This window comes from Vigna angularis, chromosome 8 (assembly GCF_016808095.1).
Source record: "Vigna angularis cultivar LongXiaoDou No.4 chromosome 8, ASM1680809v1, whole genome shotgun sequence".
Classification (NCBI taxonomy): Eukaryota; Viridiplantae; Streptophyta; class Magnoliopsida; order Fabales; family Fabaceae; genus Vigna; species Vigna angularis.
In genome coordinates, this window is record NC_068977.1 from 16,456,170 (window position 1) to 16,528,258 (window position 72,089).

At 38.6% G+C, this 72,089-nt stretch overlaps 3 protein-coding genes across 3 annotated transcripts; all 3 read left to right on the forward strand.

The window, feature by feature from the left end:
• The first annotated feature begins 30,282 nt into the window (after positions 1–30,282).
• On the forward strand, positions 30,283–35,465 carry LOC108343854 (uncharacterized). The gene is made up of 2 exons (XM_017582266.2): positions 30,283–30,763; positions 34,326–35,465. Exon 2 carries the CDS (start codon positions 34,425–34,427, stop codon positions 35,025–35,027), a length of 603 nt encoding a protein of 200 aa, XP_017437755.1. The 5' UTR covers positions 30,283–30,763; positions 34,326–34,424; the 3' UTR covers positions 35,028–35,465.
• A 14,962-nt stretch (positions 35,466–50,427) lies between these two features.
• LOC108344396 (uncharacterized mitochondrial protein AtMg00810-like) lies at positions 50,428–51,318 on the forward strand. The gene has a single exon (XM_017582843.2). It carries the CDS (start codon positions 50,428–50,430, stop codon positions 51,316–51,318), a length of 891 nt encoding a protein of 296 aa, XP_017438332.2.
• A 4,749-nt stretch (positions 51,319–56,067) lies between these two features.
• LOC108344395 (uncharacterized) lies at positions 56,068–56,607 on the forward strand. Its single transcript, XM_017582842.1, has one exon. The coding sequence runs from the start codon at positions 56,068–56,070 to the stop codon at positions 56,605–56,607; it is 540 nt and encodes a 179-aa protein (XP_017438331.1).
• The last annotated feature ends 15,482 nt before the right edge of the window (positions 56,608–72,089 follow it).

Below are 72,089 nucleotides of genomic sequence, written 5' to 3' on the forward strand. Positions count from 1 at the left end.
GGTGTCACGGGTTATTAAAAAAACAGTAAAATTCAAAACTTTCTTATAGTGCGGAAACGTATTTTCAAAAACCTTGACATTTAAACTCGTATCGTATAATAGTTTCAAAACACTTACCCATTTGCATTATTTAAAATTAGTACCGTCAAAATGGGTTGAAACCTGTGAGCCAACTCGGCTCACCACGGGTTTGAGCCGGGTTGGGTTGGAAAAAAATACAAAATTTTTTATGCGAGTCAATTTTGACCCGGCTCACTAAGAACTCGGCTCACACGAGTTGAACCCGTGGTGGGTTGGGTTGGCTCACCAACCCGCCTATTTTTTTTAATTAAATTAAATTGATTAAATTAATTATTCAAATCCTATTTTTTTATTCAAATCAAATTAATTAAATTAATTATTCAAAATGTACAACCTTTACTTAGAAATAGAGTCTTTCGCACTGCTATCTTTCCAAAAGTTCCTTTATGTAAATAAAACCCTAAGATTATTGATTGACTAATATTATAGATGGAGATAAAGAATAATATGCTTCAAGAGAGCATAATACTATGAATTTATTCATTCAAGACTCCAATTTAATAGATGGATAATAGATTGGATAATTCAGGAATATATCATTTGTTTTATCTTGTTTTTAGACCTATCTACAAGCATGACAATTTTATCTTGTGCTATATATTTTTGTTAATGGCTATATGTAGTTTCTTGATCAAACGGTTGTGTATGTCTCATTAAACTAAATTGGCAAAATTTTAGGCTTCATAGCTTATAATATATATAACAATATATTTCTTTTGTTTCATTTTCTTTTATATCAATTGGTCCAATTATTGTTGTTTCAATTTAATCGATCAAAGTAACATGTTAAGAATATGAGAAGAAGAGGGTGAAAACAAAGTTAATTAAGTGAGCCAATGAGCCAACCTGTTTAACCCACCAACCTGTGGTGGGTCGGGTCGGGTTCAAATTTTTTCGGCTCGCTAATAAATGAGTCGGGTTGGGTTGACTCACTAAGTGACTAACCTGTGGTGGGTCGGGTCGAGTCGGGGAGGGTTACTCATTTTGACAACTCTATTTAAAATAATGAAAATATCGAAGTACTCGATCATATCCTACTCGATCCTTGTTCCTCGTTCCCTTACCCTTAGTTGATACACTCAGTAACACTTATGCTAACTACTCACTAAACTATTATAGTAACACTACTATCCACATAACTTCACCTGGAGCATTCCATACCATGATCATCATCATAGATATACCACCACCATGATTATCTTAGTCATACACAAACCATGAGCATCATCAAACCATAAACACCATAGTGGAAAGAGTCAATCCACTCCAAGACCCTACTTTACCGACTGTAGCCGCTTCTACAGCCTAATCTGTAGATTCCCCATATAGATACATTTGAGTAGTCCCACAATCCAGCTACGTAACATGTAATCCTGTCACATAAGGGCAAGTAAGACACATCACCTCCACACAAGGAAGGTTCAATACCCGAATAATCTTCCAATGCACATAAGGCAAAAGGAAGCACTCATCCGCAGATAGCACCAGGATTTACGAGGGATAACAAGTAGACTTATCCTTCTCTCTTATGCTCATCAACCACGTACTCAAACACATCCCAATACTCACTCATGCTCCAATCTTAACCACAAGTCAAACCTGACCCTAAACCCATAAATTATTCCCATTTCCTGCTTAGCATCATTCACACATCAACTTATACAATATCATCTATATTCTAATGGGTCCAATAAGAACCCCTCATGGGTCCTACATTAATAATAAAGTGCAATTATAATATAACCCAATGTCCGACCAAATAACAATTGAATTATTTCATTATGTATTATCTAAAGTTTCATTCAAAAATACAATGTACTCAATGGTTCCCTCATGGTCTCCACTTAACAATAAATTACAAATTAAATAATAAATATCATTCAATATCGCAAAAAAAAAATATTTTTAATTAATCAATAAAATCTCATTTTTTTCCCTTTCTGAACCAAAATAATTTTTATTTTCAATTATAATTTTCATTAATTTAATTTCCAATTAATTTAAAATCTCATTACTCTCCCATTATTACTTTCCAAATATTAAATTTTTAGAAACATAAACTTTATTTTAAATCTTTCTTATCTTATTCTTATTATATTATCATCATTTTCATTAACTTCCTATTTAAATAATATAATATTCAATTATATTCAAACCTTTCAAAAGATTTATATATATAACCTTTCAAAATATATATATATATATATATATATATATATATATATATATATATATATATATATATATATATATATTCAATTATATAACCGTAATCCTATATAAAAGAATCGTAATCCTAATATAAAAGAACATTTAGAATTTATTAACAAGAATCCTCCACTGGTTCAGACGTCATAAGCCAATTATGGCTTTCACCTGATTAAAATAAAATTTTGAACATGTAGAATTTATTAACAAGAATTCTCCACTGAAACTGTTTCGAATTTTCATTTAGAAAATTATCTAGACTTAGGCAAAACTGAATCTGAAATTTAATTAGGTTTTAGCTAAAAAAATATATTTTTTCTTTAAAAAAAATCCTAGGAGAAACCCAAATCCCTAATTTAACTTTTAATTATAATCAAATGAAAGTCTAAACTTTTATTATATCTTTGATATTAATAAAAAAAACCCTAATTTCTATTTAGTCTAAAATTCAATTAGGTGAAAATCTTTGTATCAACAAAACAATACACCAATGTTTATTGTCTAAAAAATATAATTTGTTTATACTTATTAAGTCTACCAAAAATTCAAGAACCAATCAACACATAAGCATCCATCCATAATATAAAACATTCAAATTAAAAAAACAAACATGTCAATGCAATAAAACGTTCATGATCCTAGAGAAAATCAAGAATATATGCGCATTCATCATACAATAAAACAAGACAACAAAGGTAAGTTTCTCCATACCTTGGTCAATCTTAAGACTTTGATCTCCCTTTGCACTAAAGGTTTTGCGTTGCTCTTTCTATATGATCTTGAGTTCTACGGTTTCTAAACATAATCCACCATTTTCTCTATAACGTAATATAAAACAACCCAGTTCTATCTTTAATATCTCTTCACTTATAATAATATATTTTAAAAATCAAATCTATGTAAATCTCTTTCTCCCATTATCTCATCTCCATTATCCACCTTTTTATTTTATTTTATTTAATTCACATCCTTTTTCTTCCTACACCTCCCTTAATTAATTTCTACACCAATTAAATAAAGGTAAAAAGACCATTTTTTCCTGGCCCAAAAAATACAATAAACAAAAGTTTCCTTGAACTCTCTTTCTTTCTAGAATTGAACCCACACTCATTCAATCCTAAACAACCATTCTATCAACAAGCCTATACATCACATTAGTAATATCACACCCCAATCATCAAAATGGCAACATTCAATCATGTGTTCTAATTAATCAATCATAACATTAAATGATAAAAATAGTAATTATAATTATAAAAAGCAACACCTAAGCATTACACACCAATTACCAAACAATAATTCTTAAGTCTTATACCTACTTTATTCCCTAATTACCACATTTTCCTTGGGTCTTACGCTACCTACCTACGAGAAAGTCATGCATTTGAGTAACAAATCTTTTTCAAAGAAGATTATATAAAAAGCATTGCATGAAAAGAAGATAACGATATATGCTCTGAATTTTATGTTGTCTTTCTCTCTCAAGCTTTCATCATCTAGCAATGTCTTTGAAAAAGAAATTTTTTCTACAAGTCTTCAAATTTATTTTTATTGAAAAGTTATCCTTTTTGTTATAAAAGTGATGCCTTGTATCTCCAACCAAGAAAGGGGGTGAATTGGATTTTGCCTTAAAAAATTGTTCTTTTCAAAAGCTTTGCAAAATCTTTGGTTTTCTTGAAATCAATAAAACAACAATGATGAATCAACAATAAAGGAGAAAGGATAGAAAAAGATTAACTTAAGCAATTTATATTAGTTTGGTCAAGCCTACATCTAGTCTTCCTTCAACAACCTAAGTTGAAGGGATTCCACTATAATGATAGAGTTATAAGAATATAGATATATCGCCTCTCAATGTACTTCTCACCCCACTCAAAATCACTATAGCAAAGAAGATGTGAACACCCTCAAAATCTTACCAAACAAAGAACAATGACAACTCTCTTAACACTTGAGAACAATCCCAGCTCTCAATGAGAACACACATGGCTCTCTACCCTAGCACACCTGCACAGGAACGCAATCCTCAAATTGGAAATGATGAAACTGATCTTCTAAGTACACTCTAGTAGTGCAGATACAATCAGAACAATTCAACCTAGTTTCTTGATAGAATCTTGATGTGTAAAACCCAAATTTGATCCTTGATTCTTCAAGTCTCTCCTTAGACGCTCCTATAATCAAAACTCAATGAAAAATGTTAGTCATGAAATTGATTGCTATTGAATTCTTCCGAAATAGTGCGCAACATAGTTATTTATAGGATTTTCAGAATCCTGATGCAATATAATCGATTACGAAATTTATGTAATCTATTAAGTTTTTCTTTCTACTTTAACATATTTGCTTCTGTTTTGATTTAACAGATTATACAACGCATGCAATCGATTATACAATTCATACAAGCCAACAATAAATTCATTTGACCATTAGAAACAATTCAGGCTTTGAATGAAATTGATTTTGACAAAAGAATGTCGGTATCAGGACAACCGGTATCGTAGAGTCGCGCAGCCGAATAAACTAAGCGGAAAGCGTGTTCGGTCACAACTTAAGTTAAGATGGTCCGTTTTTATAAAATTAGTTTTCTTAGAGAAAATTTATCGAACAGTTGATGTGCGGAAAATGTAAAGAGTGTAGGGAGTAGAAAAATTCAACACAGAAATTTTATCCTAGTTCGAATCAAAAGATTCTACGTCCAGTTGTTAATCACTATAAAAAGTGATTAACGTTTTCACTAAAATCAGTTTCACAGATTTACAATAGAGTGAATGAAATAGTAAGATAAAACCTTCCTTCGACGAACGAACCGGAAGGGTGCTTCCTTCGACCAACGAAATGGAAGCGATCAATCTACACTTTCCTTCGACCAACGAACCGAAACAGTGCATAAACAGTCTTCCTTCGACCAACGAACTGGAAGAACAACAGTGTTGCCAACTCGAAGAGAACCGCTCCGACTTTTGACCCACAAAGCACGAGCTTCTTCTATTCACGAGACCAGGCAATGCAATGAACTAGCTTTTTAGAACTTCCTCAGTTCACACTGTATTCTCCAAAAGCTCAAAGTTAACCCTCTAAGGGTTTTAAAAACAACTATATATAGACAATTGGTCTGAAGTGAAAAGTCAGATTACAACTGCCAGTGATAATCGATTATTGTTAGTGATAATCAATTATTTAAGTCCGTTATAGGTATTTTCAAAAAGTGATAATCGATTATTTGAAGTAATAATCGATTATTCGAGAGCAAAAATGGTTTTTCAAGACAACTCAAGATAATCGATTATTATATCTCATAATCGATTATATATGTAACTTCTCTAGATATACGAAATTTCTAAGTTACACATGCTTAAACTTTTTCCTAATACATTTGCAAACTACTAAAGTGCTTTTAAAACAATTATCACTTGATTCTTCGAGTTTTATCACTTGCAACATCATCAAAATCTTGTATCTTCAAAGTACCAATGCTCCTCATTGGTAACAAAGAAACATACTTAACCGATTATGCAACTTATGTAGTCGGTTATGTCTAACACTTAAGCAAATTGTCAAAACAATTTCCATTCTAAACAGATCAATACATAAATCAAATACATATTGGCATAACATCGTGTTTTAATCGATTATACAACTTATGTAATCGATTACTACACAATTGTTTGCCCCTGTTAAGCATATAATGATTTCTGAAGAAATATAATAGATTATATACATTGCTTAACCGATTATTTCTAGCAAAAATGAAATGTTCAATCTGTTTAACTCATGATTCATTTACAAATAATGATTTCATATATCAAGCACAAACACAATAAAGATAAAGAAATTGTTATGTCATTTGTTGTGCAAGAAACCATAAAATCATTCTTTTGTTCGTCATAAAAAACATAGATATATAGGGTAGGTATAATTCCCCCTATCAACACTTTTTATGAGAGTTATAATTTGTATATGTTTCTAAAACCACCTTTGTTGTGGTTGTGTATATAGAAGTGAATTACCACTTGGTTGTTTAACTAAGTGGAGTTAAACGGTCTAGTCAGTTCGACTAGTCGTTGTAATGAAAGATTAGTGGAACCCATTAAAAGTGCTTAAAGGAGAACCAGACGTAACTCAGTTTGGAATGAACCACTATAAAAATAAGTTTGCCTTATTGCTTTTGTTTTTAAAAGTTTTCCTAAACACTATTGGAAATACTCAAGTGTTTAACGCTTATTGCAGATCGTCTAACTCCTGCAAAAGAACTTAAACACTTATTTGCGAAAAGATTTAAAAACTCTATTCACCCCTCCTCTTTCTAGAGTTTTTCCTATGTTTCATAAATAATTTAGAATCTAAGCAATCGAGCACATTGATGCGTGTTTTCATGTTTAAAACTATTTTGAATCAATACACTAAAAAACATGTACCAAATTGAGCAACTGATAAGATCAAAGTTCACTTAAAATCACAACATCCATTTGTTGTAAATTGATACAATGTTGAGCAGTATCAGAGTGGCACTGAGCGCTAGTTTGTGTTGTAGGTGTAGGAGTATTTTACCTCCAAGGAGTTGATGTAACATCCCGATTATATAAAAAACATATATAATAAAGACGTCATCATGCATAATATAGGAAAGCAGTCAGGAGTAATTAGGATTACAGTCATCCTCAAAAGGTCTTCAGAATTTAAAACTTAACATACTACAGTGTTTTGAAAGATAAGGAAACACTTAAATTCCTAATGAACTAAGCAGCAACATTGCCTTCCTCCAAAGCCTGCTCCAGAGGCACCTCATCCGCCTCTGCTCACATCCAAGTGGATGATCATTGCAAAAGAAAGAATACCCAAGCAAACGCAAACACACAAGCAAGTGTGAGCTAGATATACAAAAATCATGTTATACCAATCACACACAATATACAATTAAAGGCAGATATATTAGACCATGCAACATAACTTCTTACACTTTACACTTGACTCGTCCGGACTAGAACGATTGTCGAGCTATGGCGGGTTATGCACTCGTGGTGGCCTCTACTACTTTGCAAAGCCATTGCCAATGGGTTTCACCCTACCACACTCACAAGGTTAGTCCGTTATCACTCACCTTGGGCCATACTGGAAGCACCCAAGACTAGGACCTCCTGCTACTCCTCACCACATGGATCAATCCTCTCTACTTGAGAAGGAAAGACCATTGGAGCGTCAGGAAAACCCCCAAAACTGAGCTACCATGCATTCATTCCAAACACTGAGGGCACCACCATGAATCCTCACCTTGAGGCCATGGAATTACGTCCATTACACATAGGGCACCACCATGTGACCTCCCTTGAGATCCATGGAATTACGTCCATTACACATACTTGTTACATTCAACCACCAAACATGTCTCATACATTAACATACTTTCAGTATAATAACATTACCACGATCATACTACGCATTTCAATCATTTCGCACACTTAACTCAAACCAAAACAAGAGCAAATGAGCTTGAACCGAACGCTATGAGCTTTGGTCGAGCATTGAGAGCTTTGGCCGAACGATATGAGCTATGGCCGAACACCTAGAGCTTTGGCCGAACACTTAGAACCTTGGCCGAATGCTTAGAGCCTTGGTCGAACGCTTAGAGCCTTGGCCGAACGCCTAGAGCCCTGGTCGAACGCTTAAAGCCTTGGCCGAACGCTTAGAGCCTTGGCCGAACACTTAGAGCCTTGGCCGAACGCTATCAAGACCACCACTAAGATCGATCGTTACCAAGACCACCCACTAAGGCCGAACGGTACCTATGATCGAGCGCTACCTGAGACCGAGCACCATAGTGACCGAACGCTCAACAGCGCATGGCCGAACGGTTATCAGTTCACTTTCCGCGAAACTGCATAGTTCTGCAGAATTTCTGTAGAATTATGAACAACACCTAACATAACCATTCCTAACCATTTTTACTAACTTCTAACACCCTTAATTATTGTTTTATACTTAATTAAACTTATCTAAATGATTCTAAACATTCCTACTACTATTCTAAAGTGGTTAAGACTCAAATTCAACTCTAAAACACTAATTTTCCCAACTTAAAGATTCAAAATCCAATCCCATGGCTTTGCACCTAGTTTGATCAATTTAGTGACTCAAACAAGTCACACTACAGTGGCTAAGACTGCCCCAACAACCTAGTTGCGCTTTAGACCCCAAATGCCCAAAATCACTACCTCACTTCCTCTCAAAGTGACCTAAAAACTAGGTTTTTGCACCAAACTAGGCATATTTGCCTATAATATTACCAAAATGGGCAAAGTCAACCAAAATTACGAAAATGGTGAAGTTGTGGGGGGCCCAAACGACTTCAATTGAAGAAGTCGTGTGATAACAGTTGAAAAACTGTTATTTTCATGCTTAAAATTGACACTAAAAGCAACCTTTACACTTAGAAACTAGCTTGAAATCATGCTTTTACCAATATTTTCAGAAATAAGAGAGCTGGACAGGTTTATGCTTGATTTCAGTGTTTTTGTGCAGGTTTTAAGGTGAATTTGGTGAAAGAAGTGAAGAAGGAGAGAGATGAAATCAGATAAGACATCAAAAAGTGCAAAAAGAGAAGCCGCAACTGCCGCTCAGCGGCAGTTTACCGCTGAGCGGCACTCAGGCAGTCACGCTGGCTCCGCTGAGGGGTGAAATGGCCGCTGAGGGGAGAAAACAAAGTCACGCACTCACCGCTGAGCGGTATTTTACCGCTGAGCGGCACTTTAATGGGCTTGGACTTGACTTTTTGTAATTTACGAATGATATATAAGCTTTAGGGTTTCCTAGGGTTAGGGATCTTTGGCATAAACGAGGCAAACACTCTCTCTTCCACCCCTTTGAAGGAGGATCTTGGATGCTCAGGCTACCTCTTCACCTTTTTAGGGTTTATTCTTTCATTCTTTCATTGTAATTCATCTAGGTTCACCATGAATATGGTGAACTAAACCTTGTATGTTTGTTGGGGAATCAATGTAATCTTATGAAGCTCTCATATATGGAATCTGTTTGTTACATCTTTTAATTAAGATTTATGCTTTCTTTCATCATTAGTTAGGGTTTTTCCTCTTTGCTTAATGCTTGCATTGTTTAACTCATTCGATGCATGATTATTGGTTTTGTCGATACGGGAACGTACGGGGAAGTCTAGATCCGGGGAATTTCTCCCAATATGATATTGGTTGTCGTTAAGCTCCTGCACTTATGAACTGATCATTAGGAATGCTAGGAATTGTATGAACTCGTGATTGGGGAGAAGCCTTCTAGAAAGGTACTTTAGAGAGTGGCATTAACAATGATGATTTGAATGTTGAATTCCTAAAATATATGAGAGTGGATAAGATGAAATTGACCCCCAACAACATATTCATTAATATATTCCATTGAAAGTGTGTGTCTTTTGTTTTAGCCATTGATCAAAACTTCATGCATACATGTTTATTTTCTTTCTTGCATATTAAACTTCAAATATTTCGTCTTTAAGTCTTAGCTAATCAAGAAATCACATAACTAAACTAGGCCGTGAGTCCTTTGGGAAGAACGATACTTGGTCTTACCAAGTTTATTACTTGAACGATTCGGTCATACTTGCCGATTGAAAAACAAGTTTGTGACATCATATTTTGGTGCTCATAAATTTGTCCATCATCGTGCCCCCCCTGCACGACTTCACACTGTTCATATGTACAGTGTTGAAGTCGTGCACCCCAAAAACGACTTTTGATGACCGTAATCGATTACAATGTAATGGTAATCGATTACAGAGTATTGAAATCGTGACCACCCTGCACGACTTCAAATAAGGATGCCAAAGACGCACTGGTAATCGATTACAACACTTCTGTAATCGATTACCAGATTGTATTTGGTGCAAGATTCATTCTGGTAAGAAATTACAAGGTTGTTGTAATCGATTACCAGTGTGTTTTTGGTTGGTTTTTAAAATTTTGTATTGTAATTGTGGTGCATATTTTGAAGTTTATTAAGTGTATTGATATGAATTTGTGTAAGCACGCATTGTTGTTGATTACATTGTGATGTATTGTTTTGTATAGGAAGAATATATGATTTTATGTAATAGAAATAAGAGAAAATCATAAGATGAAATGAGAAATGAAATTTGTAGTATTTTATTGAATTAAAAGTGCATTACATAAGGAACAAGCTAAAATTAAAAGAAAAGGACAATACAAATTGAAAGGCATCTAGGAAGATGATCCACCATGTGGACCAAAATGACGACGCAGATACTGAATGTCGTGCTCCACATGCTCAACTCGAGCATCAATAGTATCGAAGCGGTCACCCATGTTTAGCTCCAATTGTTCAAATCTTGCATTCATGCTTTCATTGAGTGTATTGAAGCTGTCCCCAACAAATGTTCGGAGATCGTTTATTCCACTCATGACATCATCAAATCTACTATGACGAACTGGTGGTAGTTGTAGTTGAGGAGGTGGTTCATTTTGAGGTTGAGGTGGAGGAGGAGAATTTCTGTGCACCCATCTGTTGTCAGCATTTTGGGTCAATCCAAATGATTGTATGACTCCTCCTGATATTGTCCAATGCCTAGTAGGTGGGACAAATATTTCATCCTCCAGTGGAACTTGAAAATGTTCTAGGATGCGGGTGACCAAAGTTGGATATGGTAAAGGAGCACCTGGCCTCAAATCCTTCTTCATCCTATGTCGGATGAGATGGGTCCAGTTTATCTGCTTTGCCGTCATTATAATCCACATTATCAGAAGATCTTCCTCGGTTGCCTGTGCAAAGTTAGAAACACGTGGAAACAAAACACGACATATAGTATAATGTAATACTCTAGCCTCAGCTGTCATATTCCCTACTAGAATTCTACTGGTACGGGGATTGTGTGGCAAACAAATTAATTGTCTGGCTACGTCTATATTGTATTCATTGGCCCAATCCTCAAATAATTTCCCCTCAAAGGGCAACCCAACAGAAGGAAGATCGGCTATAGAAGCAAAAATGCTAGGTTTGATAATAATTTGGACATTGTTCACCTCAGTTTTCATTGTTCCATTTTCAGAAAATTTGAGGTTACTATAAAACACACGTACCAAATCAGGATAATATGGAGCAAAATCGCAGCAAAATTCATCCAATCCCAAATTTTTGAGCATGCCAAAAAATTCAAAAACTACGGCTCTCAAAATAATCGTCATCTAGATATTTTGGCTCAATGATTTGACGGTCTTTATATAGGGAGAAATACCTTTGGGCTAGTGCAGGAGTTGAAAATTGAAGATTTTGGTGTTCAGCAGTGGGTGACGGTGGTGGTGAGGGTGACGGTGAGTTTTCTGTCGGTGAAGGTTGACGGCGGCGACGTCCCCCACCTATAGAAGATGACCCCCTCACTCTTTGCTTTTTTGAAGATTCCGCCATTTCAAAATCCAATCGGTGCAAATTGAACAAAATTGAAAGGGGAGTGAAAATATGGTGTTTTGAAGTGAAAATGGTGGAAGAGAAAATGATTTTGGACCTTGGAGAGGATGGAAGACGCTGAGAGCCGCTGCTGCTGGAGTGGGAGTGGTGTGGGTTCGTGAGGAGAGAGAAAAAGTTGAATTTATAGACTAGGGTTGGGATGGTAATCGATTACGGGTTTTCTGTAATCGATTACCATAGCCCACTGGTAATCGATTACAGAAACCCTATAATCGATTACCAGCCTATTTGGTTATGTATTACAACAACCCCTGTACAGCCCTTACAGTAAGTTTCTGGTAATCGATTACCAAAACGCTGTAATCGATTACCAGTGTTTGGAGGAACAATTTTTTATTTATTGTTTGCTTTAGAATTGATTGAATGCATTATCTATTAAAATTGATTTCTATATAAAGTTGAATGCAATAATAACATCAGAGGATTGATGAGTCAATATTTTATCGACTTCACTTAGCTTATTGTACCGAATTTAATCGGGGAATTATGCTTAAATGTCCAGTATTTTCCCGTTTTTCCTAATTGTGCTTATTTTGACTAGAAATTCTTATTTTAATTAATATGAATTATCTAGAACTAATTATTTGCATTTTTTTGTAGGGAATTTATGGGGATTAAATTTTGTTGGAAAGAAATTAATTAGTAGCTTCTCACGGTCACAACTTAAAAGGGTGTTTATACACTTCAGAAAATGGATTTCAACTAGCACCGTGTATTCTCTATTTTAAATGACTTATCATAGACACACGGCCCATATAGTTTTGAGAAAAAAAAAAGAAACTTCATTTTGGAGAAAAGCTAACACGTCACGGATGAAGAAGCTGAAGTATCATAAGTGGAAAATAGAATAGTGCACAAACACATGGCCCCATTTTCTCACTTTTGGCAAAAGATAATTGAAGAAATTTATGAACTTGTCAGCACATTCTCATTTCCTTTTCTCTATATTCCAAAATGTAATATGCTGCACGTAACTTTGGCAAAACAATTGGAATAAGGTGGGAGCCACCACACTTTTGGCTGGAACGTGCAACACATACACATGATTGGCTTCACATTCCCAGCACCATTACATGAGCAACACTGAGAGAAGAGGATTCCAGCAGCAGCTCCAGCTACCACCGTCAAGCTTCAACACACCTCCAACCACCATCTTCACTCCATCCAGCACCTCCAAAGTCCAGCACACATGAAGAGAGTGCACGGTCTTGGGTTGGGAGGAAACAGCACAACACCATTCCAGCACGTCCAAGGGAGCTTCACGGGAAGGAGAAGAGTGTCACGGTCTAGCTTCATCCTAGTTGATCCAGCAGCGTTGGAAGAGATAAAATGGTTCACCAAGTACTGAGTTGTTGAAGCATAACGTGATTCATTTGGTGGAAGAAAGAGTAGTTCACGGACATGACAGTAGAGGAAGCTACAACAGTTTGGAATGGAAAGCTTTCACGTGAATCTTGGGAAAACGGATACCACAAAAAATGGAGGTCCCACTTGCTCCTTAATTGAGTAAAGAAGTCAGAGAATTGGCAATAAAAGGAGAGCTTAAGGACACACGTCTGGGGGGATAAGGGCCTGGGAGAGTTCCTTTCTTCCATATAGCTCCAGATTCTCATTCCAGTAGTGTAGGCAACTTCAGAGAGTGATTTGAATTTCAGTAAAATGTAATAGTAGTGGAGTGTAGAGTGATGTATGAGAGGAGAGAGAGGGCCGTGGAGGAGATCAGTGGAACAGTGTACAGACGGCGGGATAGTAGGTGATTGGCACAGTAGACGTTTAACAATCTGTGGTGTACGGTTTGAATTTTATTTTCAATGTTGTAATGAATTTAATTTCAATGTATGAGTTGATTTAATTTTCTGTCACTGAAATGTCAATTTTATTTTACTATTTTATTCAATGATGTCATTTAAATGTTTTACGTTCGTTTATGTTGTCTGCACGTTCACTATTTCTGATCTTACTGTCATACCGTTCGGTCTCTAACAGACCGAACGACTCGTTCATTTACGCGTACGTCTACCGTTCGGTCAAAACCGTTCGGCTTGGGTATTCGTGCTTGTTTAAAGACCGCTCGGTCATGTTCATACCGTTCGGTCATCTGTAGGGACGTTCGGCCCTTACCTTCTGCTTAGAACCGTTCTGTGAGCGTTCATTGTTGTCTTCATACCGTTCGGTTACTCTTAGAACCGTTCGGCCTGACTGTTTTCCACAATTTTCATCTGATGTTTTCTTAACGTTCGCCTAGGTGCAAAACCGTTCGGTCTCTAATGTCACTGTTAGAGATCCTTCGTCCATCTTTGATCTGTTTTTATTTGCTCTGTGACGTTTGGCTTGTCCCTGTTCATGCTTGTTGTTTAGAGACCGCTCGTTCTAAATGTTCATACCGTTCGGTCTGTTAGAGATCGAACGACTCCTTTATTTATACTTACGTCTACGTTCGGTCACTTGTAGGACCGTTCGGCCTTTACCTTACCGCTCGGTCAGTTTTTACTTCTGTGCAATGTGCACCGTTCGGTCTTTAATTTAGACCGTTCGGTCTTTTATATTAGCGACCGTTCGCTCATTTCAATTTTCGGAGGTCGTTCGATCTCAATGTTATTACCGCTCGCTCAAGAACGTTCGGTTTACATTTTCCTATGCTTTTCCGCTGTTGCACTGTTCAGCTTTAATTACTGCATGCCACTCGGTTTTTTCCTTTACACCGTTCGGTCTCACCTTAAGACCGTTCGGTCTTCATGCTTCCCACTTATCTTTCAGCCTTTTTAATTAAGTCTCTTGTGTTTAATTTCATGTTTTAATTTAGTTCATTTCTAGTTACTAAAACACTTTCACCAATTCCCCCCCCCCCCCCCCCCCCCCCACTTCGTGTAAAAAATCTCAGACTGAACCGACACAAATTGGTCCTTGAGAGACGACCTAGGAGTCACATCCTAGCTATACTGCACTCTTAATTGCACATCAAATTTGACGGGTCGCGACACCCGCATCAAGGATAACAGTTTATGATGATACAAATGTTATTCATTAATTAAAAATTATAAACAAATTACATATTTATAAATAAAGAAGGCAAGCAGTCTATCTATGTCCTCCAGTCCCACACGGTGGTCTTCGTCATTGTCGTTGGCCTCGCCTTTGTGATTGTTGTTGTACTGTGGGACTCTGCGTGTGTTGGTCTTCATCCGTGGGATGACTTTCATTGCACTGTTGAAGGTTTTGAAAATCATATGTCGGTCGATACACGTTATGTGAGGATGAAGCGTGTGGGTATGAAGATGGTGGAGTCATTGTCGAGGTTCCAAAATAATTGGAAGGACCTCCACTAAATGGTGTTGATGGTGGAAAGGCGAAATAAGAGGTCTCAACCCCAGGATATGTTGATGTCGGTGGGATGTTTTGTTGAAACCTTGAATTTGGAGGTGGATGTTGATAGTTGACATGGTCAGAGGCAGACCTTTGTGGATCATGATATGAAGAAGATGCACGGTATTGAGATGCCGGGTGGAACTGTTCGTCGTGGTCCATGTCATACTGCCAAACACAATGTGTGATGTGAAGAACACAAGATATTAACACTTTCATAATTTATATGGAGGGAATATTGTAGTACCTCTTCGTCGGTTGAATCTTCTATTATACCAATATAGCGGATGGTATGAGTTATATACCACTGCATATACTCCGATTCATCTCGTAAGTGACCATTTTTCTGGAAAGGAATCCCGTTGAACACACGATTATGCCGGTCATTCCACAATGCAATCCACTAGTGATGGTGTTCGTGCCAATTCCAATCAGCGCGTCCTCTGATATCTTGTTTATGTTTCTCATCTAGATTCATCGGTGGATGGGGTACATTTTGTCGAAATCCAAATTGTCGCATGACACTGTCTGATTGTTGGTATTCTACAACAGAGAAACATATAAGAGGCACAACTGCCCGACATGTTGGGGGCACTTCTACTTGAATGAGTTGAGAAATTTCACCACGTCTATACGGTGTCCATACCAACTACAGTATTGAAGTTTTGGTTTAAGTATTACTAATTAAGCCATCAAATGTTAACAAAATTTATAACACAATATTAAGTTCACAGTTGAAAAATACCTGTCTAGGTGATAGGTCGTCTATTTTCTTTCGAAATTGTTTGACAGTTGTAGTGTCCTGGAATATTGACTGTTTTGTGCAACACCATCTTTTCGCAAGTGGAAAAACTGCACCAGAAGATATGTCGTGTTTTGTGACATCAAGTAATTCTGGTGAAAGACATGTTATTCGTTCCCATGCCCAACATTGTAACAAGATCATGCACCCTCCGATATTCTCTTGGTCAGCCCTAGTCCCATGATCAAGGGCACGATACAAGCAGGAAAGCGTGGCAGATCCCCAGCTGTACTGTGAAACGTTCTGCAGGTCCGCCAATACGGGAAGATACATCAAATGCACCATGCTTGCAGATGTATCTGGCATCATGACACTGCCAATTATGATCAACATATACGCTCTAGCATATTGTTCAATAACCTGTTCGGTTGCATCATGAGGCAATTGGCGAAAAGTGTTATTCAACCATGACAACTTGATTCTGTTGCCCCTTACACAATTCTCAAGAGGAACATCTCCTAGTAGTTGATGACAAAAAACTGTTAGTGGACCACTACTGATGCCAGTCACCACATGTCCTTCAATAGGAAGCCCAGTTGTAATGCAACGTCTTCCAATGTAATCGTACTTTCACCAAGAGGCAAGTGGAAAGTATGAGTCTCGACTCTCCACCTCTCAACCAAAGCAGTGACTAGCTGGTGATTTATCTCCATACTTGATGCTTGCAAAATATGGATAAACCTTGCTGCCTGTAGAATATTCTTTATTCTTTCATCAATTTCGTGGACATGCTTTGCTATCCAAATTGCATGTCTTCGAGGGCAAATGAGTCGTTCATTGCCTTCCCAAATAGAATTCACGATGTGTTTATCTTGTAGACGTAGAAGGGACATATCAACGGGAAGTTGACGGGCAGAAGCCATATTAAATTTTGTGGGTGAAAGTGGGTTATTAAAGCAATGAGAAAGGAGAAGTACTTTGGGTATTGGAACTCACAATTGAAATGGGTAGACAAGTGGGTTATTAAAGCAATGAGAAAGGAGAAGTACTTTGGGTATTGGAACTCACGATTGAAATGGGTAGACAAGTGGGATATGAAAGCAAAGACAATGGTTAAGGGGTTTGGCTATTGGAACTCATAACACGGTGGGAGAAATGAAATGCACCCTCCACCAATTTAAGTTCAAGCATTGATGCCCAAGAATCTTCAAAGTCAAGTGAATGAGGACATGGAAATGACAATTCATATAAGTTGTAATGCGTGCTCTTCAAAGAATCTTCAAACCTGCAAAAAAAAGAGAGGCATGTGATTGAATAGTAGTAGCATTGAAGGTAAAATCTGCACTAAATATAGGCATGCAAATGAATAGGAACATGAATAGGAAAGTTGAATAACAAAGTTGAAGACCAAAGTTGAATAGCATTATTGGTGGTCAGAGGCAAATGTGGACAATGCATGTGTACAATCTCTTGTCACGTACCACATAATATTGATGCATCCATAAATACCATTTAAAAATTTCTAATGAATATTATTAAATGTATGTAATCAATTTTTATGAATTGTAAAAATATTATCCAATATTTAAGCATTTTATTAGACTTTACAAAAAAAATTTCAAATTGTAAAAATTATATAAATAGGATTTTAAAAAAAAAATCAAAAAAAGGAAGTTGGGGGGGGGGGGGGGGGGGGGGGGGGGGGGGGGCGGCACGACTTCAATAAGTGAAGTCATGTACCCCCTACAAGACTTCAACCATTGAAGTCGTGTAGGGGGTACACGACTTCACCTATTGAAGTCGTGCCCCCTCCCCACAACTTCCCTTTTTTGATTTTTTTTTTTTTAAATTCTATTTGTATAATTTATGTATTTTAAATTTTAATTATTTATAAACTATATTATTATTATAAATATAAATTCTACGTTATTTATTTGTTAACAACAATTAAACAAATTATTTTCTCAATAAGTACTTAAAAAACTAGTGGAGAAAAGCTTATATGAGAGGACATTGCAAATCACTTTATACGGAATGACAGTGGTATCGTCACAGTGCTATATTCAAATATGGCATCAGGGAACTTACCAGCATCTTCATCATCGCAGTTGTTCGATGAACAACCTTTAATATTGGATAACGTTGATGACTTCAGCACCGATGATGAATTAGACAACATACTCGAAGATGACAACAACGACGACGACCACATCACACAATCATCTGCACATCTCGTTCCAGAGTTGAATCAAGGTATGCAGTTCCAGTCAAAGGGGGAAACTATTCTTGCAATCAAACATTATCACATAACCAACGGTTACAAATACACCGTCGTTGAGTCCAAACCCAACATTTATGTTATTTTTTGTCTGGAATATCACAACGGTTGTCAATGGCGTCTAAGGGCAGCTTATAGCAAAGTCCGTAAATATTGGGAAATCAAAAATATAGACGGACAACATTCGTGTTTCTCAACAATACTATCTCAAGATCATACAAATCTTGATAGTACTCACATTGCCGCGATCATATCAAATTCAATCCGGACAAACCCATCCATTCCAATCAAGAGTTTGATTGCAGATATTAAGGGTCGATTCGGATATTCTGTGTCATACAGAAAAGCTTGGATCGCTAAACAGAAGGCTCTTGCTATGGAGTTTGGAGACTGGGAGGACTCTTATAACCACATGCCGAGGTGGTTGCATGCCGTCAAGGAAGCAAACCCAGGTACAATTTTACAATGCACTGGTTCTCCGGTGCATATTGATGGACAAACCGACAATAATTGCTATATTATGGAAAGAGTTTTCTGGTCTTTCGGTCCTTGCATAGAAGGATTCAAATACTGTAAACTCATTCTCCAAGTTGACAGTACATTTCTAACGGGTAAATATCATGGAACTTTGCTCACCGCCATAGGTCAAGATGGCAATAGAAATCTTTTCCCATTGGCCTTTGCCATTGTAGAAGGTGAGACAAAGGAGGCCTTGATATGGTTCTTTCAACTACTTCGAGAACATGTTTGCCATCAACAAAATATTTGCATCATCACTGACAGAGGAAAGGGTATACTATCCGCCTTAAGATCAGAAGAAGTTGGTTGGGAATAAGATGGTTTGAACTCTGTGTATTGCATACGTCATCTAGGATCCAACTTCAACAACAAATTCAAAAATCACGACCTCAAAAAACAATTCATCAATTTAGGTACTATTACAAACATTCTTCAAACACTTATAATTTTATAATTTTGTTAACATTATTCTTTAATTTATTTATTTATTACATCATTACAGCTTACGAGGTGAAGCAACCAACTGTCACGACAAAACTTGTTGCATTGAGAAACCAATACCCACAACAAGTTGAATGGATAGATAAAATCCCATTACAAAAATGGTCTCAGGCTTTTGATGGAGGGAGAAGATATGGACATATGACGACTAATCTTGCTGAGTGCACCAACTCCATTTTAAAGGGAGCACGTTCATTATAATATGTGCTCTCATCAGAACAACATTTGAGAGGACACAATCATGGTTTGTTGAACGCGGATTAAAGGCGAACTGTATGCTACAAGCAGGACACCAATATCCTGAACAAATCACCGACATCATTAGGAAAAATCAACAACAATCCGCATTTTGTCATGTTCATCGCTACAACCGTGAAAATTATGAATTTGATGTTCAGGAAATTTCAACACCTCACCACTACCGCCCTGTTCCACTTTCCTACAAGGTCAGCCTAAATGAATGGTGGTGTGATTGTGGACACTTCCAGGCTACTCGTCTCCCATGTCATCATGTCATTGATGTTTATGCATTTTCGCATATCCCACTAACCCAAGTAATCGATCAAGTGTACAGTCTTAACAACATTTTCAAGGCATACGAAGTACAATTTCACCCAATCCAAAATCAAGATTATTGGTCTGTGTATACAGGTCCAAACTTCATACCAGATCCTAAAATGCGACGCAAGGCATCCGGAAGACCATCTACAAATAGACTTCATAATGAAATGGATCAATCCAATCCAGATAAGCCAAAAAAATGCTCTTATTGCCGCAACGAAGGTCATCATAGGGGAAATTGTCCTTTTCGTCATTAGTTATTTCTTAATCTTACCCAATTGTAATCAAATCGATGACTGATATATTACTATTAATATTTCTTATTAATATTTATTTTCTCTTTTCCTATAACAAAACCAATACATAACATATGTAAAATGCAAAATCATTTTCATAAACCAATCATAAACACACTGGTAATCGATTACACAAACCCTGTAATCGATTACCAGAGTGCTTCTTGCTACACAACCAACCTGGTAATCGATTACCGAAATGTCGTAATCGACTACCAGTACGTTTTCTGCCTACACATTTCCAGTCCTGCAGGGGTCACGATTTCAACACTCTGTAATCGATTACCAAATCAATGTAATCGATTAGAGGACCCAGAAGTCGTTTTTAGGGTGCAGGACTTCAACACTATAGCTATGCACAGTGTGAAGTCGTGCAGGGGGGCACGACTTCTTCCTTTGAAGTCGTTTTGGCCCCCCACGACTTCACTTTGGGTCAAATTTTGCCTATTTTGGTAATAAAGAGGGCATATTTGCCTACTTTGGTGCAAAAACCTAAAAACCACAAAACTCCAAATTTCTATCCAACCAAAAATATACCAGATTTCACACTTAAATCACTTCCAATTGGTCAATTTTAGCAATTCAAACTCATCCAAATCAATTCCAAACAGCTCAACACAGTTTCATGGATTTCACACATCAACACATACAATACAACATACTCAAAACAAAATACAACTCCAAACAGTGCACGAATTCAGAATCCAATATACTTACACTTCATGCAAGCAATTTAAAGAAGTATTCTAGCTCCCCTTACCTTGAAACTTCTTTGCTCAGCTCAAAGACCCGCAACTACAGTACCTCACACGCGAATAATCTAGACAACACCCTACAACCCGCAATGCGGTGATTAAGAACAACTCTTAGAGCTAGAATGAACGGAAGAATGAAAATCTACACTAGGCACATGCAACTTGCCCTAGGTCCCAAACAACGGAGAACAATGAAGAGCTACTTACCCGCTGAAGAATGAAAATCTATTCGGATGGTTGCGAAGGTCTCTATGCCGTGGTCACTTGAGCACCACCTAATCCAACATGCAACCACTAAATGTGAGGGAATGGTAGAGAGAAGGCAGAGAGAAATGAAAGAACAAGATTTTTAGAGAGAGAATGGGAAGTTGAGATAATGAACTCAGATTTTGAAAGGTTCCTTCCTAAGGTCACAGTGCCCTTAGCCTTATTGGCCTGGCTGCCTCAACCTAAGGCCCAACTGCCATATATTTTCAGGCCCTTACAGTTGACCAACAAACTGTATCGTTGAACGTCAATTTTTACGAATGTTTTGGCATTGAGGGATAGCAGGGCCCACTGAGCACCATCTTTTCACCTCATGTTTGGAGTAATTTTGTTCCAAGACGTTGAGCACGACAAAGTGTCGCTAAGCGCAATGTTTTGCGAGAAGAATGACACTAAGTGTCAGAACTATGGTTCATCACCACTTTTTGTGAAAATTTTAATGTTGAGCGCCAATTTGTATGTTGAATTTGTTTTCTTCTTTGATTATTTGAAATAGATTTATAATAGAATTTATGTGTGTTCGTGATTAATATTGTGTTTGATTAAAGTCATAATACGGTTGTGGACATTTATTATGATGGTGTTGAAGAATTTCAACGAGAAATTCGTTGTGGTATGATCTTAGTGTATGCATTGATATATAGGATGTCAGTAAGGAGGTATCCTGAACTCAAATAAATATACATACTCAAATAAAGTAGATTTAGTTGTGTATGAGATTAACAGGAGGTCCTAACCACTGCACTATTTGGTTTTAGGCTCGAAGAGGACTAACCTTGTGAGTAATAAGGTGATAATCTCTTTGTCTATGACTCTACAAAGCATAAATATTACTACAAGTGCACACTTAGAATGAATCTCAATGTGAAAGGTATGTATAATTGAGTCTAGTGTCAACTGTTTGTGTGAATATATATGATTTATTGTATTTTATACATGCTTAGTTTATAATTGATATAATTTAAATAATTTAGGATAATTCTTTTGCATATTAACTTATTGATGAGTGCATATTTTCTCAAGGTACGACAAGTTCGTTACAAGACAAGCTCGTCTAGGTAGAAAACCAGGAAAGAATTTAATGGTATTACAAGACAAGCTCGTCTAGAAGAAACCTTGATCTTGGTTTTGAAGCTTTAACTAAATAACATAAAAGAAAAAGTCTCTCTGTATGAAAAGTAAGTCTAACCAGAAAAACACTTAGGACAAGAAATCAATTCTTAGAACACTTTGATAGGAAACCATAAAAATTTAGAACTAACCTTAGGATAGGAAACCATAAAACTATAAAACCAACCTCGGGATAGAAAATATCAGGCTAGAAAAACCTCAAGATAGGATAGAACAGTAGAAACACATCTCAACAACCTTAGTTCAACATCAGGATAAAGCAAACAGAAACACCTCAACCCATAATTAAAAACCAACCCTCTAGTTAGACATTGGGACAGAAAAACCCTAGAATAAAATAAAATCAATTTGAATAAACTTAAAGACTTAGGTCAGAACAAGAAGAAAACAAAGCCAAAAGATAGTGAAATCACAACTTCACAAGAGTAGGATAAGAAACAAATCAGAAGGAAAGTGATATGTTGTCGTTGAAGCTATAAAATTAATACTACTTTTCAAGGCAACTTCAGTATTGCCAAGTCAGTAGTCAATAAAGTAGATAGGGTTAAAGTAACCCTGAGTCTTCTCCCAACGAACACGAAATTGATTTTCAATATTTGACTCTTATGAATGTTATGCAATGCTTAAGATTAAAAGTGAGAAACTATGCTAATGGAATTAATGTTAGAAGAACAAAGAGGAACCTTAGAAACAATTATGATGAAATAGGCTAATTCCACTGCTTTTCCAAGATAGATTCATCATCAGTTATCGATAGATCATTGTTCAATTGATTATTGTTCAAGTTTCAAATTAATTAAAGTACATTCTTAATTAATTTGAGGGTGATCATGCAATTAACCAAAGTAGATTCTCAATCAAATGCAAGATCTTTCTAGATTATTCACAATGAATTCAACTAAAGTACATTCTCAATCAAATTCTATTGTGTTTAATCATGTCTATTCTTAAATCTCTTAACCAAATTAAAAGCTAATTAATCAAAGTATTCTCAATTAATTATAGTTGAAATTATTACCACCAATCAAAGTACATTCTCAATTGATAGCAAAAACTCGTTTAATCATATGAAAGTTCCTAAATTTAATCAAAGTAGATTCTCAACCAAACCTAGAAACCCTTGAACTCGTATGATTAATATGCATGTAGATTCAAACACATTATGATGCAAAAATCATTGCTTTTAATATTTTTGAGAGATGAAAGACATAGAAAGAGAGCAACTCAACTCAATAATCAAAAGAAACAACTACATTAATTCAACTTAACCTCAGAATCCATAATGAAATTACAGTGGAATAGCCCTAGGAGCTTAGCCCTCCATGAATGGAGTGAAAGACATGGTGAAATAAAAGTGAGAGGAGTGGTGGATGATGACTTCCAATGGAGGAGTTTGAGAATGAATGAGTTATCTCTTTTTGCCTCCCTTGGGTCTCTTTATATAGGCTTGATTGGGCTTGGACTCTGAATCTTCTATTGATAAGATCTTTCATCTTATATCTAATATATTCCACATATTTAAGAGATTTAATCGGTTTTTAAGAATATTTGATAATATATTTTCTAGATTCAAAAATATTTGGCAAATATTATTTTTTGATATTTATTGATATAGTTAACTAAGGTAATTATTTAACAATATCAAATAAAATATCTTAAGATATATTTTCACCAAATTATCTTTTAAAATAAACTTGCCCAAAATTACATTTCAACCATTTTTATTTTATTCAAAATTGCACAGAAGTCTAGAAATTTCCTAATTGTACTTTAGTCTTTCCTTTCTTTTCATAATTACAAAGGAGCCTTGCGTTGACCAACTTTGACCATTCAATTTCATGCTTTAAGTGAATAAAATTCTAACTTCAGCTGCACAAATAAACATTAGAACATCCAAAATAATTTATACAACTAAGAATCACATTTAAGCATCTTTAATTCCCAAACCCAATAAATCCAATTGTTACAAATTCACTTTAAATCAATCATTTAAGCACAAGAATCTTATCAAAAATTTGAATTTTAAAACATAAATGTGGGCATAAATATGCACTCATTAGAAAGATTAAAACAACAAAGAAACTTAGGACAAAACACTAGCAGAAAACTTAAATGCTAAAACAATAAAAACATAAAGCCAAAACCCCAAACAAACAAAACTAGAACCTGAACCCCAAACATAGAAATCATAGGAAAACACTTAGGTGCTAGGAAATATAAAAACACTTAGGCTAGAACAACCAGACACTTGACTAGACAATGTCTTGTCTAAAGGTGTATGAGAGAGAATTAAGCTAAATGCTCAATGCTTAAAATACCTGAAGAAGGTACTTGACTTCTCTAAAAAATGAAACAAGTGGAGACGATGCCTACGACTAAAACAATTAAAAGGCACAATTGTTAAAAGACATAAGAAAGCCTAAGAGAGCTAAACCCTATCTGTCTACAAAGAGACAAATGTAAAAGAAGTGTTTATTTGAATCTAGATGATACCATGAATGAAACAGAGACACAATCTTGTGATGAAGTATATATACATTTGGTATCTTTAAATCAAAACAGCTTAATTGAAAACTGCTACCTAACAATATAGGAAATCAAAAGACACTTTGTTGTTCTGAACAAGCATTGAATGATATTAAATGCTCTACATTCAAAAACAACAAAAGGGTTAACTGATTAATTGATTACATGACAAGTCTAATCAGAAGCACGTAAAAGGAAAGACATTCACGAAATGTTTTTCTCATAAAAAACAAGAACATAAAACCACATATAAAAGAAACACCAAAGAAGTAAAACATTAATATACTCTCAAACAATAACAAGACACAAGAAAACACAAAACTCTAAACAAAAGATAAAAACATTAAAAGATAAATAGAACCACCATATATGCTTTTACCTTATGCAGGACAATCACTACGAACGTTCAATTTATAAATATCAAAATGAAAGTTGGAGAAAAAGGCAAAGAGGAGCGCTGATCAGACTATCAAAAGTTGTGCCAAATGTTAAGTCTAAATCACTTTTGATAAAAGCTCTCAAAAACACATATGCTTTAATGAAAGTCAACATCCTATGCCTAACACCTACACAAATAGCCAAAAAGGAATAAATCTTAAGACAAGCTTCGCCAATGGTCATAATGCCCAACTTAAAACACAAAGCATTATCACAACGACTATAATCATAAGGTGTATAAATAGAAGAATAGGAGAAAGAAGAAAAGAGATGATGAAGAAGAGAGAAAATATGAAGATATCTCATCATCCATTGAGCGATGAAATCACTTTGAGCAATGAAAGCTAAATCATTCTTATCAAAGAAGAGGAGGAAGAGAAGGGCTAAAAAAAAACATCACTCAGAATATGCACCCGAAGAAAGAGTGAAAGAGTGAAAAATGAGAGTCTCTCAGGTTTCATTGTAATACCTACTTGTGTTTGATACAAGAAGAAAAGAGAGAATGAGAGAAAGAGAAAAGTAAAGCATCTCCCTCATACTTCATTGTATTATATGCTTACTTTTGAAAGGAGAGAAAAAGAGAGATGAGTGAAACACCTGCGAGTGTTTAGACTGCATTGTATTGTAATCAAATCCTCTCAAAGAGAGATATAATCTGAACAGCTTGTAAGCAATCTACGATTCCAATTCTAAAGAGAATCAAAACTCTTACAACTTAACTCTTTGAAGTTAAGGAAATCTAGGCGAGATCATCTAGTACCAAGAGTGGTGCTAATAATCAATTGATCTAGGATAACTGAAGGTTATTTGCTGATCAGGGATACCAAGAGTGTTTAATAATATTGTACAACCAGGAGTGGGTGAAACTCAAAGGAAATCTCGGCGAGGTAGTTGAGTACCAAGAGTGGTGCTAATACTCAAGGAAATCTCGGCGAGGTAGCTGAGTACCAAGACTAGTGCGAATACTCAACTGATCTAGGGTAACTGAAGGTTATTAGCTGATCAGGGATACCAGGAGTGGTGAAAAATACTGCGCAACTAGGAGTAGGTGAAACTCAAGGAAATCTCGGTGGGGAGTTGAGTACTAGGAGTGGTGCGAATACTCAACTGATCTAGGGTAACTTGAGGTTATTCGTTGATCAAGGATACCAGGAGTGGTGAAGAATACTACACAACTAGAAGTGGGGGAAACTAAACTAAACGAGTCTCAAAGGGATTGAGAGAGTTTAGGGATACCAGGAGCAGTAAGTAATACTACGTAATCAAGAGTGAGTTAAACTCAATTATACTTTATTGAATATCTAATGGAACCCTCTAAGTTATTTTTAGAGGAGAAATGGATGTAGCCCTAACAGGTGAACCAGTATAAAACATCTTGTGTGTTTTCATCTATTGATGGACGATGTAGTTGTTAAGTTCTTTAAAGCTCACTCCTGCATAACATGTTTTACATCTATCTACTGTCTATTCTTCAACCTGGATGTGTTAACTTGATCGAGTAAACGATCTAACTAAGATAGTGTTTATTAACCAAATGAAAATATCCTACAATATAACGTACATCATAATCAGATCGTAAGTTACGAAAAAGTTTGAAAACACTATTCAACCCCCTTTTAGTGTTTTCCCGCACCTTCATATTTATGCACTCATTCAGTCTTTAATATTGGATTCTTAATTGGTTTTTATGTTTTAAAAAATATTTTTAATTATAATTTTTTATAATTGGGTTTATTGATCATAAGATACAAAAACATGATAAAAATAGCTTTTTAGGTGCATAAATATTCTTTCAATATTTTGAGGTATGCTAATGTAGGTGCAACTAAGTTGAGCTTATTGAGATGTAAAAATAAATTGATTAAAGTTTCATGACACCTTAAAGATAAATCCAAAAATAAAAAATAATCAAAACCATAAGAATTCAGGTCAAGCATTGCATGAAGAAGACAAGATAAACATGAAACTTGACTAAGCCAGAAAGAGGGAACAAGCAACAAATTTGGACCTTACTATTTTCTCTATTTTTTCTACAAAAGGGCTTTGATAATGGATAAATGTTTATAATTAAAGATTATTTGGGGAAAATATATCTTAAAATATTTTATTTGATATTGTTAAATAATAACCTTATTTAACTATATAAATGAATATCAAAAGATAATATTTTCCAATTCTTTTTTAATCTAGAAAATATCTTCTCAAATATTTTTAGATCTCCAAAATAATCAAATATATCTTGAAGATATTGTATTATTTAGAAGATAATTGTAGAATATTACATTATCATAAAGAAGGTTACAACAACAAAAAAACCTAAAATAAAGCTCATTCCAATTTCTATTTAAAGAGACTTAGAGAAATACATTAGAGGAGTTGAGGAATCCTTTGAGGTTCTAATTTCGTCCTTTCTCTCTTCTTTCATGTTCTCCACCCTCTTTTCTTCTATTTTTTGTTATTTTCACATTCCATATCTAGCACTCATGGAATTTGCAACAATGGTGGATGGGGAAGGTTTATATCTCGCACTGTGCACATTGATTAGGATTGGAAAATGAAGAATTCTGGAAAGAAAATTGATTTTGAGTTATGTTTGAGGAAGACCATTTGAGTCGCAACATGTTTGAGATCAAAGATAAGTGTGAGACCAGGATGATGACATTGTGTTTACTTGCGAGAGAAAAGATTCAGTTGAGTGATACTTCTCAAAGCGTTCTTCTTGTGCAAAAAGAAGAGCTTCGAAGTCCAAAATAGTGTAAGGATCAATTCTTGATATGACAGATGTAATGAAACCAATGTGGCAATGATTTGCTTGATGTCCAAAAGATAAGTAGAAACTGAACAATCTTTCTTGGAATTTCTTAATTGAGCCTTGAGTTTATTTATATTTTCACGGTAAGGGATGCAAAATGAATTGAGAGCTTGTTCTAAATTTCACAATAAGATATTAAACCTATCATGTGCATGAGAATATAAGGTGTCATCGATGCAAGAAACTATGTCATGATTACTTTATCTTGTTGATAGTAATTATATAAGACTCTGTTCGTAACTCTAACTAATGCATCAATAGTTGTGAGAAATTGAGAAGGAACCAATGAGACTTTAAGAAAATGTTGTAGTTTCATTCCACATAAAGTTGTTAAGACTTGATGGTGCCAAAAGAGATATGAATCTTCATCAAGTTTGATAGAAATTGGTGTTTGAAAAGAATGGGAAAGAAAAATGGGATTGGATGAGGAAGAAAGAATTGAATCTGTAGAAATGGAAGATGATGATGCCATATAAGCTCTTGATACCATCTAAGATGAAGAGAAGAGAGAGAAGAAAAGGAGAGCACGAGAAAGAAGATTACTTTTATTTCATATATGCATAGATTGAAACATATGTTTATATACACGAAAGGAAAAGAAAAATTGATATAATAGAAGACGTGGTATAACTAACAGAAAAGAGAAACTATGTAAAGGTATATGTGTAAATCACGTAATATCTGTGATAAGAAGATCAAACTAATGAAAATTATAACAACACAGTGGATTGTATGATTCGGTGACAACCAACTTGTAATTGGATTGCATGATCTAGGTACCAACATGTTCACTGAATTTTGTTATCCAATATTGTTTAAAGGTGGCGTAAAGTGATTTTAGTCTCAACCGAATTTAGAAATTCGATTTGTGTGAAATGTGGATGGGTGAACGCCATTCTAAAATCCATTTAGTTGTAAAATTTGGTTAGTTCTAAATTGGGGAGAGGTTTTTTAAACATAGGACTTTGAAATCCGATTGTATTTTTGTATGTGTGGTCACCAAATTTTGCAATCCGATTTTATTTTTTTATGTACCAAATTTTAAAGTCCGGTTATGTGAAGTTGTGTTCACCAAATTTTGATATCCGATTCTTTTTTTGTGTATCGGATTTCAAAATTTGGTTGTGTGAAGTTTTATATATTCACTGGATTTTGGAATCTAACTTTATTTGTTTGTGTATCGAATTTTGAAATTCGATTATACGAAATTGTGTGTTCATTAGATTTTGAAATGGTGTGTTTTGTTTGTGTGTTCTAAATTTCAAAATCTAGTTATATTAACTTGTGTGTGGTGACTAGACATGTGAATCCATAATGCTTTTCTCGAATATAAAGTTATACACTACGTGATGAAATCCAACAACTACACCCCTAAAAGAATTAATGGGATTTCTTGATCCAAATAGTTCTCTTGAATTATATAATCTAGTTTGTTATTAATAAGAGGGTAAAATGGAAAAAAAAAAAGAAAGGTTTGGAAGTGTAGAAAAAGAAAACATTAGACACTTATTACTAAAAGGATCAAATTAGAAAAAATAATTTGGAAGTAGAGGAAAACAAATCGTGGGGTGCAGGAAGCACCCAACTTCTTAACATGTTATTCTCGCATTAGGCTTTTAGTTCAAGGCCCAATATGAAATAATACTGTTTTCCTAAACAAACAAAAAGCTTTCATTTCTGCACCCCACAATTTCTTTGCACATCCCACCATAATTTTCAAAAGGACTACTTTACCATATTTCAGAATACACATTTCAGAAACTTTCTGAAATTTCTAAAATAAAATTTTTGAAATAGAATTTCTGAGATCAGATTTTCATATCAGAATTTCTGGAATAAAATGAAAGATTTTCATATCAGAATTTCTGGAATAAAATGAAATACATTATGGAAAAGGATTTTCCTTAATGTAGTTTGGTTCACGTAAAATTAGTGAGGTTTAACTTTGATTTATATATAAAAAAAAGTATCTTTTATTCCTTCAAATTTTGAAACAATTGTTTTAGTTTTAGTTTTAGTTATATTGAATATTTCCCTTAATTTATATTCCCTCATATTTTAAATCATTGTTTTTAATAGCTGATGTTGAATTTAAGATAGACAAGTATACTTTATTTTAGAAATTTATAAGAGTTTTTTTTTAAGTGTAACATGTTAACATTATAACATATTGCTATTATGATACATAGGATCATAAGTTTTATTTGAATATTAAAACATGTAATCTAAGATAAATTTCACTTAAACTGATGTAACGGTAGTTAATTATTATGATTTAATTATTTAGTTTAATTATACCATTTAAGAGCTAAAAATGAATTTAATTACAAAAGTAGGAAACAAAAACAGATAGTTAGTAACGATGAACATAATCGCAGTTATATAAGTCAAATGAAGAATTTCCAAAGCCACCACAACGAAGTTTTGTTGGACACGTTTTATTCAACTCACTCACATGCCGTTATCATCATCATCCATCCTTGCGTGAAGAAATCAATGTGTGAAGGGACGCAGGAACCACCCATAGACGCCAGGAGATGGCGGTCCGATCAATCAACCGGTTGAGAAAGGTCCACGTGGCACGCAGCACCTGACGTATGTTCGTGAGTGAAGCGATTGGAACCGTCGGACAGAGCAGCGGTTCCGTCTACTCGCGATCTCCACTGTTAAATCAGTCAAGATCAAGCTTCTCCTCTGTTGCTGCGTCGCCCTCACGCTTCTCGCCTTCTCCACGAGCGCTTCTTCCTTCGTCCTATGGAACAACCAAAAGCCTCTTCCCCCTCGCTTCTCCGATTCCAGGTTCTCATTCTTTCCTTCCTTTCTCTTTTCCTCACTTCATTTATTTATTTCCAAAAAAAAAATATAATTTCTTAATATGGATAATTCCAAAAGTTAAATTAAACGATTAAGATCGCTTCGTTTTTGGCAACAGATTTTTTTTTTGAAAACATTTTTTTTTTTGCATTTCAGGGATTTCCATATGTGTGTTGGCTTCTCAGATTCCGTTTTGTTTGAATTCGTCGTTTTCCTATTTTCTGCATTTGCGTGAAAAAAATAAAATAAACAAAAAAAGGATATGTACGTCTATAGATTTTATTTGCGAGGTTAATTTTGGAAATAGCTTAGGAGGGTGAAACAATCGTGGCTTTGGATGCAAGCTATTTAAATGATCGGTGTTGTTCTGAAAGAATTTTTTCAATAGTAGAAAGATGAATGGTTTTTTTGGGTCTTGGGATCTTTGAAGTTGATGTTTGGGAAATATGTTCTTAGTGTCACTATTACTATTACTGTCCTTTACAGTTTATTCATTGCCCGTGTTTTGTTGTCAAGCTATAAGATATTAGATATTGTATGGAATTTGGGTTAAGAAACCATGTACCTATGGTTTATATTAGGAGGTTCATCACCCTTTTATGAGTTTTTCTAACTCACCAAACAATATTGAACTGAAAATCGAGTGAATACAATAGGATTTGGGGTTTGCTGATTTAGAATTTTGATTAATGCCTAGAACCTATACTGAGGGGAACTCCAACCTTCTTAATCATATATTCTTGATAAATATGTTCGTGGTGTTTGGTCTGGGATTGTTTTTTTTTTCATTCAAAATTTTATTTTCTTAAAGACTAAGTAGCTTATGTTGCTTGTGATGTCATGGGACTCATCATTGTTTAATATCTTGGAGTCTTTTGAAAAATTTATTAGTTGGTCATTCTTCTCTACCTAAAGGCACGGTTAGGGACGCATCACCTCTGGGCGGGCAATTTTGGTCATTCTACCCATTAATATTCCTATAAATCTGAATAATTCTCAAAACCAAATCTCATTTAAAAAGTGTCCTTTATAAACTACTGGATAATATTTTGTCTGGTCAACTATTAAATCAATTTTTTTATTAGGTGGAGCTAGATTGGATGGTCAAAATAATTCAGAGAACGAACAGTAAAGTTAAAGTATATTATTAATTTCAAAATCATTTTATTTAAAGATTTAATTACGATTAATTATGATTGGATTGTAATTAGATTAATTTTAATTAAAATTCTATTATAAAATTTATAAATAAATATTATAAATAGATATTCGAGGTGAAAATGTAGGTTATGTATTAATTATGTATTTTTTTTTTTGTTATCTAAATTACATTGACTTTGGTTTGAGAGGACCAAATATGTATCCCAACCATAATAACATGAACTTGAAGATGATCAAGATCATGCGTTGAAGAGAAAATTCGACTCTATACATCTAAAACATAAACAATTATTTATTTTTTTAAAATTATTTAATTATTTTAACATAAATTCGGTAATAAATAATTGTCCTTTATAAACACTTTTTTTTTCAAATTAAACTAGTTAATTATTTTGACATAAATGCTATAATGTCATTATTGTTTATTCCGTATTTATGTGATCTCCCATGTGATCAAGTATGCTAGTGGGAAAAGGGACATATAAGACTAGGCAAAGGTTAGAAATGGGTCTAACACGGTATAGCCCCAAAGTTAAAATTCTTCATACTATAAGGCTAGATAAAGATCAGAAGCATAACATTTTTCATGTTGATAAGATATCTTTATTATTATAATTATTGGCTGATATTCTCATTAATTAATAAGATATTTGTATTAAAAACCTTTGGTAAAATTAGATAAATACTTGCCATAATTAATAAGATATTTGTAATTAAAAACCTTTCTTAAAACTAGATAAATACTTGTCATTATTTCGAATAAGTGATTATATTGAGATCAGACCACCTTCAACAAATATGAACCGATAGATAGACTTAGGTCTTTAAGGGAGAAGACTTACTTTAAAGTTGGTAGGTCGAAATCATACTTATTACCATACAATCTCTCAGGTCTTGAGCAATAAAACTAAACTTTAAAGTATGTTCGAATTTAGTCTATCATTATATTTTCTTAAACAAATAATTGATCTCTTTCCTACTATGACTGGATGAGAGAGCTCTCATAATAGCTCAGTGAGAGAGCTCTCACAATGACTCCACAAAGATGTATGCATAAAAAGTATGCACATAACACAAATTATAAAAATTACTTTTTATCATCTTTTATTAACCAATCTTATAGTACAAAAGAAATTGAAAATGAAATCTATAATTTTGTCATTACCCAATGTTGGAGTAGGATTTTCTTGAAAAAAATGGGCATCGGAAAAGGTTTCACTAAATCTCACAATGGTGTCAAAGTGTTACAGTCAAGAAGTATGAAAACTTTTAGTTAGAGCATTCTAACTGTCTATGTCTTGTTTATCATATCCCTTTCTATATTCATATAAACCTATCCCATTAATATTCAAGATTAATCCTAATAATCCTTAAACGCTGACTTTATTCATAAAATGTCCTTTATAAATTAACATTTATTCTCTTAATTGAATGAAAATCTTATTATTGGACATAAGACTAGGTCAAAGTTCGGAAATGAACTTAACACCACACGTTCATTTTTACCAAGGTGAAACTAAATCGAGAATATGCAAAAATAGTGACGAAATTCAAAAATTGATCATTCGAGTGAAAAGTGAAGGAAAGTTTTTTTCTTTTTCTTTTTCTTTTGCATTTAATGCATCTCCTTATAAGTGTTAGCTATTCAGATCCTGTTTTATTTGTATTCGTCATTTTCCAATTTCATGTTTCCTACATATAATATTTGGAAAAAAAAACATAAAGAAAAGGATATGCGTGTGTGTAGGTTCTATTACGAGATTAATTTTGGAAAGAGCATATGGGGGTGAACCTGAGGGTTAGCTATCGTTTTTTTGGAAGCAAGCTATTTAAGTGATCGGTGTTTTCCCGAAGGAATATTTGCATAAACAGTTTAATTAAAGTAAAAGCAAAAGAGGATGAAAGAATCAAAGAAGAAACAGCTGGTATGCATAATATAATTGACTACTCCTAAAAGTATATATAAATTACCCTTTAAAAGACTTTAATCTCAATTGTAAATAGTAATGTAAGACTTGTAACTTTTTTTCCACAGCTTCTTACAAAAGTAAATTTTAAAAAATGATTAAGTATAAACTATTTGGTCAACATAGACTAAATCAACAACTGTGTCCAATTATACTTGTTAAAAGAATATGGAAGTAAATAACAAAGTATAGTCACCATCAGCAGCGATGATAACTAGAAGTTTAACAGAGGATAACTTGTTTCTTTGACACCTAAGGTCACCTACTCACTAGTCTCAAATTGTCAATTGATAATTTGACTTCAATCTAGTTCTTACTAGTTTCTGATCCCTTAAAGATTCACTTATTAATGGATATTGTACTTTATTTAGTTTCGTTTATTATGACCCTTCAACATTGACTCTCCTTTTCTTGTTTAGATACTCAGGTGCTGGATTTTGTTGATCGAGTTCAAAAGTTAAGATCTTGATTTTGAGAATAGCAACTATTCAACTATTGGGATACTTAGTTTCATCAAAATGAGGAGGCGTCAAGTTTTGAAACATTCAATTGCTCTTGTAAGCATGTTGGTGTGTGTCTGCTGTTTTTTTATCGTGACCATGACTGTTCTCAAGCTTCCAGACGCCCCAACAAAGGAAAGTGCAATGGGGTTTTACCCAATAACGAGATCCAGAAAAGTTTCAATTCAAGATGGCAACTTGTGCAAGTTTGGAGAAATGATGATTGACATGTTGCCTCGAGATCATGCTTTTACCGTGTTTGTTCCATCCGAGGAAGCGTTTAAGCGAGATCTACGTCTGTCAGTGAACGATGCTTTGAAATCGGACAGGTTTAATGATACTTATGCGATTTTAACTCGTATATTGGGATTTTCAACTGTCCCTCGTGCACTTCTTTCCTCTAATGTGAAATTGGGTGAGCTTGTGAACTATGATTCGTTATCTGGGTTTCCCTTGTACATTTCAAAAGATATCGACGAAATGCTTGTTGTTAACAGGATTCGATCAGAAATAGTAGATGTTAGAAAAAAAGAGATTGTTGTGCATCTCATGGATGGGATTATAATGGATGCTGAATTTGAGCAATCAGTTCTATCTGACAATGATACAGATGAGGATTGAAAGTATATGGGAGATGCTGAATTAGTAATTGTTGGAAATAACAATGTCCCTGGAACTCCAAGAATCATAGCCTTGGCTGAACTTGTTGTATTACCAACATCAATTATAAGGATGAATACACTCTAAAATGATTATTAGCAACGTGAAGGATACAAAACTGTAGCACAAAGACCTTCTGGCTTTTCTTAGTGCCGTTCTTCATTCATATAAACTGTCAGTGCTATTGGGAATCAAATTGATTCCTTACTGTCATAAAGACAATAATTCAATGTATTCTGTTTTGGGTTTTACTGTTGTTAGGTTTTCTAGTTAGTTGAAGAGAGCTCTATAAATAGAGCTCTCTCTCTTTGTTTATGTAACAAGATATACAATATCATCACTTTCCTCTGTTCTATACTACACAACATAATATAACAAGAAAAGAGAACGTTTTTCTTACCTCTCGTGTTACGCTCTTCATCTTTGTCTTCTTCGCCATCGTCCATCACCGTCTCCTCTGCCGCAGATCTGAGTTGACGCCGCTGCTGCCCTCATCGCCTGGAGAACCTCACTGTGGCTCCGTTCTCTCTCCTCTCACGCTCGTTCTCACATTGCTTGGGTGGCCTTCTGTTTGCCTTACGCTTATCTGATGTAAGTCATCATGGGTTGGGCCATAGATGTGCATGAACAGTACTGGGCCAATTCTGATATGGTATCAGAGCAGGTCTAGTGTCTGCTCTGCTTCCGTTGCCTCTGATTCATTTCTTGGTATCTTCTTGGGTTCTTCTTGGGTTCTTTTCATATGGATCAATCTCCCAACCCATCCAGTTCTTACTACCTACACTCAGGTGAATCTTCCAACCCAACCAGCCCCTATTACTTACATCCAGGTGAGAACCTGGGCCTCACTCTCATTACACAGATTCTAAACGAGAACAATTACTCCTCATGGAGCAGAAGTATGAGAAGAGCCTTGCTCTCCAAGAATAAAACAAAATTTATTGATGGGTCCATAAAGAAACCCCAGAAAACTGATGCACTGTTTGATGCATGGGAAAGATGTAATGTGATGATATTATCTTGGATAACAAAAACTCTCTCTCCACAGATTGCTGAAAGTGTCATCTACGTTGAAGAGGCCAAGGAACTGTGGGATGAGCTGAAAGAACGATTCTCCAAAGGAGATTATTTCAAGATTTCTGACCTACTATAGGACATACACTCTATCAAGCAGGGAGAAAGAGGAGTGAGTCAATTCTTCACTGATCTGAAAATTCTATGGGAGGAGTTGGAATTTCTAAGACCCATTCCTGCTTGCACATTTCAGATTCAGTGTAGTTGTGATCTCTCTAGAATTTCCTTAAGATATAGGGAAATGGAACATGTGATATGTTTCTTGAAAGGGTTAAATGATTCTTACAGTACTGTCAAGACACAAATTCTTTTGATGGATCCTCTACCTAATATCAATCGGGTCTTCTCTCTCATTATGCAACAAGAGAGACAAGAGAAACATAGCTCTCCCGAGGTTAAGGTTCTGGCAAATGCTACTGATAAGAACAATCAATGGAAGGGCCAGGGAAGGGGCTCTGGATTTCGTGCCCAAGGGAGAGGAAGGGGCAGGAATCCCAACTATGGAAAGCAATGCTCCTTTTGCAACAAAATGAACCACACTGTTGATGAGTGCTACTCTAAGCACGGATATCCTCCTTGGTATAAGAAGGGTGACAGCAATCACGACAAGAAGACTGACTGGGGCACTGCCAATGCCTGCCAGAACAGCACTGAAACAGAAGGGGTACAGAGTACACACCAAGCCAATAATGCCAACATTTTCAACTCTTTCACGACTGAACAGATGCAAAAACTTCTCAGAATGATGGACAAGATTGATGAACCCCCTCACAAAGTCAATCAAGTCCAGAGAAGTGACACTGAATATAAACAAGGTATTCTTTCATGGATAATAGACACTGGTGCCACAGATCATGTGACACATGATAGGACAAATTTTGTCACTTTTTATAAAATTAAACCTATTTCTATGAAACTGCCAAATAATACTGTTATAACTGCTGAACATGCTGGAACTGTGTACTTTTCCAAGGATTTTATCATTTTCAATGTTCTATATATCCCTGAATTTTGTTTTAATTTGATTTCTATTCGAAGCCTCATTAAAGACTTGGATTGCAGTCTAACCTTTTCCTCTAAGACTTGCCAGATAAAGGAGAATCATACATTGAAGATGATTGGATGTGCTAATTCTTGGAAGGGCCTCTATTACCTACAAGCTTTTCCTAAATCTGATTAAAGATATACTGCTAAGACTGTTTTTTCTTTTAAGAATCTTAATGTAAACATGTGGCACTGTAGATTAGGCCATCCAGGAGACAAGGTTATGAGACATATATGTGAGAATTTTCCCTATGTTAAGGTTGACACTGATACTGTTTGTGACACTTGCCACTATGCTAAACAACGAAAGTTATCTTTTCCTAAAAGTGTTTCTGCCGCCACTGCTTGCTTTGAAATTGTGCATTGTGATATATGGGGTCCCCTTAATATTGTCTCTGTCCAGGGTCATAAGTACTTTCTCATCATAGTAGATGATTACAGTAGGCATACATGGGTTTTTCTTATGAACAATAAAGGTCAGACTAGAGAATTATTGCAAAATTTTGTTACTAAGATTAAAACTCAGTTTAACAAACTAATTAAAACGGTTAGATCTGATAATGGCCCTGAGTTTAGTTGTGCGGATTTCTATAATATGCATGGTATCAACCACCAAAAGAGTTGTGTTAGACCCCGGAACAGAACTCTGTTGTTGAAAGAAAGCATCAACATATACTAAATGTGACCCGTAGTCTCCTTTTTCAGGCAAATATTCCTACTGCCTACTGGTCTTATGCTGTTGGCCATGTTGTTTATCTAATAAACAGATTGCCTACTGCCATTCTTAACCAGAAAACACCTCATGAACTTCTCTACAAATTACCTCCCACCTATTTAAACCTCAAGACCTTTGGCTGTTTATGTTTTGCCTCAACTCTAGAGAATAACAGAAGCAAACTAGACCCTAGAGCTAGAAAAGGAATTTTTCTAGGATATAAATGTGGTGTGAAAGGATACATTGTGCTTGACATAAATAGCAAGGAACTTTTTATAAGCAGGAATGTAGTTTTTCATGAGGACACTTTCCCTTACAAAGAACCCCAAAGCAGCAGAGCAAACTGTGATGTTGAAAGGGACAAAGCTAATACTCTGAATGACCTCCTAAGAGACCAGTATCCTACTAGCAATGATGGACATGATGAGTTAGATATTGCTGAACAAACAGAAATGGACCAGCCAGGAGAACTGATTTCTGATAATGAAGGTGTTGAACTTGAAGGCAGCAGCTCTGGTATAAGTAACAGTCCAAACAATCAAAGATATAGAAGGTCTGACAAACCCAGAAAGACTCCTACGTACTTGAAAGATTATGTACATCAGGTGAATCAATCCTCAACTATCAAAAATGGTTTTAAAACCCCCTACCCCATTTCTGACATGCTATGCTGTGATAATCTTTCAGAAAGACATCTAAAGTACACTATGACTGTCACTGGGAACAAAGAGCCCACATCTTACAATGAGGCAAGAGGGATGACTGAATGGGTAGAGGCCATGCAAAAAGAAATCAAAGCCCTACAAGACAATGACACATGGGTTTTGACCCCACTTCCTCCAAGGAAGACTGCCATAGGGTGTAAATGGGTGTATAAAACGAAATACAAGGCTGATGGCAACATTGAAAGGTACAAAGCTCGTTTAGTGGCAAAGGGTTATACACAGCAGGAGGGCATAGACTACCTGAACACCTTTTCCCCTGTGGCAAAGCTTACTGTCGCAATCGAAAAATCGCGACGGGACGACGATCTGAAAAAGATAAATATCGGTTTCGAAAAGAAAGATCTGGAGTCGCCACCATAGTTTATTCTGGAAAACTACGGAAAAACCATAAAATGATAAGACATGGTCTGCGAAATCGAGATTCTAAGTTCGGGAGTCGGTTACGTGTAGGGAAGGTATTAGCACCCTACAACGCCTGCCCTAAGGCAGTACCTTCAACTAAATGCGCGAATATGGATGTGGTTTTCAAAGTGTTTAACTTTCCCTTAAAATAAAACTCTAAAGAAACAAACAATACTTTTTAGTTTTTTTGGGCCCGACAAGGATTGACCTTGCTCCTACGTATTCTCATTCAGAATGAGAAATCAGGGTTCCGTAGTTCGTTTTGAAATTGTTTGAAAATATTGTTTGAGAAATTGTTTAGAAAATTTGTTTGGAAAATGATTATGGATAAATTTGGATTTTTGGGAAAGTGAACCTAACAAGGACTGGCCTTGCTCCTACGTATCTCCACTTTTGATGGAGAATCAAGGATCACGTAGTTCTGGCAAGGCGATATTGTTTGTAGTTTTGAAAAAGTGAATGTTTTTAGTTTTTGCAGATTTTATATTTTTTTTGGTATTTTTATTTAGATTTTTTGCATAATGAGTACTAGGTTGATGCGTACAATCGCACGAGCACTCACACGGCTTTTTCCTTTTATTGTTTTGCGTAATGAGTACTAGGCTGATGCATACGATCGCACAAGCACTCACACGGCTTTTCCTTTTATTGTTTTGCGTAATGAGTACTAGGCTGATGCGTACGATCGCACGAGCACTCACACGGCTTTTTTGTTTATTTTATATTTTGGGCAATGAGTACTAGGCTGATGCGTACGATCGCACGAGTACTTATACCGATATTTATATCATTAAATGTTTTTTATTATTTTTTTTTTTGTAATTTTTATGCAAAACGAAACAAGTTAATCTAATAGATATAAATAAAACAAATGGATGGGAGTTACTATACAAGGGAGTACATCAGTAAAAACTAATAACCAAACAAATAATAATAAAAATAAAGAAACAAAAGCCTAAAAATAAAACAAGAGAAACAAACCAGGGATGTAGAGATAAAACCAGGAGTGACGTGCAGAGTAAAATTTAAGCTCTTTAATTTAGGCCAAAACCCCTCTTTTCTGTTTTTTTGTCAGTGATGTAAGGATGAAATTTGGAGGTGTCATTAAGTATTTGTCCGTGAGGCCCAATTTATTATTATTATTTTTCTATTTTTGTTTGCAGTATGGGCTTCGGCCCAAATGAAAGGGTGTGAATGAAGATCTGCATGTGGCAGGAAGAAAGGACGCAGCCCAAAGCTAGGCCCAAGGCTTCTTAACCCAAATCAACAACATTAGGGGTTCTAACAATTTCCTCATTTTCGTCTGCACCCAACACATCAGAGACCTAGAGTCTCCTCCTCTGATCAATAAAGACAACTCATCTCCGCCGCTCAACGGCCACGTCTTCTTCCGATCGACCGCCGCGGACCAGACCAGCCACCGCAACGAAGATGACCACCGCGTCACTGCCTTCTCCGATCCAGCCACCGCGCCGCCACTGTGCTCCCCGAGCCAGAACGCCACCAGTTCCAGCGTCACTTTCCTCTCCCTCCGATTCGGCGCGAGCTCTTCCCTTCTCTGTCGAGCACCGCAAGAGCGAGTCCAAACGTCTTGAACCAAGACACTGCCAGCATCATGAGCAAAAACAGCCACCGTCGATGAAAAGCTGGCCACCGTTGTCCTCGCCGGACTTCGTTTCCTGATCGGCGCCGCCTGCATCACTCTCCCTCTTCATCATTTTTTCCGTTTGATATTTTGTCTACTGGGAAACAATAAGCCTGTGTTGTGCGCATATGAGTATGAGGGGCTGGATTCGTTATGTTCTGTGGGTTGATTGGATTATGAGAAAACGATGATTAAAGTTGAAAAATGGATTCGTTGGATTGTTTCTTATATTTCTTGCAGGTTTGGTGTGGTTCACGGTGATCGGAGGCCGAGTTGCCTGGTAATGGGCGAATGTTGAGGGCGGAGAGGATGGTCCGGTGGCTGAGGATGATGATGATGGGTGTTGATGGAAGATGAGTTTGCTGGCTTCTGCTACGAAACCCGCATGAGGGGTTCACAGATTTGGGGTTTCAGATTAGTTATGGAAAATAGCTGATGATTAGTGGGTGGGTATTTGGCCGTGAGGTAAGGTGAAGATGACGGTGTTGGAGATGGTATATGGATGAAGATGATGATGATGGAGGTGGTGTATGGATGAAGATGATGATGATGGAGGTGGTGTTCCTTGTAAGAGTTGAAGATTGAATTTTGAATTTGAAGTTGGATGATAAAAATGGAAGAAGAAAGTGAGGCGTGATTGGGTCACGGGGGAGGCAGGAGTCAAAGGTTGAGGTTTTTATGGTTACAGGGGGCAGAAGCTAGAAGAAAAAATGAGTGAATGAAGATGATGGGTGTTGGAGGTGATGGAGAAAAAACGCTCAGAGGTGTTGACTATGGTCCTCTGTCCCCCTTCTTCAGTGGAGATGATGGCCTCCTTAAATTGGCAGAAAGGGTGCCATTGTCGGTAGCTTTGATTGGAGATGAGGAGCGTCGGCAGCTTTGATTGGAGATGAGGAGCGTCGGCAGCTTTGATTGGAGGATGCTTGAAAGTGGAGATGTTTGGTAGCTGTGGTTGGAGGGTTGCAGAAATTATTGGGTTGGTGGAAGATTGTAGGAATAATTGAGACGTATGGGCCCCTCTCTTTTTTATATATATATTTTTTATTAAAACAAATAAAAATAAAAAGAATAAAATAAAATACGATTACAATAAAACGAACGCCTAATTCTGTTTGGACAAACGCCTAGTAAGACAAATAAATGAAAAAATTAAAAATGAAATAAAATGACACGAACGAACGCCTCAGGCTGTTTGGACGAACGTTAAGAGAGCATGCAGGCCGAACGTTAAAACCGAATCAACTAGATCCAACACTGCGCCGAACACTGTGACATCAAACCATACTAGACCGAACGTCCAAAACCGAACGCTAACAGATATCAGGTTGACAATTATTAAAGAGCGGACGGTAAACCTGCATGGGTGAAAGGTCGAACGCTTGAACATTTGGATGGAGTAGATCTTGAGAGTTGCCGAACGTCCTTGAGGTCGAATGGCCGAACGGTCGAGTGATGGAACACTTGTGGATGACCGAACGGTTGAGGCTGAGAGTTGCCGAACGTCATAGAGGTTGAATGGACGAACGGTCGAATAAGGCAAAGGACGAACGGTCGCGCAGGTGTTAACTTTCTGGCAAGTGTACCAAATCGTTCAAAGTAATAAAACCGGTAAGACCGGATATCGTTTCCCAAGAGACTCGTGTCACCAAACAATCGTATAATTTCCAACTAACTTAGACTAAAGAATGCTTCATAATTTGTGTTTTTGTGCAATTAAAGTAAACATGAAACATAATTGATAAAAGTGATCTTAGATACTCAAACACTTGGAAATGGAAAGATTAGAAATGATATGAAATGGTATTGTTGGGGGTATGATTTCACCTACTTCACTCTTATGTATAGAAAATCACTTCCTCTTCATTAATATGCCAATGTCAATCTACTAAATTACTCAAACCCAATTCCTTGGTAGAGAGAGCCTAGACTTCCTTATTAGGTTCCAATCCCTTGGAAGACCTAACAATTATTTCTGCATTAAGAATTGAGATCTTAAGACAACCAAAGGTCCTAGCTCTATTCCTAGATACTATTTCCTTTAGGTGTTTAATCCAAGTCCAGATTTACCCAACATTTTCCAATATCAAGCAAACCCTAAAATCATGTAATGGGTAGCAATTTCACAACAAGCATTAAGAAAAGGAATTAAACACTAACAATCAATGAAAGAGGCATAAATCCATTCAAAACATAGTGGTTTACATAAGATTTCAGTGGCTACATCAATCCCCCAACAATAATGAAACTAGCTCTCCATGAATGGAGAGCTCAAGCTTACAACAATGGTGGAAATGGAAGAAGGAGGAAGACCCAAGGTTGAAGAAGGACTGTTTCCACAGCTCCTAGCTCGCCTTCAAGAGCTCCAATTGAGAGAAATCGTGTTTGGGCAGCCAAAGATCCCAACCCCTTCGCGTTTTAGGGTTAAATAAGCTAGATCTGACACATCAGCAAAAGTCGCGCCCGGGCGCCCTCTCAGTCGCGCCCGGGCGCGAGCCTCTCGGAAAAAGTCGCGCTTGGGCGCCCCATTTCTCACGCCCGGGCGCAAGCTTCTCGCAAAAAGTCGCGCCCGAGCGCCCCTTTTTCACGCCCGGGCGCGACCAGCACACAAAACTGGCACCTGGTCACTTTTCTGTGCAGAAACTAGCCCTGGTGCAGTCGCGCTTGGGCGCCCCTCAGCCAGGGGGGGCTTGGGCCTGACCAGCACACAAAACTGGCACCTGGTCACTTTTCTGTGCAGAAACTGGCCCTGGTGCAGTCGCGCTTGGGCGCCCCTCAGCCAGGGGGGGCTTGGGCCTGACTTTTCAGCACTGCATCAATTTCACTTTTTCTGCAGATCTGCTTGCTTCTCATGCTTGGTTCAGCTTTAGACATTATTGGAGACTCTTCCAAGCTCATTATTAGCTACAAAATAAGGGATTATTGATGAAAGCACATCAAAGTAGCCAAAGATACAATTATTTAGAAAACAAGACAAAAGAAGAGGATTTAACAAGTTATAAGTTATAAAGGAGTTGATTTTGCTACTAAAATGATGCTTAGATAGTGGTAAAAATTAGCATTATCAAATACCCCCAAACTTAGAACCTTGCTTGTCCTCAAGCAAAAGGTATTTGTCTTTAACACAACAAAATTTTCAAAAGCACAACCGAATTCACAATGCTTGCTTAACTTGAAACAACTGAAAATGTATAACAAATTAGTCTTCCACTGTGGTGCTCACAATACATTGAATCAATCAAATGTCACAGTTTATAAGAGATCAACAATCATGGCAGAATGCTTTACTGAATTATGTAGAACCAATCCTCACTCAAGATAGTGTTTTACTTTAATGCTCTAGTGTATAAGGATGTGTATCTATCACTCTACTATCACAATGTCACACACATCAACTTTGCCCTTCGTTTCAACCAAATTAAACACATTCACAAGCAAGTTAGCATCACAAGGACTTTGATTGGCTTGTATTGTGGTTGGGCTAAGAAAGAAACATGGTTTTTCTGAATAATAAGCACCTTGAGCTTAAGAGATAAAACAATTTACTTCATGATATTCTATTAGTCTCTCTCTTTGCTTCACAATTGGATAAACCACTTCTCAACTCATTTCCCAATTCTTTTTCAAAGAATTCATTTTTCTTCCTCTTCTTCTTCTTTCTTCTTTTTCATTACTTTTCTATTTTTCTCAATACACCCATACTAAACAAACTCCCCCAAACTTAAACCATTCTCCTGTAGTACAAATGATTGCTCTATTAAGCTCAAGGTAGGGAAATCAAGGAATTTTCAATAGACTTGAGGTTCAAAGAGGGAAGACATCTTTCATTAAGGTTGAGGGGGTTAGTATTGGCTAATTTGGCTTAGAACATGTGAAAGAGGTAGAAGAGTAAGATGACCTTGATCATGTCCAACAAGCAAGCAAATGATTCAATTCAGAGAAACTCAGGCAAAGTCAATTGTGATCTAACATGATAGCATTTACAAGAAAAATATAAGGCACAACATCTCACAAGATTAACTCAAGGTTCCACAACATCATGAAGCAACTGCCATAAATATTGATCGCAATTAAACATAGAGCATTCTCATAATTTTCATGAAGAAAGCAACCACAATTTGAACTAACTTGAACCATCTCAAAAATCATTTCATATTCAATCATAAGCATCATGGTTCAGCACAGTCTATCAAGCCAGATAACTAAAACAACTTAACTAAAATTGAAAAACAAAAGCTAACTAGTAACCCAAGTAAAAGAAAGCAAAATAAAAGGTCCTGTGACTCATGATTTGTAGCTCATTGTCAGACTCCTTCATTTTCTGCACCACCTCCCCCAATAAATTGGGTTGGTCCCCAAGCCATGCTACTTGGGTCGCATATTCCTCTGTTGACATCTCTACTTTGTGGCGGCGTTTGTTTTTATTCTCTTGGAGTTGGATGAAGAAGTCATTTCTGCACAAAAGATTGAAAATAAAGTTTGCAAATGTGAGCTCACAATGTATGTATTTGTAACAAACAATCATTAGATCACATGATCATGAGTTCACAAGGTCAAACGCACACAGAATACACAAGAAAAATCACAAAACACAGCCTGGAGCATGAAAAATTTGAAGCAGAAGAGAAAAATAGAGTTGCTGAAAAATCTGGTCTGGTTGGAGCTAGCTGGAGCGCCCCTAAGCAGAGGGCGCTGGAGCTAGCTATGGGTCAGAATGCCAGAAAACTGGATTCGTGCTGAGCGCGCTGGAGCGCCCCTGAGCAGAGGGCGTTGGAGCGCCATACCAGATTGCAGATTTGCAGAATTTCACAACTACACCTACGATTTTTGGAATTTGGCACTTCTTGATGCTCAATTCAGCCCAGATTAACATGTTTTCACTATACAAACTTGATTAAATCCATAAGGATTGAAATTGAGTGCAAGAATGCCAATTTAGGTGCACACTTCCAAAGCTTTCTTCTACAACTCAAGGCTTCAAATTTTACACTTTAAACATACCTAAACTCAACATAACCATTCACAACATACACAATCACACTAGAACACATAAAAACAGATTGAACAATTCTAAAACACATCAATACACAATAAAACTCAACATTACACTAGTTAACCATTAACAACACAAAAACTACAATTGAAACTAACATGCTCCAAAATAACAAAATCAAATCAAAACATTCTAAAGCAAATTCAAACAATAAAAACACACTCAAATAACAAAATCACACAAAGAGAGAGGGTTAGAAAGCTGGGTTGCCTCCCAGTAAGCGCTTGTTTAACGTCATTAGCTTGACATCATTAAGCTCAAGTTTGATTCTTGATGTTGTAGTGCCTCTTCTTGTCATGACACCAACATCCTCTCAATAATTTCCTAGTCACCAACTTGACTCTCCTAGAATATGGAGCCTCTATCTCAAGTACTCCATTTATCTTGATGTTCTTGATGACCCATAACCTATTCTTGAATTTCACAGGTTTGCCATGTTTGGGCTCATCGCTTGCTTTCACAGAATTTTGGTGAACTAGTTCTTCTTCCTTTTCTTCTTCCTCTCCCTTTACTCTTGGGGATAAACAGCTGAGGCTCCTCTTGACCAACTTGGCAGCTTTCTCTGTTAGACTAGTAATTGATAAAATTTCATCAGTGGCTTCAATACTAGTCTCTTTTTCATGATTTTGCTGCTCAACTCCAAAGACGTTGAAAGTTACTTCCTCATCTTGGTCCTTTAATTTCACTGTTCCTTCTTCCACATGAATGACAACCTTTGCTGTCTTCATGAAAGGTCTTCCAAGTATGAGTTGTATCTCTGCATCTTCTTCCATGTCCATAACTACAAAATCCACCGGGAATTGGAGTTTATCTATTTTGACCACCACATCTTCCACGACACCATACGGATACTTGATGGATCTGTCCGCCAGCTGTAGCATCATTTTTGTAGGCTTGACTTCAAGACCACCAATCTTCTTAAGCATAGATAGGGGCATCAGATTGATACTAGCCCCCAAGTCAACGAGAGCCTTCCCTATATCATGGTCTCCAATGGTGCACGGGATGGTGAAACTCCCCGAATCTTTAAATTTTGGAGGAAGAGTCTTCTGCATGATGGCACTGCAATTTCCCTGTACTTCAATTGTTTCCTCATCTAAATATTTCTTCTTGCTGAGGATTTGCTTCATGTACTTCGCATAAGCAGGAATTTGTTGCAGTGCTTCGGTCAATGGCATGGTGATCTCAAGTTGATCAAATATTTGCTTGAACCGAGCCAACTGTTTCTCCTTCCCTTTAGTAGATGGGATTTTTGGGTAAGGGAGGTGTTTCACTATTTCTTTCTCTTTTTGCTTTTTCTCTTTTTCTTTTCCTTTATTTTCTTCTTCTCTCCCAACAATCTCTTGATCTATTTCCTTGTGTGCTTGAATCTCATCTTCATTGCTTCTGTTTTCTTTATTTGGCAGTTGTTTCTTGTAATCAACCCCAACCTCTTTTCCACTTCTTGTTGTAATGACATTGCATTCCTCCTTAGGGTTAACTTCATTGTTGGCCACAAAATTCTTTTCAGGTTTTTCCTCGAGCTTCTTAGCAAGTTGACCCACTTGTATCTCCAGATTTCTAATGGAAGCTTCAGTGCTCTTGTGGTTGGAGATGGACACTTGCATAAACTGCTGAAGAGTGTCCTCTAACGTTGAGGTCCTGTCAGATAAGGAGGGATGTGGATGATATTGTTGTTGAGGTGGTATGTTTGATGGCCCAACTTGTCCTTGGCCCATGCTTGGGTGAGGTCTCCATCCTTGGTTGTAGTTACCTTGGCGGTCTTGATTACCCATATAATTCACCTCTTGGAAATTGGCTTGCATGGCACACTGACCATTTATATGATCTCCACCACATAGCTCACAACCTTGATGTTGAGCTTGCGAAACATTCTGGAGCTCTTTAGGGAGTTGAGAGAGCTTGTTCATGAGAGCTTCGAGTTGTTGGGTCATTATTTTGTTTTGAGCTAACAAGGCGTCCTGAGATTGTAGTTGAAAAACACCTTTTTGTTGGAGTTGAGCCCTTTCATTTTGTACTTCATTGTCATTAGAAGCCATATTCTCTATTAGCTCATGTGCTTCTTCAGGTGTCTTCCATCTGATGTTTCCTCCAGCTGAGGCATCCAACATTAATTTGGTTTGGGATTTAAGGCCCCCCAAAAACATATTCAGGACGGTAGGCTCATCAAACCCATGAGTGGGCGTCTTTCATAGTAAGCCCTTGAACCTATCCCATGCTTGACTCAAAGTTTCACTACCATCTTGCTGAAAAGATGAGATTTCCTGCTTTCCTTTATTTACTTTTGACTGTGGGAAGTATTTGTTGAGGAACTTGGCAACCACGTCCTCCCATGCCGTGAAGCTATTCTCAGGAAAAGAATTCAACCACACCTTGGCGTTTCCTACCAACGAGAATGGAAACAGGCTCAGCCTTATAGCTTCATCAGGAACATCATGAATCTTCACAGTATTACATATCTCAATGAAGGTGGCCAAATGATTGTACGGATTCTCATGAGAAAGGCCCTGGAACTGATTGTTCTGCACCAAATGGATGAGAGCAGGCTTTATCTCCATGTTGGCGGCATTAACTCTTGGCCTAGAAATGCTGTTAAAGTGAAGAGGCCCTGAGAATGTAGAATAGTCCTCCAAGGTGCGTCTAGCTTGGCCATCACCATGACCATTTGGATTGGCGGCCATATCTTCTCCTTCTACTTTTGTTTCTACGGGCAGTTTTCTCAACTTCAGGGTCAAAAAGGAGGGGTTCAGATGATGTTGTGCTCCTAGTACGGATTGTGCCCTGCATACACTAGAGACAACAATACTAGAGTACCAAGTTATCCGAAAATAAAAGAAAACAAAAATTATTCACAGTAAAAAGAATATAAGAATAAAGCCTAAGTTGGTTAGAAACACACAAAAGTATAGTATTAACCACGAGTCCCCGGCAACGGCGCCAAAAACTTGTTAACTTTCTGGCAAGTGTACCAAATCGTTCAAAGTAATAAAACCGGTAAGACCGGATATCGTTTCCCAAGAGACTCGTGTCACCAAACAATCGTATAATTTCCAACTAACTTAGACTAAAGAATGCTTCATAATTTGTGTTTTTGTGCAATTAAAGTAAACATGAAACATAATTGATAAAAGTGATCTTAGATACTCAAACACTTGGAAATGGAAAGATTAGAAATGATATGAAATGGTATTGTTGGGGGTATGATTTCACCTACTTCACTCTTATGTATAGAAAATCACTTCCTCTTCATTAATATGCCAATGTCAATCTACTAAATTACTCAAACCCAATTCCTTGGTAGAGAGAGCCTAGACTTCCTTATTAGGTTCCAATCCCTTGGAAGACCTAACAATTATTTCTGCATTAAGAATTGAGATCTTAAGACAACCAAAGGTCCTAGCTCTATTCCTAGATACTATTTCCTTTAGGTGTTTAATCCAAGTCCAGATTTACCCAACATTTTCCAATATCAAGCAAACCCTAAAATCATGTAATGGGTAGCAATTTCACAACAAGCATTAAGAAAAGGAATTAAACACTAACAATCAATGAAAGAGGCATAAATCCATTCAAAACATAGTGGTTTACATAAGATTTCAGTGGCTACATCAATCCCCCAACAATAATGAAACTAGCTCTCCATGAATGGAGAGCTCAAGCTTACAACAATGGTGGAAATGGAAGAAGGAGGAAGACCCAAGGTTGAAGAAGGACTGTTTCCACAGCTCCTAGCTCGCCTTCAAGAGCTCCAATTGAGAGAAATCGTGTTTGGGCAGCCAAAGATCCCAACCCCTTCGCGTTTTAGGGTTAAATAAGCTAGATCTGACACATCAGCAAAAGTCGCGCCCGGGCGCCCTCTCAGTCGCGCCCGGGCGCGAGCCTCTCGGAAAAAGTCGCGCTTGGGCGCCCCATTTCTCACGCCCGGGCGCAAGCTTCTCGCAAAAAGTCGCGCCCGAGCGCCCCTTTTTCACGCCCGGGCGCGACTAGCACACAAAACTGGCACCTGGTCACTTTTCTGTGCAGAAACTAGCCCTGGTGCAGTCGCGCTTGGGCGCCCCTCAGCCAGGGGGGGCTTGGGCCTGACCAGCACACAAAACTGACACCTGGTCACTTTTCTGTGCAGAAACTGGCCCTGGTGCAGTCGCGCTTGGGCGCCCCTCAGCCAGGGGGGGCTTGGGCCTGACTTTTCAGCATTGCATCAATTTCACTTTTTCTGCAGATCTGCTTGCTTCTCATGCTTGGTTCAGCTTTAGACATTATTGGAGACTCTTCCAAGCTCATTATTAGCTACAAAATAAGGGATTATTGATGAAAGCACATCAAAGTAGCCAAAGATACAATTATTTAGAAAACAAGACAAAAGAAGAGGATTTAACAAGTTATAAGTTATAAAGGAGTTGATTTTGCTACTAAAATGATGCTTAGATAGTGGTAAAAATTAGCATTATCAGCAGGTCAGGGGACGAACGGTTGAGGACGAACGTGCTTTTTTTTTATTTATTTTCTATTTTTTTATTTTTATTTTTTTTATTTTTTACTCATGATGAAAATAAAATAAATCTATTAGTCCATCCGGACGAAATTGGGTGTTGACACTTACCACGGTCAGATTACTCATTGCCCTAGCTGCTTCCAACAGTTGGTTTCTACATCAATTGGATGTTGACAATGCTTTTCTGCACGGAGATCTTAATGAAGAGGTCTACATGGAACCACCCTCAGGTCTGGACATATATAATAAAGGACAGGTTTGCAAGTTGACCAAATCTTTGTATGGCTTGAAACAAGCCAGTAGGCAGTGGTTTGACAAGCTTTCTTCCTTCCTAATAACTGCTAAATTTGTCCAATCTAAGTGTGATCATTCCTTGTTTACTAAAAGGGCACCTACAAGTTTTACTGCTCTTCTTGTGTATGTGGATGACATTGTGTTGGCAGGAGACTCTATGATGGAGATCAATTGCATAAAGGAGCTTCTTCACAATAGGTTTCGAATAAAGAACCTAGGAGAACTCAAATACTTCCTAGGACTGGAAGTGGCCAGATCTAAGAAGGGTATCCACCTATGTCAAAGGAAATATGCCTTAGATATACTGGAAGAGACGGGAATGTTGGGCTGTAAGCCTTCGATTACTCCCTTCCTAAGTGACACTAGCTGCTTGTACAAATTGGAAAGCTACCTGGATGACCCAGGCCCTTACAGGAGGCTAATAGGGAAGTTGCTTTACCTCACAAATACAAGACCTAACCTATGTTTTTCAGTTAATTTACTTAGTCAATTTGTTCAATCACCTACTGACTATCACTGTCGGGCCATTCAACATATTCTCAGGTATATCAAATCCAAGCCCTCTGAAGGGTTGTTTTTTCCTGCTGACTCCCCTATGCAACTAAAGGCATTTAGTGATTCTGACTGGGCGACATGTCCCAACACCATAAGATCCACAACAGGGTTCTGTATCTTCCTTGGGTCCTCTCTTGTATCTTGGAAATCTAAGAAGCAGAGAACTGTCTCCAGATCCTCTACTGAAGCTGAGTATAGAGCTCTTGCAGCCACTGTATGTGAGATACAGTGGCTCAGTTATCTCCTACGAGACTGATGAGTCAATATTTTCTCAATTTCACTTAGCTTATTGTACCGAATTTAATCAGGGAATTGTGCTTAAATGTCCAATATTTTTCTATTTTTCTTAATTGTGCTTAATTTGATCGAAAATTCTTATTTTAATTAATTTGAATTATTTGAGCTAATTATTTGCATTATTAATTGTAGGAAAATTGTTGGATAATATTTGGGACATTTGGAGGTGAAAAGAAAATGCCACATCAAATATACTTTTAAGCTAAAAAGAGAAAGGAGGTGCAGATTTCATTTTTGGGGGTGCACACGGAGATGGACTTAATTGGAAAAGCTTCCTTTAAAATGAAGAAGTGGTGCTGGATGGGAATAAAAGGAAGCAGCACACGCTGCACTCATTTGCTTAGGAGGAGGAGGTTTTATTTTGGAGAAAGAAAGTGATTCATTGCTGGAAGAAAAAGGGATGCCGCGGCCCACAATTGAAAAAAAGAATGATAATGCTCCAGCACAGTCACGGCCCAAAGCAGAAGCAGCAGCACATCAGGGGACACACGTCCACGCGGGCTTCACGCTTCCAGCAGCTTTAGACACACTGCCACGTCCAGCTGGAGCAAGAAGCAGTAGCACGAGAATGGGAGAAAAGGCGCGCTGTCCAGCACGGCCCACACCTTCTTCCGCCCAGCAGCAGCCACGTTGAGGGGTGCACTCGGTCCAACATCAATGAAGAGCTACGTCCAGCAGGCGGCCCAGTAGCATGAGAAGGGGTGCACGGACAACAACAGGCCTTCACACGTCCACGCGAGCTTCACGCTTCCAGCAGCTTGGGAAGCACACATGGTCCAGCAGTAAGCGTTGCACACAGCAAAAAGAGAAGCCATTCGGCAATTAGGAAACACTGCACGCACAAGGTCCAGCAAGCTTGGAGAGAGGAGGGAGCGTGAACATGCACATAAGAGAGTGCTCCAGCAGTGTTTGGGGGTCTCGGCCTAGAGCTGTAGCCGCCACTCTCTTTCTTTTCTGCTTTTACCTTTGAACATTTGGGAGGGCTGGACGTGTGAGGAGCCAGCCGTCACCGAAGAGGAGAGCACTGCCACAAGGAGCTGCACGCTGGGATTGTCACGGCTGCAAGGGAGCACCTTTCTTTAGATAATGCACATGTTATTGGGTCCAGCAGCAACTCTCTTTTACACCTTTTTACTTTGCTTTCTTTTTAAACATGAGGAGAAACGTGAATTCATTCTATAGGAGGTGCAGCATCGGTTTTGTTTTCTTTATTGAGGGAATAGGATAGTGATTATTCTTGGAAGAAGTGAAGTGTTGGTTTCATTAAAAAAAAAAAAGACAATTGCTTTCAATAGTTACGTTTTTAATTTTGAAGATATGAATTCCAATGTTTCTTTAATTTAGCTTAATGGTTCCTTACGTGTGCATTGCTATATGATGTGTCTATCACATTCAAAGGTTACTGGATTATGCATTCTCTTATTTCTATGTATTGTATTTTAATGGATTTAAGCCAATGGGAATTGAATTGCGTTCTTGCTGTGCACTATGCTTCCAACGCTGGTTTCTATTTGAATGAAAAGCACATTTCATTTTCTTGCATTTAGTAATAGGGACGTTTTGGGAAAGGTGATATACAGTTATGGACTTTTAATTTCTTTCTTGGAGAAAAGCATGTGATTTTATTTGGAGAGTTCCACGTTTAAATTTACTTTGTGCATTTAATTGTTTAGGTCAATGTTGCATTTTAAATTGATTCAAACACTTTTCACTTTAATGTTGTCTATTCTGTTCAGCTGTGTTAATTTAGTTGTGATGTTAGTTTAAGTGACCAACTATTTTAATTCTTTGTTTCCTTCCGTGTTTACATTCGCATTTTAATTTAGTTCATCTGCATTCACAAAATCTTCACAAACCCCTCCACTACGTGTTTAATCTGAGACTGAACCACAAATTGGTCTTTGAGAGACGACCTAGGAGTCACTTCCTAGCTTATACTGCATTAATTTTGCAATCAATTTTTGTGTGAGGTGCGACCCTCTCATCAGAGACCTTCAAATAGAAGAGTCGGGAATTTCAGCCTTGTATTGCGACAACAAGTCTGCAAGACATATAGCTCACAACTAGAGCTTTCATGAACGGACCAAGCATATTGAGCTTGACTGCCATGTCGTCCGTGAGAAAGTTCAAAAACACCTTCTCAACCTCCTTCCCGTGCGCTCCGACGAGCAGTTGGCTGACATCTTCACAAAATTTCCACATCGCGTCAGGTTCAAGTTCATTGTTCCCAAGCTTGGACTGACGACCATCCACCGTCCAGCTTGAGGGGAGGCTATTGGGAATCAAATTGATTCCTTATTGTCATAAAGACAGTAATTCAATGTATTCTGTTTTAGGTTTTACTGTTGTTAGGTTTTCTAGTTAGTTGAACAGAACTCTATAAATAGAGCTCTCTCTCTTTGTTAATGTAACAAGATATACAATATCATCACTTTCCTCTGTTCTATACTACACAACATAATATAACAAGAAAAGAGAACGTTTTTCTTACCTCTCGTGTTACCCTCTTCATCTTTGTCTTCTTCGCCGTCGTCCACCGCCGTCTCCTCCGCTGCAGATCTGTGCTGACGCCGCTGCTGCCCTCATCGCCTGGAGAACCTCACTGTGGCTCCGTTCTCTCTCCTCTCACGCTCGTTCTCACATTGCTTGCGTGGCCTTCTGTTTGCCTTACGCTTATCTGCTGTAAGTCATCATGGGTTGGGCCATAGACTTGCATGAACAGTACTGGGCCAATTCTGATAAGTTCCATTCTTCCCTCGTAATAAACGTTCAATTCCAATGTCGATTTAGTTTAAAGAGAATCACTTCCAACTCCTTCTGACTTCTCCCTGCATATTTGGATTTCTTTATTCTTCTTTTCAAATACCATGTTGATCACTGCGATTCCACCATATGTATAATATTTTTTGAAGGAAGATTTGTAATAGTTAACTTGATGTTTGGATTTATGATTTTATAAAAAAAGGTTGTACTTAGGTCTTTTTTTATTTTATAAAATGATAGACTTTTAAGTTTAAAACATATTTTAGAAAGTGGTGGATCGTTTTGTGTCAAATCATCACCATTTGCTAGTATACATCTTCTCAAGTTTCCTATTTTCTTATTTGTTTGAGTTTTCGGCTTCCATAATTATTTGGTGCATCTTAGTTACAAAGTAATATAGAAATGTACTGGATGGTAATAAGCATTGGATTTTTAGTTAAGCAAAAAGTGGGAACTAATTTTATTTACATAATTTGACGTGTTTATATATAATATTTTGACATATTTATAAATCATTTTTTAACATGCATATAAATATTACAAATTTAATTAATTCAAATTTGGTCTTCTTCTGATTTGCCTCAACTTCTACTCTTTTTCATTTTTGTAGTGGAATGAAAATAATAACATCATGAAAATGTAACACTTTTTATATAATCAAAGGAATTGTGTAGCTAGGCTTGAGGATTAATGTTGAGTGCTGACATGTGATTAAGAAAAGTTTAAATCTTGTTTGTGCATTGAACATCAAAACGAGGCATTGAGAAATAAAGGAAATCCTCTAGTGAAAGAAACCTAAATTGATGGAGAGTTTAAGCACCAAGGTGAAGAGCTAAGCTAAGAGAAAACCTTCATAGTGAGAAAACCTCATAGTTAAACATCAAGGCAGAAGCTTAATTCATAAGAAAACCCTAGGAGGAAACCGCTATGGAGCATTGAAGACTAAAGCTAAGCATCAAGTCTTATTTCTTTAAAATCAGTGTTTTGTTCTATTAGGGAGCTTCCTTTTAATTCTCTAGTACCAGACGACCCCGGACGACTCCAGACAAAACACAGGGGATGACCGGCAGGACTCGAACACCCAGAACGGACGGTCATGATAGGTAGGTCTGCAGAGGTGATTAAGGTAAAGCACCGATTAGAGGGTTGGGCTCTGGATTGAGCCGTAATTAAGGTCCTGCTAATCCTAGGCCCATGACCAAAACTATAAATACAGGTCAAAAGTAAGAGGTAGGCAGATTCATTAATTGCGCATTTATTGCAGTACCTAAACAATCGATTGGACCTTTACTGACTTAAGCTTCGGAGCACCTTTAACAGGTATCCTCCCAGGCGTACAGGATGGACGAACGTTGACCTACAGAAGGAAGGATCGCGAGGAGACCAGACAGACATAGCGGAGAGCGCGCGGATTCAGGTGACTCGACCCCATACAGAAACATTTTGGCGCCCATCGTGGGCCCGAGTGACTAAACCCAATGGTGACCACGAGAAACATGAGCAGCGAGGACCAATCGAGATGATACGAATGTTACAACAGCAGATGGAGGAGTTGCAGCAGCGGCATGAGGCGAAGATGGCGGCCGTGCGGGCCGAGTGCTCAGCTCGCATAGCACAGGAGAGAAGATCTGGGGCAGGAGATAAAACCGAAGAAGAGCGCGGCAAAGCCGCCCAGGAAGGTGCTTCAAAGCACAACAGCATGCCTGATCCTACCTGGAAACCACCCGGGTCGGAGGTCGAGAGGAGCAAGGTTAAGGCCGACCAGGATGAGAGCGCAGTCCTGAGCAAACAGCTGGTGGTGAAGGTCGAAGACACCTCAGACCACCTACCATTCATCCAAGCTATTATAGACGTCCACATATCTAAGCACTTTGTCCCACCGCAGCTCAGCATTTACGATTGAACGATTGACCCTGACGATCATGTGAAGGCGCTTACTACTCGGATGGCGTTTCAGACAGGGAATCGGACAATCTGGTGTCGGGCATTTTCTTTGTCCTTGGAAGGGGAAGCCCTAGAATGGTTTAACTCCCTGCCTCAAAATTCTATAGAAAGTTTCGACGGCCTAAAGGCCATGTTTGGACGGCAGTTCGCCAACTACCGCTCCCAAGACTTGACCATCTTTCAACTGTCTAGCCTCAGACAGGGGAAAGAAGAAACATTAAAAGCGTTCATGGACCTTTACCAAAAAAAGGTTTGGCGGGTGAAGGGTCTCAACTCCGAGTTGGCCCGTCAATATGTCTTACCGACACTTAAACCCGGGTCGTCCAAAGAGAGCGTCTGTCGGCACGCGCCGAAGACCTTGGAAGAGTTGCGTGAACGAGCAGTAGATGAAATAAGGGTGGAGGAGATGAAGAAGTCTTACCGGAATAAGGCCCAGGAGGCAAAGGAAAAATCGGAGGGCAAAAGCCACGAAGGGCCGTCGGGGGCTTCAGACCGAAGGATCCCCTCAGGGGCTCGCGTTTCTAGCAATACACCCCGTTAAACGCCCATCGAGCTAAGATATTGCAAGAGGCATTGAGCGCCGAACTCATACAGACGCCCAAGAGGCGCCTGACCCCTCCAGGCGCGGACGGGAACAAACATTTCTTGTGGCACCAGAACTTGGGTCACACCACGGAAGAATGTGTGACACTCAAAGATCGGATCGAGGAGCTGATCCGGGCTGGCCAATTGAAGAAGTATGTTAGGGCCGAACCTACCGAGCGCCATGTCGGCTCCTCGGTACAACCGCGTAGTCCCCACAGGAGTCTATTGATCAAGGAAGCTCCTCCAACATCTTGTATTGGAAGACTTTTCAGCGCATGGACCTGTCGGAGGATCTCATTGTGCCATTCAATGAACAGATAGTGGGATTCGCAGGAGAGCGGGTGGACACTCGTGGCTATGTTGATCTCCGTACTCGTTTGGGAACCGGACGGGAGGGCGACGAGAAGAAGGTTCAATATCTGCTGGTAGACGCCAACACGTCTTACAATGTCCTCTTAGGTCGATCGTGCCTGAACGCGTTTGGAGCAATAATGTCCACCTCACATTTAACTATGAAGTATCCATTAGAAAGGGGAACCATCTACACCGTCTGAGCCGACCAAAAAACAACCCGGGAATGCTATGCAGCGGGGTTAAAGCTCCACCCCCGGGTGACGCGACGACGGACGGTCAGTTCAGAGGTGGCGATGGCCGACCTCGACCCCCGGACGAATGCAGATGATCGGATCAAGTAGATTGGAGAACTAAACAAAGTGAAGATAGGGCATGATGAAGAGCAGACTACCCGCATTGTGGAGGATTTGGAGCCAAAGGTGGAACGGGAATTACGAGCGATACTTTGGCGTAATCGCGACCTATTTGCTTGGGCAGCATCTGACATGCCGTGAATTCACCCCTCGGTAATATCACACAAACTGGCTCTATTCAAAGAAGCCAAGTCGGTCGCCCAGAAGAACAGGAGGTTAGGCGCGGAGAAGAGTGCGACCGTCGGTGAAGAGGTGTGCAAGTTGAGGGACGCTGGTTTCATACGAGAAGTGACCTACACCGTGAATTCATACACTGGCAAACGTCGTCATGGTCAAGAAAAATAGTGGAAAATGGCGAATGTGCACAAACTACACCGACCTCAACAAGGCATGTCCCAAGGATTCTCATCCACTTCCCAGTATTGATGGTTTGGTCGATGGGGCGTCCGGCCATCATATGCTCAACTTTTTGGATGCCTACTCCAGCTACAACCAGATTCCAATGTACGCCCCAGACCAGGGGAAGACGACCTTCATAACTGAGAAGGCGAATTACTGCTACGACGTCATGTCGTTCGACCTTAAAATTGCAGGGGCCACTTACTAGCGCCTGATGGATAAGATCTTTGCGGGACAGATCGACTGCTGCATGGATGTTTACGTCGACGATATGGTTGTATGATCGAAGTCCGGCAGCGACCATATCAGGGATTTAGAGGAGGTCTTTGGACAAGTGAGGCGACACTACAATAGGCTGAATCCAGCAGAGTGAACTTTTGGAGTAGCCGCCGACAAATTCTTGGGCTTCATGCTGACTGCCCGTGGTATAGAGGTCAACCTGGACAAATGCGCAGCCGTCTTGGAGATGAGAAGCCCCGTTAGTCTCAAAGAAATTCAGAGACTGGTGGGTCGGCTTACCTCCTTGTCCAGGTTCATTCCCAAACTTGCCGAGCGCATACGACCGATCGTCAAAAGAATGAAGAACAGAGTTAGCGTGGGGGCTTGGGATGCCGAGTGCGAGCAGACGTTTTTGGAAGTTAAGAGCGTTCTGACAACCCCCCAGTCATTAATAGTCCATGGCCGGGCGAGGAGCTAGTTTATCTGGGCGTGTTGCCAACCGCAATCAACGCCGCGCTGGTACAGGAGAAGTCAGAGCCTAGGCTCGTTTACTTTGTCAGCCGGGTACTACAAGACCCAGAAACACGGTACCAACAGGTGGAAAAGGTGGCTCGGGCCCTCCTTAAAGTGGCTAGAAGACTTCGCCCCTACTTTCAAAGTCACCAAGTGGTGGTTCGAACAGACCATCCCATATCCAAGATTCTGAGGAAGCCCGATCTGGTCGGGCGGATGGTCAATTGGGCAGTGGAGTTGTCAGAGTTCGGATTAAGGTTCGAGCCCCGAGGATCGGTTAGAGGCCAGCACCTAACTGACTTCACCGTAGAGTTACCACAAACTCCCGACCTAGGCGAGTGGAATTTATACGTCGATGAAGCCTTCGGAAGAGCAGGAGGGGATACGAGTGTGGTCCTGGAAGGGCCGGACGACTTCCTACTGGAACACTCCCTCATATTTAAGTTTAAGGCGTTCAATATCGAAGTTGAATATGAGGCCCTGATAGCCGGCCTTGCCCTGGCTCAAGATATGGGGGCATGCAGACTGACTTGCCGCACGGACTCCCAGCTCGTTGTAGGTCAAATGAAGGGCGAATTTCAGGTGAAGGACGAACACCTCCTCAGGTACTTCCATAAAGCCCAAGCGTTGCTTGAAAGGTTCGAAAAGGTGGACATCAAACATATCCCACGAGAAGAGAACGTCTAGGCGGACATGCTATCAAAGCACAACAACGAGAAGGAAAGGGGACAATTAACGACCGTAATCCGGCAGGTGCTATCAGAGCCTTCAGTGGTATGCCTAGATATCGGCAGGAATGGCGAGGAGGATTAGCGAAGCAAAATTCACAAATTGATGCGAGAACAAGACAGCGGATGCCCGGTCCAACCAGCGGACGCCCGCAAAATTTCTAGATATGTCGTCATAGGGGACGACCTCTACAAAAGGGGATTTTTAACTCCTCATCTCAAATGTCTGAATCGCCCGGAGGCGTTGTACGTGTTGGACGAACTCCACAATGGCATATGCGGCTTTCACACCGGCCACCGCACCTTGAAGGCCCGCGCCGTCCGAGCAGGCTACTACTGGCCAACGATGGAGGAAGACGCTAGGGACTTTGTTCAGAAGTGTAGAAAATGTCAGGCTCACGCTAATATCCCGCAGGCTCCCCCAAGAAAGTTGCATAGTCTAGTCTCACCATGGTCGTTCTCCTACTGGGGAATGGACATCGTAGGACCTTTCCCACCCGGACTATTTCACCAAGTGGGTAGAGGCCGAGGCCCTCGTGAGAATAACGGCCCAACAGGTTCAAAAATTTGTATGGAAGATAGTATGCCGGTTTGGCCTCCCACGAATGGTAGTTACCGGCAACGGTAGGCAATTTATTGACAGAAAGCTAGGATCATTTTATCAAGGTCTGGGGATTAAACATGTTACGAGTTCGGTGGAGCATCCCCAGACGAACGGTCAGGCAGAGGCCGTGAATAAGATAATAGTGGCTGAGCTTAAAAAGAGATTGGGAGAGAAAAACGGTGCGTGGGTGGACGAACTCCCTCAAGTCTTGTAGGCGTAGCGGTGCACCCCACACGGGACCACCGGCGACACGTCGTTCGCTCTCACTTACGGCACTGACGCCATGTTACCAGTAGAATTGGGGGAACTCTCCTTGCGACAACAACCACAAGACCCTCTCCTCAACGACGAAGAACTTAGAGTAGAGCTGGATACTCTGGAAGAACGTCGCGACCGAGCAGTCCTCAAGGCAGAAGCCTACAGACGATTGGTGGAGAGAAAGTACAACACCAAGGCACGGCCCCGAAGCTTCAAGGAAGGCGACTTGGTGTGGAGGAAGAAGGGAGACGCACGAAGATTGCCCACCCATGGCAAGCTCGCGGCAAAGTGGGAGGGGCCCATCAGGGTAACTGAAGACCTTCAGAATGGAGCATATCGTCTTTCCCACCGGAACGCCTCGCACTTAAAATTTTACTTCAGTTGAATTTGTCCTTGTAATATCTTTTTCATTTCAGATATATAATACAATGCTCCCTCCGGGTTGTCACTACTCGCATTACTTAACTACTAGCACATTAACCAGAAATCGAGCGGTTCATAAAAAGAAAATGGGTAATTTGGTGGCGAATGGCGAGTTCATAAATAGAACCACTACCACCCAAAAGCTAATATACTGAATGGTCGAAACCCAACAAAGTCTCTTAGCAGCATAACTTTCAAAAAGCATAAAGTATCTTAAACGGAAGATAAAGTAAATGGTCGGACGATAAAGCACAGTTTAAAAAAAAAACTTCAAAGTTCATTGATGAGAATTCAAGTTTGTAATTACAATCAGGAGTGAACGGCACCCAGCTGGTAAACAAACCAATATAACCCCCACAAAAAGCAAAAAACACTCCTTCCCACGCTCAATCACTCTTCATCATCCCCGTCCGGACGCACGTCTTCCTCAGTTGCCACATCCTCATTAACCGGCAAAGTAATGACCGACATCATCTTCCCGTCGTAGACGTCTTGGCCGATGTCGAAACCGGCGGCCAAGGGATCCACCCCCAACAGCAAAGCCGCTTGACGGAGGGCCTTATTGAAGCCCTCCTCATGCTCAATTTGAACATTAGTGTTCAAAGTGGCAATGGCCTCATTGGCCCTCTCCATCTCTTTGGTCAGGCGGTCCACCTTACTCTGCAGCTCTTTCTCCCTTTCCGTCAGCCGCCTTGCCTCTAGCTTCAGTCGCCCCGCTTCCTTAACTATCCGGTCGCTCCTCGACTAAGTGTCCTTTAGTTGTTGGGCGGTCGTGCTCAGCTCGCCACGTACCTCGTCCATTTCCTCTTGCAATTTGGACTGCTGCTTCCCACACTCTTTATGCTCAAGAGTGAGAGCTTCAAGTTGAGCGCGAAGGTCCTCGACGACCTTCTTCTCGGTGGCCAGCTCCGGTTGGACATCCCCGGCCTTTCGCCGATCGACGAATTTGCGTAGGTACCAGACCAGCATGGCCCCCCAGCTTACGAACTCCAACGCAGCCTCGGTGATGTCCTTCTGTGACATAGGTTCAATCACTGCTCGTTGGGAAGAGCTCGTGTGGAAGCTCACTCGGCCCCCCACGTTAAAGGGAGGGTCGAAGAGGCCTCCCGGGAGAGGATAGAGGGCGCTACCCTCTCGAAAAATCTGCTTCGAAGACGACTTCTCCCCTTGCTTAGACTTTCTCTTCTTCTTGTCTAAAGGGGTGGAAGGGGGGACGGTCGCCGCCTCAGACGACTCCAGGTTCACCAAAGGAGCCGGTTGCGCCACCACGACCGTCATTGGGGGATCGGTCACCGTCCTCGATTGTGTGGCCGTCAATCCATGACTGGAACCTCTTGATCGGGGATCCCTCTTCCCGGACGACGAAACGTAGCTAGTCTTGCGGGGCAGTGGAAGAGACATGATATCTGAAAAGGAAACATAACTTTAGCTAAGTTAATATGAAAATAATATGCAGATAGTGGCAAATGTCGTACCGAACGCCATTTGGTCAAAATCCTCATGCCCAAGGCATTCGACTAGATTTCGGGTTGGGAGACTGCGGGATAAGGCGTCAATGATCTTAATCGCCTCTATCTCAACGGGGGTCATGGAGCCAACCGACACAACATTTATCTTGGTAGGGTCCCTCGTCCAATAAAAGGGGAACAGGGGACCACCCGTTGCGGTGTGAAACTGGGAACGACTGCCTTCTTTGATTATTACTTTGAAGTAGCGGTGTTTGAAATTTTTGGAGGACTCAGAGTACGACTTGAATAGACAACAATCCTGGATGGAGGTTAGAGAGACCTAGCCCGCTTGGCGATCGGCCAAACATTAAAGTAGTGGAGAAAGATGGAAACAGTGGGAGTAATCGCTAGGGCCGAACACATTGCCACAAATGCTTGAATACAGGCCCAACCGTTCGGATGTAGTTGAGAGGGAGCATCGTTCACCCTTCGAAGCACAACCGATTGAAACGCAGTGAACGGAACCCGAACGAACATCTGGTTGAACAAATATGTATATACAAAGAAAAAGTCTTCAGTATAAGCCCTCTTTCCGTGAAAGACTCGCTCGTTAGAATGACTAACGCCGAGGCGGATCAAACAGGCGTCTTCTCCATCCCTCGCTATGTGCGATCGTTCCGCCCACAACCGTAGTTCCTCCCTGGTAGAAAAGTTGGACTCATAAGACCCCACTTCGTGAGAAGCCCAGTTGTATCCCCCGATCATGGGCCACCCGCCGACCGGTTTCGCCCGTTCAGCGTCTATGACGATGCCCCCCTAAAGAAGGAAGAGTGATATCCTGTTTATAAGCCTCTCGCCGCCACCAACGAGAGACTTCAGTACTGATCCCACCCTCTTGATCGGGCCTTTCAAGATAAGACGTAGACACCGAGCTGGGAGACGATGACCTGCTCCCATCGGATGACTCCCCGCCTTCCCTGGCCTTTGAACCATCGGAAGAAGAAACGCGAACAGTAGCCATTTACTATTTACCTTGGAAAAAGAATTTTCAGTCGAACGACAGCATAAGAGGAAAAAGAAAGTGTGTGAAAGTGATTGAGCCCCGCGCTCCTATTTATAGCAAAATTTTTGAAACCGCTGATCCGTATCCACCGTCCAAATCTGGCACGATCAACGGCTCAGATCAAGTGACGATCCCACTACTCGAGACAGACGGCCTATGACAACGCGACATGTGTTTTCCCACCCAAACTCAATTCAAAAAGCCCCGACCGGTTACCCGTTACTATAAAAACCCAACGACAATTAGTTGTCTAGGGCTTGGGGGGACTGATGTACCATACGACCCCCGAACAGCTCTAGACAAAACACAGGGGACGACCGGCAGGACTCGAGCACCCAGAGCGGACGGTCATGATAGGTAGGTTTGTAGAGCTGATTAAGGTAAAGCACTGATTAGAGGGTTGGGCTCTGGATTGGGCCATAATTAAGGCCTTGCTAATCCTAGGCCCATGACCAAAACTATAAATACAGGTCAAAGGTAAGAGGTAGGCAAATTCAACCGATCGGACCTTTACTGACTTAAGCTTCGAAGCACCTTTAACAGGTATCCTCCCAAGCGTACAGGACGGACAGACATTGACCTACAGAAGGAAGGATCGCGAGGAGACCAAACGGACGTAGGGAAGAGCGCGCGGATTCAGGTGACTCGGCTCCATACAAAAACATCTAGTTTAGAAACTCTCTCTCTACTTCATTATAAATCTTTGAGAGATTTATGGGAAAGTATCAACCTCTCTCGGAGCTTGTAAGAAGAATCATGAGCAGATGAACTCTCTTGTATTGAGGTTGAGTGTAGTCTATTCTAATACTATGTATTGTTGCTGACTTATATATGATTATGCTTTTATTCAAGTGTTAATAATTTGATTTATGTTTTAAGTGTTGGAATGAACTAATCACTCGTTTTATAATTTATTTGGAATGAGTTAGGAAACTAATATTAAATTTAAGGTACAACTAGGGATGGCAACGGGTCGGGTCAGGCACAGATAGTGCCTACCCGCAACCCGACCCGCTACCCACACGGATATCTGCTTAAAAAATACCCGCGAATATTTTAAAACTCGTGGATACCCACGGATACCCACAAAAATTAAAAAAAATATATTTTTATAAAATATTATAATAAAACTTAAATAAAATTATAAAAAATATATAAAATATAATATATATTAAATTAAATATAAATATAAATTTAATTTTAATTATATTTAATCTTATAAAATATAAATTAATGTTAATTTTAATTAAATCTAACTTAATAAAGTATAAATTAAATTTTTATTTTTATTTTTTTCGGGTAGCGGATATCCACAGGTACGGATAGTATAATTCCTGCATCTGACTCGTTTATAAGCGGGTATTAAGAAACCCGCTACCCGCAACCCGCAACCCGCGGGTAATATATATTCGTGGGGATCAACTATCAGTCGCGGATATCTGCGGGCGCGGATTTTTTGCCATCCCTAAGTACAATCAGCCATTCATCATTAATAGTTGAGGAATCATCATTGCGATTAAAGTTCTTATATTTTTAAACTCAAGGAATTGATTTAGAATAGTCACGAATTTTCAATGATACTTGATAATTGCATCATCATATAGTGAGTCAACAATAGTATGGAAAATAGGTGAAGTTCAATCTCAATACATTATAATACATGGCTTATTTCAATCTTACTTAGGTTTCATTTAATCCTTCATTAAACTTCACAAAACAATGTTTTATTACAAGTCAAATCATATTAGAATTACTTGACATCTTAAACAAGTCCAAGTCTACGTAGATACAATACTTGTTTCTGTTGTGCGACTCCATACACTTGCCTTTAGGCGTGTCTCTATTCTTGTTGTCCAAAATTATCACCATCAAACACATGGTGTTAGTGTTGTGTAAGGAGTTTTAGAATCCAATTTTGGTGAATTGAAGCAAGGTGGGTTTATGGTGGGTTTTAAATAGTGCTGTCAAAATGGGTTTTAACCCGCGAGCCAACCCAGCTCACCACGGGTTTGAGCCGGGTTGGGTTTGAAAAAATGTAATTTTTTTTTACGGGCTAGTTTTCAACCCGCCTCACTTAGAACCCAGCTCACCGGGTTGAACCCTTGATGAGCCGGGTTGGCTCACTAACCCACCTAATTTAATTTAATTATTTATTATTTTTTGTTTTAATATTATTAATTAGCATTTTTTTATTATATTGTAAATGGTAATAAAGAAGAAGATGTTTCAAAGAGAAAAATATTATAGATTTATCTATTCAAGACTCTAATATTATATATGGACAAGTGATACAAAAATTATCAATATTAAAAACTTATTTGTTCACCTTTTGTACATGTTTTTCGATTACGCTTGGATTGTATGATACTTCTTTTTTATTTTGAATTATCTTTAGAGTTTAACATCATTTTAGTGTGACGTTTATTTAGATTTAAATTAAAAAAATTATAATTTTTTTATTTTAAAAAAACTTATAATTAAATGAGCCAGTGAGTTAGTCCGTTAACCCACCAACCCGTGGTGGGTCGAGTCGGGTTCGAAGTTTTTCAGCTCGCTAATAAGTGAATCGGGTTGGGTTCACTCACTAAGTGACCAACCCGTGGTGGCCGGGCAGGGTTGAGCCAGGTTAACCGTTTTGACAATTCTAGTTTTAAACATTCAATCATAGGAACATTCTAAGAAGAAGGTTCTTGATACTGATCTAAAGGTTTTTTTTATGTTTAATACATCATTTGATCCCTAATTTTTGGGTTTTTGTTCAAAGTCATCCTACGTTTTAAAAAAGTTCAATTAGGCCCCATTTTTTGTTAAAAAATGTTCAAAATGGTCCTTTTGGCTTACGACGTTAAAAACATAACGGTGCAATTGCCACAATGGCCAAAACTGGATGACCTGTGCACTTATTGATTGTGTGGCAATGTGAAGTGAATTGACTTGTTGAAAATGTTTTAAGTTTAAGTTATTAGGTAAAAGAAAAAGGTTAGGGTTGGTGAGGGTTCGTGCAACTTCTTCCCTTTTTTGAGCAAAGTGGTTGTGGGTAGATAGAAATGACTTCTTACCAAGGTTGTTCTTCTTGTTCCAATACATGGTCGGAAAGAATTTCACATTCCTCACATGATGGTGGTTGAAAGGGAGGTGGGATAATCCCTCGTTGCAAATGTGGTGAATTTGTTGTAAGCAAAGTGGCCAAAACTCCACATAATGCTGGCAGACAATTTTGGGGATGTCATCATTACAAGGTTTTATGAATACCCTTCTCACTTAATTTGGAATTTATTTGTTCATAGATTGCTGATTTAGAACCAAGTTTGGTGGCTTATTTAGTGAATAACAGGGTGGATCTTCAAGAGGGATGTACTGTAACTTTTTCAAGTGGTGTAAGGAAGAAAAGATTAACGAAAGAGATGGTGAAATTGTCAGAGAAAGGATAAAATTTTTAATTGGAGTTGTGTGTGTTGTCATTGCGGTGAACATTGTGACAATGTGGGTCTGTTTAGGTTGATGTTTGTAGGTGGGTCAATGTTTATGTTCATGTAATGTGAAGGTGAAACTCAATGTTTACGTTCAGGTGTTGGTGTTCATGTAATTTGAAGGTGAAACTGAATGTTTACATTCAGGTGTTTATATGTAATGTTAAATTTAGTTTCCCCTTTGGTAAAAATTGTACAATGTGGTTCCCTTTTCAATTTAAAACTGTGTACTTTAGTCCCAAATGGATATCAACGAAAACACATGAAAGATATCTTACTTAGTTTCCAACATTGGTTTCAACCTCCAGTCCACCATCTCTGTCCACCTCCTTTCCACCATTAGTTTCCACCTCCAGTCCATCATCTTTGTTCACCTCCACTCCACCATCCACCTCCTCTCCACCATTACTTTCCACCTCCACTCCATTTCCACCTCAAACCCTAACCCTCAAAACCAACAACAAGAACATCAAGTAAGTAGGCTAGGGTTAGCAACACTTACCTCACGTACGTACGCTCTTCAATTTCACCTTAAAGGAATCACCACGACGTAGTGATTACTAAGACTAGTTTCACCAGATTGTTAAACCCAGAAATCGTGATAGGATTCTTATAGGTTTAAACCCTCCGATCATCCTCATATTTGTAGGGGAATCTCAAGTGGGTCATCGTTTTTTAAACTGTCAAAATTTGGTCCATATACTTGAAAATTAAGTCAATTAAGCCTATATATTTGAAAAATTGAGCCAATTAAGCCATGTCTGATAAATGTTGACAGACAGTGTTAAAATTTGCTGACGTGGTGCACACTTAATCTGCTGATGTAGTAGTGTTATATTACGTGGAAATGTTAGGGATTCAGAGTCTTCGTCATCCTACACTGTCTTCATCTTTCTTTCACGTACTGTCGTAGTGCCGTCTCTACGAGGTCGCCGACGGTTTCCAACGTCATCAGCACCTGCACGGGCGAGAGGCTTCTCGGCACGGCTACCTCGGCGACCTTCAGCAACATCTTCGGCAGTTGTCTCGGAGCTCCTTTTCCTTCCTCTGTTTTCTCTCAAATGCTTTCTTATCTTTTTCAGGAGACAACAACTCGTGTTCCATTAACCTGCAAATTGAGGGATATATAGCTTAATATTTGTCATTCCTAAGCAACATTGACTTTATGAAGTCATTATTTCAATATTTGGCTTTCAGAAGAATGAATAAGTTACCTCATCATTGGCGTTGGGTTGCTTCTGAAACCAGTTGATGTTTAAGACCTACATAGAGTGAGTGAGTAAAGGGCATGGGCATGGATCCATAAAGTAGAAATGAAAATGGAAAGAGAGAAGAGACCCGGACTTAGGCAGGGGGAGATGGAGAAAAATGATTTCTTTAATGATGTATTAATTAGAATAAAAATAGTTAAAGTTGACTTATATTTGTCATAAAAAATAGAATGAAACTTTAAACTCTACCAAGGGAAGAGTAGCTGGTTATGGCTTGAACAATTTCGCGAAGTTTATGGGAAATTCTTCCTTTAGAGTGCTCACAAATAAATACAAATAAATAGATGATATTGATATTTATGTGTCTGCATCGGAGACCTAATTTTAACCGTTGGATTTGTGTGTCCTTTGTGATAAATATCAAACCACTAGACTTGGAATCTAATTCAATTTGTAAACTCAGATAAACAATTTCCCCCCAAATTTCTTTGCATGATTAAAACCGAAACCCATTTCCTTCGATAAAATATGTATTCAGATGCGAAACATACTATCGAAAAATTCAAATAGCAAGGCCCCAAACTAAAAGAAAAACAAAATTAAAAACAATGTAAACGAAAAACATAAATCAATGACAGGAAAACATAATCAAAATTCACAAAAATCATCAGTGGAAGGAGGGTTTGGCGCATGGGTCTCGTGAGGTTAGGTCCATCGGAGACCCAAATAGCAGCAACAACGGCCAGTCCGAGAGTCACCAGCGGAGAAGGACAACCTCCTTCCATGGCCAGGCCGTTGTGTCCGTCATTCAGCTCCGCTGTCGGAGTACAGTTTCCGACCTCCATTCCCTCACGAGCATCGTCGGATCGACGCTGAATTGTCCTCCGAGACAGTCGCCCAAGATGTTGCTGATGTGACATCCCAAATATATAGCAGATATATATATGCAAAGACATCACGAATTTATAATATTAGAAAGCAGTTAAGAGATGTACTTAAAGTATTATAGGATAACAGTCTTCCAGAATTTAATAAGAAATTAAAACTTCAAGCACTAGAGTATTGCAAAATATGTCCAGAATTTGAAACTTAAAACATAACAAGGTTCTTCAAAATGACATAAGAGAACTAAGATTTCCTAGTGAGTCTAAGCTGCAGCATCATCTTCATTTCTCTCTAATGTTGCCTCCAAAGAAACCTCATCTTCCTCTACTCACATCCAAGTGGATGATCATTGCAAAAGAAAACACATACAACAAGCACACAAAAAAGCAAGGGTGAGCTAATTATATAAAAGCATACACCATATCAAGCACATAACATACAAGAGTTAACGTAAATCAAAGCAGTTTAAGGCATACATCCTAGCATGTTATCTTCTAGACTTGACTCGTCCGGACTTTAAAATGATAGTCGAGCTATGACGGGTCCTGCACTAGTGGTGACTTAAGAAACTTCGGTTCCCCACCCTGCCACATTCACGAGGTTAGCCTGTTCCGGGCCTTGAGGCATACTGGAAGCCCCCAACACTAAGACCTCCTACTACTCCTCACCACATGGATTAATCCCTCTACTTGAGTATGATTAGCCATTGGAGTTTTAGAATGACCCCCAAGACTGAGCTCCTACTTTCATTCTAAAACACTAAGGATCTCACCAAGAGATCCTACACAGATGGAACTTGATTTACAACTTGGATCATACTTTCATCACTTTGTAATCATATACTTTCTGCCACAATCAACATATACACAACCTCAACAATATACATTACTCACCACTCACAAATTATAAAAATAACATCTCCACAATTGAATCTAAGTTAATCAATACCAAGAACCAAACAGCTCCAATTAACCCATAACAGCTCATAAAATGCATCAATTTATACATACCTACAAGTAATATAATTATTTATTAACACTCACGTTTCAATATAAGAAACAACTATCCTTACTTTATTATATATATATATATATATATGATACGTACAGTATCTTGTAAATATACATATTTATATTATATTTGAAGCATATCAAACTCTCTTTTCAGGCACCTGTTTTGCTGCAATCAAGGCTACTCTGGATTTTAAATTAATCATAACTAACTGCCCACCCTGGAAATCATAAAGTGCAAAATTGATATTGGAGTTATTGTTTGGAAATCATAAAGTGCAAAATCATAAATTCTAAACACACAGTGACTGATTTCGTAAAATTATAATTGACTAGAAATTAACACATGATAACTTTATGCATCTACAATCAACTTGTTTTATTTTATTTTCATCCTAGTTGAGATCTTTCTTTACCCCAATTGGTCACCGGAGAGGACCCAGATGTCTGAACGCATCAAACTCACCTTCGACGCCAGCACATATGACTAGTCACAACTGACTGGACCAGGCCAGGGTTGTTCTATGATCAGGGATGTGCCAACTCAGGTTTTTAAGGTTCCTCTATCCTACCAACAAAGAAAGGCTCTCAACAATTAACAATTAATTTATTTAAATTATCTACCTCTTCTCTTATGCTCTAAATCTGAAATGACTAATTTTAATATTTTCACTTCCTCTCACAGCAACCTCAAACAGTACCTGTACATCTATTTAATACCCATATACATGCTATTACAGAACCCTTACTCCAGACCTTCCAACAAGATCAATTTCAGCCAACAAACTCATTCAAAACAGATTAAATTCATCACATCACAACATGCACAATTTCACAGTTTTAGTTATAACACCCAATACAACAAAAGTCATAAAACAGTTTCACAAGAGCACACCAGTTCAACATTCATATGCATATATTTTTATAAAATAAATTCATACAAAAATAATTAGCTCCCCTTACCTGGAAAGCTTAACAGCACCACTCCTAGGAACGCTCTAGCAGTAACTCCTCACAAAGGCGAGTTTGACAGCACCTATAAGCCACCAAAAATTGGTGCAGAGCACATTTCTTAGAGTTGGAAGGGACAGAGAAACTAAAGGAAAAGCTACCAGTAACAGCCAACCAGCAAGTTGCATGGCTTAGGTTCAAGAACGGTTGAAGAAAAGGGAAAAAACACTTACCGGTCGGAATGGAAAAACGTTCGGTTCAAACTGAAGCCCTTGGTGCAGCGAGCGCGGAAACACCTTCAAATCAAAATTTGATCGGTTCAGTGAAGAGAAAATCTAGAGAGAAGGCAGAGAGAATTTTAGGACAAGGGTTTTAGAGAGAGAAAGAAAGCTGGCAAAATGAAGGAATTCTGATTTTTAGAAAACCCCTTCCTAAGGTCATGGGTCCTTAGCTTATGGGCTGACTGCCTCAACATAAGGCCCAATAGCCTTATTATTTTCAGGCTCTTACATTCTCCCCAACAAATAAAATTTTCGTCCTCGAAAATAAAACTTACTAGGAAATAGATGAGGGTAAGACTCTCGCATCTCTTCATCCATTTCCCAGGTTGAGTCACCCGTTCTATCATCCCAGATGAACTTGACGAGTCTGGTACTCTTACCTTAAGGCCGTTTGGTTTGTCTTTCTTCCACTCTAATTGGTTGTACCTCCATGGACAAGTCTTCTCTAACTTGGACATCTTCCGCTTCTAGGACATGAGACGGATCTGGTACATATCTCCTAAGCTGTGAGACGTGAAACACCGAGTGAAGATTAGCCAGCTGAGGTGGCATGGCTATCTCATACGCAACTGGCCCTATGCGCCTCGAGACCTAATAGGGACCAAGGTATCTGGGGGACAACTTCCTAGCTCGAATAGCTCTTCCCACACCAGTGGTAGGAGTCACTCGGAGGAACACGTGATCCCCAACTGCAAACTCCAAGGGTTTCCGCCTCCAATCAGCATATGATTTCTGCCTGCTTTGAGATGCTCTCATCCTTTCCTGTATCAACTTCACCTTCTATGTGGTCTGCTGCACTAACTCTGGCCCAGTCAATAATGATTCACCCTCCTGAAACCAACCAGAGGGGTTCTGCAGCGCCTCCCATACAAGGCCTCAAATGGCGCCATACCAATACTAGCCTGGTAGTTGTTGTTATAAGTGAATTCTACCAATGGTAACACCTCATCCCAAGCTCCCAGATGATCCAGTATACATGTTCTCAACAAATCTTCTAAGGACTGTATCGTTCTCCCAGACTGGCCATCTGTCTGAGGATGGTAAGCTGAACTCATCTATAGCCTGCTACCCATCTCACTATGTAGTGTTTGCTAGAAACGGGAGGTGAATCTTGGGTCTCTATTTGACACAATACTGGAAGGTACTCCATGAAACCTCACAATCTCCTTAACATATAACTGTGCCAGTTTTGTCATAGACATTCTTAAGTCGATTGCCAAGAAGTGGGCGCTCTTGGTCAATCTGTCCACTATAACCCATATAGCATC

Excerpts from the sequence above, each read along its gene's own strand:
- LOC108343854 (XM_017582266.2), top strand. The coding sequence starts at position 34,425 with ATGAGGAGGCGTCAAGTTTTGAAACATTCAATTGCTCTTGTAAGCATG.
- LOC108344396 (XM_017582843.2), top strand. The coding sequence starts at position 50,428 with ATGGAACCACCCTCAGGTCTGGACATATATAATAAAGGACAGGTTTGC.
- LOC108344395 (XM_017582842.1), top strand. The coding sequence starts at position 56,068 with ATGGCGTTTCAGACAGGGAATCGGACAATCTGGTGTCGGGCATTTTCT.